The sequence below is a fragment of the Lissotriton helveticus genome, chromosome 4_1, assembly GCF_964261635.1.
Source record: "Lissotriton helveticus chromosome 4_1, aLisHel1.1, whole genome shotgun sequence".
Classification (NCBI taxonomy): Eukaryota; Metazoa; Chordata; class Amphibia; order Caudata; family Salamandridae; genus Lissotriton; species Lissotriton helveticus.
Window position 1 is genome coordinate 2,094,724,208 of NC_136063.1, and position 72,089 is coordinate 2,094,796,296.

Genomic DNA, 72,089 nt, shown 5'->3' on the forward strand with positions numbered 1-72,089 from the left:
GGGAACTGCCACCCCCGGAGCTTAAGAAAATTGGGTTGGGGGCCCCGGGGACCGCTACCTCCGGGGCTTCTCAAAAATGTGGGAGGGGGCCATGCGGCCCCCCATCCTAGAGCCAAAGATGGCTCTGGGGACCGCCACCCCCTGGGCCGACTCCTGCAGTGTCCAGGGGTGCCTACCCCGGGACACTGCGGTTTGCAATGATAGGGTGGGAGCCTCGCGGCTCCAACCCTGCCATTGCAAAGTGCTTTGCTTCATTGAAGCGAGAGCAGGAAAACCTGCTCTCGCTTCAATGAAGCAAAGCAAATTGCTTTTCCATAAGGGGAGCAGCATGATAGCTGCTTCCCATATGGAAAAGCAATGGCGGCTCCCGCAGGAGGCGGGGAGCTGGCGGGACCGTGGGGCAATAGGGGACCCCCCACGATCCCCAATGGTGAGGGCCAGCCCCGGGGGAAGGATCCCCGGGGCTACCAGTGGCACGGGAGGGGGACAAGCGGCCCCCCTCCCCATTAAAAAAAAAAGTAATTTAAAAAAAAGGCCAGCCCCGGGGGATAGGGTCCCCGGGACCTTGAAGTGGCCTGATTTACTAAAAAAATTTAAGCTATTCATTTTTAAATATTTTATTTTTTAAATTACATTATAATTACATTACACATTACATCACAAAATATACTTTCTCAGAATGAATTACTTTAGTTTAAATACTTTGCAAATAGGCAATATACTTTTAAGTACAGTAGTTACAGTTGTTGTAATGTGCAACACAATTTCAGACACAATGCAATATTGAGCTCAAAGTGAATTTCTAGTTAAATGCAATTAGTTACTTTTTGGATTACTTTTCTAACCACAAGACTAGATCCTAGATTCAGTCCTGGGATATCTCCTGTAAACAGTTGAATAAAAACGTTTTGGTTACAGTAGTGATTTTTAAGGAATATTATTGTATTTTAAAAGTTGACACTTAAAAACTTTTTCACATAGAATCACCAATGTTATCCTATGGGAGGAAATTCACTTATCAGGTAAGTAGTGTTAACGTTACTTTTTCTTACTCAGTGGTGGATCCTGGATCCAGCACGGATGCATCTCCTGTAAACAGTCGCAAGAATGCGATTAAGTCATACAGGCGATTTTTAAGGAATATTTAAAGTTTGTGAAAATCGGCACTTAAAAACTTTTCTGGTGAAAACAACACAATGGATTCCTATGGGAGGAAATACAAGTTACTGGTAAGTACAGTTAGAATTACTTTTCAGGGTCAGTGCTGGGCTAAAAGATTCAGCACTAACTTCTCTCCTAATAACAGGTGAGTAAATCGGAATTCGTTGTTCGGATAATTTTAGGTGAATATTTTAAAGTTCCAAAACTCCACACACAGAATAATTTCCAAGTGAAACCAGTCAATGTTAGCCTATGGAAGGAAATTCAAGTTACTGGTAAATACAGTTAAAATTACTTTTCAGGATCAGAACGGGGCTCAAAGATGCAGAACTGATTTCTCTCCTGATAACAGGTGAGTAAATCGGAATTCATTGTTCGGATGATTTTAGGTGAATATTTTAAAGTTCCAAAACTCCACACTTAGAAGAATTTCCAAGTGAAACCAGTCAATGTTAGCCTATGGAAGGACATTCAAGTTACTGGTAAGTACAGTTAGAATTAATTTTCAGGAACAGTACTGGGCTCAAAGATGCAGCACTGAGGTCTCTCCTGATAACAGGTGAGTAAATCGGAATTCTTAGTTTGGCTTATTTTACTTTGGTCCACTATATATAGAGCCACTTTCCTACACCATTCCCTCCCTTCACCACTGTCTCATTGAGCCCTGTGTCCGTTTTAATTTGGGAGATTAAGTCCCCTTGAATCCTAAGGGTCCCTAGGGTCCAACTAGCCCACCAGGTACCTCCAGTAAGCGCCACAGAGCTACATTGCAGAGAGGTGTAAAAAGGGGCATGGCCTCTGAACACCTCTCTGCAACGCAGCTCCCTGGCGCATACTGGAGGTACCTGGTGGGCTAGTTGGCCCCCAGGAACCCTCAAGATTGAAGAGGAATTAATTCCTCAACTTTAAATGTACCACAGGGCACATTTGCACAATGGTAAATGAAGGGGGCGGGCCTCATGTGACATGTGTGCAAACACGCCCCGTGGTCGTTTTAAGTTGTGGAATTAATTCCTCTTCAATCCTGAGGTCCCCTGGGGGCCAACTAGCCCACCAGGAACCTCTAGTATGCGCCAGGGAGCTGCGTTGCAGAGAGGTGTTCAGATGCCACGTCCCTTTTTACACCTCTCTGTAACGCAGCTCCGTGGCATTTACTAGAGGTTCTTGCTCCTCTCCAATGCCGCCGCGGTATGAACTCTGTCCAAATCACCATGGTGCTCTCCCGTGTGTCTTTGATGACAGACATATCCAATTTCATTTATTTAATCAAAGTCAGGCCAGATGGGTCTACAAGATCGTTCTCGCCGAGGTGAAGGACCAGCAAATCCGGAGGGCCCCCCCCCCTTATGCACAGCGATGAAAACAAAAGAAACAACCCCCAACGCATTCCCCCTTTACCATTCCATATCACCTCATGGTTAACACTTTTGAGTCCAAGTGATCTCCCACACATTTGTTGCTCAGCATAAACCACAGCCCATTCAACGAAGGAGTGTCCTACAATTCAAGTTGTCCTTTTACCTTTTACCATCCTTTGCAACGGACCAAGGAAGAAAAACAGGAATTAACAAAGAAAAGAAGAAAACTGAAATTACTTCCGAACATACTTTTCGCAGCATTTGGACCTCCGTCTCCCAATTCTGTGTATTTTGGACCAGGCCCACCCCAATCTTGCAGCCTCAGTTGCTGCTCCAATGCAGAAAAAGTGTGTTCCAAAATGCAGTGGATTCTCCCCCAAACTCAGCAACACCTTCCTCAAAACAGCCAGCAACTGAGCAATAGAAATCGGACTCCCTTGTGCATGACAATATATGTCTCCAGGCGTGAAAAAAGATGAAGCCCTAAAAATTCCCATTCCCTGACCAGGAAAAATCCAAACCACTCCTGCCCAAGAAAACCCTTTTACCCCTACCCAACTGGTCAGTCTTAGATGCCCTCAGCAAAAGCCTCAACCAGTTTCCCTCCACAAAGACCTCATTGCTGTTCATGCCAGCCCTGTTCCTTAAACCCAGTAACTCAGAAGCCCTGAATGCCCTAAAAACAACCACAAAAAACATAAACTACACTTCCCAAAATCAAACTCATCATAGCAGCAAGAGGACAACTGAGTCAACATCCTCTGAAGCAAACTAAAAGTCACCGGCTGCCGCAACCGCTTAGAACCAGCTTGTTGCCTACCCAATCCCTTCAGAACCTTTTTCACCAACCCCCCCACCACCCCTCCCCCCCACTGGATCCCTCCCCCACCTCAGCTGCCCATAAAAAGAAATGCCAGCCAATTTACCAGAAAAAGTGGTATGGGAAAGACCTTTATCTATCAGGTGCAAAACAAAACTTAATAAAGAATGTTCCTCAGACATCCCCCCATGTGTAGGAAACGCTTTACCATAGCTCAAGAATTCTTTCCATGCTTGTAGATAACTCTGTTCCATAGAATCAGCCACTAAATTCTCTACAAACTGGACAATCCTCAATCCTCCCATGCCCAGACACACTGTGGGATCTGAATTTTGATGATCTCTGCCCCACGACCCAGCCTGTGGAATTCCTCCGACTGGAAACTAGACAAAGCGTCTGCTATACAATTATTGACGCCTGGAATATGTCCCGCTTTGAAAATAATATTCAGCTGTAAACACCTAAGCATGAAAGCACGCAGCAACCTCAACACTCTCAAGTCCTTTGCCCTTTGCTTGTTAATCAACTCAACCACCGCCAAGTTATCAACATTGAATAAAACAGTTCTATTCTGAAATTCCTCGCCCCAGACGTATAAAGAAACCAGTAGTGGAAACAACTCCAAAAAGACAATACTGCAACCCTGATGCTGCCAGTGCTAAGGCCAACTTTCTGCGCACCACCGCCCCTCCCAGAATATGCCAAAGCCTTTAGCACCAGAAGCATTCGTGTAAACCTGCACTTGCCAAATCATATCTACGTCCGCAAAAAACAAAGATACGCCATTGAAGTCCTTGAGAAATTTTAGCCATATGTACAGATCCGCCCTGACTGCTGTAGAAATGCGCACTCTATAGTGTGGGAGATAGGCCCCAGACAACGACATCCCAAGCCTCCTACAGAATGTTCTTCCAGCTTTAACCACCCTACAGGCGAAATTCAGGTAGCCCAACAACTTCTGTACTTTCCTGATCTCCAGTTTACGCTCTTCCACCACTGATTACAAAAAGGCTGAAATATCCTGCACCTTGTCTGCTGGCAGTCTTGCTACCATGGTCAAAGTGCAAATTTCTATACCCCAAAAAGTCAAGGTTGTACTGGGCCCCTCAGTTTTGTCATGAGCCAAAGGCACACCAAGCTCCTGAGTCATGGCTTGTTTTTTATTTAAGATTAATTCTTCAAAAATATTTATTTGTATTTACTTTTTAAACTATTGTAAAGTTACTCATTTTCAATGTATAGTACATCATTGTTATTTTTTTAAATATTTAGGAGTCAGCACAATTACATTTTTGGGGATAATTAAAATATATTTCTATATTGTGCTCTTTTTATCTGTGGTATTAGTTAATTTGTAAATTTAGAAGGAAGGCATTTTCCGTAATGTTTTATGTTTGGAGTAGCATTGGTAAATTGTGCCTATCACATTCCCCAATGTGGTTTGATTTGGAATGGGACTAGTTAATCTAAGCCCCTCAAAGTCTGCCACTTCCTCCAATGTGGTTAGGTTTGGAGTGGGAATAGTAAATATGGACCCCACAAAGTCCAACAATTAATCAGTGTAGTAAAGTTTGGACTAAGAATAGTAAACTTGAGCCTCCTAAACTACAACACTTTCCGCAAAGTGAACACACACACACACCCCAAACCCACCCTTATATAAATATATAAATATATCCATAGAAAAACCGCAACATTCTATTGGCAATAACTTTGGTGTCGATTGATGAATTTTCTTTAAATTTTCCAAACTGTTGGCCAGCTCAGTTCTGCTCCTTCGCTGAAAGTTTGGGGGTGATTGGTCAAGCGGAGGCCAAAAAAAAAGGGGGTCTCAAAATGTGTTTTCCCCATGCAATTTCCCATTGGACCTTTAGCCACAACGACAGCCGGAACGGCTGAACGGAATTAAACCAAATTTGGCAGGGAGGTAGTCCTCAGTTTCGACTTGTGCCTTTTGCTTATATGGTGTCAATCTGTTCAGTAGTTAATGAGAAAATTACGGTCAACGTCATTTATATATCTATGGGCATGGTGTATCCGCGTATCTATCCGCGTACCCAAAGCTCAACCTGCACGCACCCTGCCGTGCATGAGCTGCATGCTGATTGGCTGTCAACAGTCAAAATCAGAAAGTGTTGGCAGCCATCTTGTGGCACAAAAAACCCCAAACAAACGCCGTAAAGCGCAAAATGAGGGCGTGGTATACACACCCTGACCCCCTAGGCCTGCTCAGGGGGTCCCACAAGGACCCCCAGGGACCAAAATGTATTTTTTTTGGGGGGGGGGAAATCGCAGGATGCGCCTAGGATCCACGCATCCCAGCGATATAAGAAACAATAAACGCAGTCTCCCGCTGTAAATATGTTCATTTGCCCCCGGGGGGGCAAATCCTGGGGGCATTGTTGAAAAAATAGAGTGGGGGGTCCCAATCCCCCCCACACTGCCCCGGGGACTGCATCCCACGGGCTATAACCTAATATATGCGGGGGGCTCATGGGGCCCCGCAGCCCCGGGGACCGCCACCCCGGGGCTTCTTCAAAATGGGTGGGGGGGCTCTCAGGCCCCCCTGGCCCCGGGGACCACCACCCCTGGGGCTCAATTATAATGTATGGGTTTTTTTTAAATGGGTGGGGGAGTTCTCAGGCCCCCCAGCCCTGGGGACTGCCACCCCCAGGGGCAATAATTTAATGTATGCGGGGGGCTCATGGGGCCCCCCACAGCCCTGGGGACCACCACCCCCCAGGGCTTCAAGCAAATGGGTGGGGGGACTCTCAGGCCCCCCAGCCCCGGGAACTGCCACCCCCGGAGCTTAAGAAAATTGGGTTGGGGGGCCCCGGGGACCGCTACCTCCGGGGCTTCTCAAAAATGTGGGTGGGGGCCATGCGGCCCCCCATCCTAGAGCCAAAGATGGCCCTGGGGACCGCCACCCCCTGGGCCGACTCCTGCAGTGTCCAGGGGTGCCTACCCCGGGACACTGCGGTTTGCAATGATAGGGTGGGAGCCTTGCGGCTCCAACCCTGCCATTGCAAAGTGCTTTGCTTCATTGAAGCAAGAGCAGGAAAACCTGCTCTCGCTTCAATGAAGCAAAGCAAATTGCTTTTCCATAAGGGGAGCAGCATGATAGCTGCTTCCCATATGGAAAAGCAATGGCGGCTCCCGCAGGAGGCGGGGAGCTGGCGGGACCGTGGGGCAATAGGGGACCCCCCACGATCCCCAATGGTGAGCTCCAGCCCCGGGGGAAGGATCCCCGGGGCTACCAGTGGCATGGGAGGGGGGGCCGAGCGGCCCCCCTCCCCATTAAAAAAAAAGTAATTTAAAAAAAAGGCCAGCCCCGGGGGATAGGGTCCCGGGACCTTGAAGTGGCCTGATTTACTAAAAAATTTTAAGCTATTCATTTTTAAATATTTTATTTTTTAAATTACATTATAATTACATTACACATTACATCACAAAATATACTTTCTCAGAATGAATTACTTTAGTTTAAATACTTTGCAAATAGGCAATATACTTTTAAGTACAGTAGTTACAGTTGTTGTAATGTGCAACACAATTTCAGACACAATGCAATATTGAGCTCAAAGTGAATTTCTAGTTAAATGCAATTAGTTACTTTTTGGATTACTTTTCTAACCACAAGACTAGATCCTAGATTCAGTCCTGGGATATCTCCTGTAAACAGTTGAATAAAAACGTTTTGGTTACAGTAGTGATTTTTAAGGAATATTATTGTATTTTAAAAGTTGACACTTAAAAACTTTTTCACATAGAATCACCAATGTTATCCTATGGGAGGAAATTCACTTATCAGGTAAGTAGTGTTAACGTTACTTTTTCTTACTCAGTGGTGGATCCTGGATCCAGCACGGGTGCATCTCCTGTAAACAGTCGCAAGAATGCGATTAAGTCATTCAGGCGATTTTTAAGGAATATTTAAAGTTTGTGAAAATCGGCACTTAAAAACTTTTCTGGTGAAAACCACACAATGGATTCCTATTGGAGGAAATACAAGTTGCTGGTAAGTACAGTTAGAATTACTTTTCAGGGTCAGTGCTGGGCTAAAAGATTCAGCACTAACTTCTCTCCTAATAACAGGTGAGTAAATCGGAATTCGTTGTTCGGATAATTTTAGGAGTATATTTTAAAGTTCCAAAACTGCACACACAGAATAATTTCCAAGTGAAACCAGACAATGTTAGCCTATGGAAAGAAATACAAGTTACTGGTAAATACAGTTAAAATTACTTTTCAGGATCAGAACGGGGCTCAAAGATGCAGGACTGAGTTCTCTCCTGATAACAGGTGAGTAAATCGGAATTCATTGTTCGGATGATTTTAGGTGAATATTTTAAAGTTCCAAAACTCCACACTTAGAAGAATTTCCAAGTGAAACCAGTCAATGTTAGCCTATGGAAGGACATTCAAGTTACTGGTAAGTACAGTTAGAATTAATTTTCAGGAACAGTACTGGCCTCAAAGATGCAGCACTGAGGTCTCTCCTGATAACAGGTGAGTAAATCGGAATTCTTAGTTTGGCTTATTTTACTTTGGTCCACTATATATAGAGCCACTTTCCTACACCATTCCCTCCCTTCACCACTGTCTCATTGAGCCCTGTGTCCGTTTTAATTTGGGAGATTAAGTCCCCTTGAATCCTAAGGGTCCCTAGGGTCCAACTAGCCCACCAGGTACCTCCAGTAAGCGCCACAGAGCTACATTGCAGAGAGGTGTAAAAAGGGGCATGGCCTCTGAACACCTCTCTGCAACGCAGCTCCCTGGCGCATACTGGAGGTACCTGGTGGGCTAGTTGGCCCCCAGGAACCCTCAAGATTGAAGAGGAATTAATTCCTCAACTTTAAATGTACCACAGGGCACATTTGCACAATGGTAAATGAAGGGGGCGGGCCTCATGTGACATGTGTGCAAACACGCCCCGTGGTCGTTTTAAGTTGTGGAATTAATTCCTCTTCAATCCTGAGGTCCCCTGGGGGCCAACTAGCCCACCAGGAACCTCTAGTATGCGCCAGGGAGCTGCGTTGCAGAGAGGTGTTCAGATGCCACGTCCCTTTTTACACCTCTCTGTAACGCAGCTCCGTGGCATTTACTAGAGGTTCTTGCTCCTCTCCAATGCCGCCGCGGTATGAACTCTGTCCAAATCACCATGGTGCTCTCCCGTGTGTCTTTGATGACAGACATATCCAATTTCATTTATTTAATCAAAGTCAGTCCAGATGGGTCTACAAGATCGTTCTCGCCGAGGTGAAGGACCAGCAAATCCGGAGGGCCCCCCCCCCTTATGCACAGCGATGAAAACAAAGGAAACTACCCCCCAACGCATTCCCCCTTTACCATTCCATATCACCTCATGGTTAACACTTTTGAGTCCAAGTGATCTCCCACACATTTGTTGCTCAGCATAAACCACAGCCCATTTAACGAAGGAGTGTCCTACAATCCAAGTTGTCCTTTTACCTTTTACCATCCTTTGCAACGGACCAAGGAAGAAAAACAGGAATTAACAAAGAAAAGAAGAAAACTGAAATTACTTCCGAACATACTTTTCGCAGCATTTGGACCTCCATCTCCCAATTCTGTGTATTTTGGACCAGGCCCACCCCAATCTTGCAGCCTCAGTTGCTGTTCCAATGCAGAAAAAGTGTGTTCCAAAATGCAGTGGATTCTCCCCCAAACTCAGCAACACCTTCCTCAAAACAGCCAGCAACTGAGCAATAGAAATCGGACTCCCTTGTGCATGACAATATATGTCTCCAGGCGTGAAAAAAGATGAAGCCCTTAAAAATTCCCATTCCCTGACCAGGAAAAATCCAAACCACTCCTGCCCAAGAAAACCCTTTTACCCCTACCCAACTGGTCAGTCTTAGATGCCCTCAGCAAAAGCCTCAACCAGTTTCCCTCCACAAAGACCTCATTGCTGTTCATGCCAGCCCTGTTCCTTAAACCCAGTAACTCAGAAGCCCTGAATGCCCTAAAAACAACCACAAAAAACATAAACTACACTTCCCAAAATCAAACTCATCATAGCAGCAAGAGGACAACTGAGTCAACATCCTCTGAAGCAAACTAAAAGTCACCGGCTGCCGCAACCGCTTAGAACCAGCTTGTTGCCTACCCAATCCCTTCAGAACCTTTTTCACCAACCCCCCACCACCCCTCCCCCCCACTGGATCCCTCCCCCACCTCAGCTGCCCATAAAAAGAAATGCCAGCCAATTTACCAGAAAAAGTGGTATGGGAAAGACCTTTATCTATCAGGTGCAAAACAAAACTTAATAAAGAATGTTCCTCAGAAATCCCCCCATGTGTAGGAAACCCTTTACCATAGCTCAAGAATTCTTTCCATGCTTGTAGATAACTCTGTTCCGTAGAATCAGCCACTAAATTCTCTACAAACTGGACAATCCTCAATCCTCCCATGCCCAGACACACTGTGGGATCTGAATTTTGATGATCTCTGCCCCAGGACCCAGCCTGTGGAATTCCTCCGACTGGAAACGAGACAAAGCGTCTGCTATACAATTATTGACGCCTGGAATATGTCCCGCTTTGAAAATAATATTCAGCTGTAAACACCTAAGCATGAAAGCACGCAGCAACCTCAACACTCTCAAGTCCTTTGCCCTTTGCTTGTTAATCAACTCAACCACCGCCAAGTTATCAACATTGAATAAAACAGTTCTATTCTGAAATTCCTCGCCCCAGACGTATAAAGAAACCAGTAGTGGAAACAACTCCAAAAAGACAATACTGCAACCCTAATGCTGCCAGTGCTAAGGCCAACTTTCTGCGCACCACCGCCCCTCCCAGAATATGCCAAAGCCTTTAGCACCAGAAGCATTCGTGTAAACCTGCACTTGCCAAATCATATCTACGTCCGCAAAAAACAAACATACGCCATTGAAGTCCTTGAGAAATTTTAGCCATATGTACAGATCCGCCCTGACTGCTGTAGAAATGTGCACTCTATAGTGTGGGAGATAGGCCCCAGACAACGACATCCCAAGCCTCCTACAGAATGTTCTTCCAGCTTTAACCACCCTTCAGGCGAAATTCAGGTAGCCCAACAACTTCTGTACTTTCCTGATCTCCAGTTTACGCTCTTCCACCACTGATTACAAAAAGGCTGAAATATCCTGCACCTTGTCTGCTGGCAGTCTTGCTACCATGGTCAAAGTGCAAATTTCTATACCCCAAAAAGTCAAGGTTGTACTGGGCCCCTCAGTTTTGTCATGAGCCAAAGGCACACCAAGCTCCTGAGTCATGGCTTGTTTTTTATTTAAGATTAATTCTTCAAAAATATTTATTTGTATTTACTTTTTAAACTATTGTAAAGTTACTCCTTTTCAATGTATAGTACATCATTGTTATTTTTTTAAATATTTAGGAGTCAGCACAATTACATTTTTGGGGATAATTAAAATATATTTCTATATTGTGCTCTTTTTATCTGTGGTATTAGTTAATTTGTAAATTTAGAAGGAAGGCATTTTCCGTAATGTTTTATGTTTGGAGTAGCATTGGTAAATTGTGCCTATCACATTCCCCAATGTGGTTTGATTTGGAATGGGACTAGTTAATCTAAGCCCCTCAAAGTCTGCCACTTCCTCCATTGTGGTTAGGTTTGGAGTGGGAATAGTAAATATGGACCCCACAAAGTCCAACAATTAATCAGTGTAGTAAAGTTTGGACTAAGAATAGTAAACTTGAGCCTCCTAAACTACAACACTTTCCGCAAAGTGAACACACACACACACACCAAACCCACCCTTATATAAATATATAAATATATCCATAGAAAAACCGCAACATTCTATTGGCAATAACTTTGGTGTCGATTGATGAATTTTCTTTAAATTTTCCAAACTGTTGGCCAGCTCAGTTCTGCTCCTTCGCTGAAAGTTTGGGGGTGATTGGTCAAGCGGAGGCCAAAAAAAAAGGGGGTCTCAAAATGTGTTTTCCCCATGCAATTTCCCATTGGACCTTTAGCCACAACGACAGCCGGAACGGCTGAACGGAATTAAACCAAATTTGGCAGGGAGGTAGTCCTCAGTTTCGACTTGTGCCTTTTGCTTATATGGTGTCAATCTGTTCAGTAGTTAATGAGAAAATTACGGTCAACGTCATTTATATATCTAAGGGCATGGTGTATCCGCGTATCTATCCGCGTACCCAAAGCTCAACCTGCACGAACCCTGCCGTGCATGAGCTGCATGCTGATTGGCTGTCAACAGTCAAAATCAGAAAGTGTTGGCAGCCATCTTGTGGCACAAAAAACCCCAAACAAACGCCGTAAAGCGCAAAATGAGGGCGTGGTATACACACCCTGACCCCCTAGGCCTGCTCAGGGGGTCCCACAAGGACCCCCAGGGACCAAAATGTATTTTTTTGGGGGGGGGGAAATCGCAGGATGCGCCTAGGATCCACGCATCCCAGCGATATAAAAAACAATAAACGCAGTCTCCCGCTGTAAATATGTTCATTTGCCCCCGGGGGGGCAAATCCTGGGGGCATTGTTGAAAAAATAGAGTGGGGGGTCCCAATCCCCCCCACACTGCCCCGGGGACTGCATCCCACGGGCTATAACTTAATATATGCGGGGGGCTCATGGGGCCCCACAGCCCCGGGGACCGCCACCCCGGGGCTTCTTCAAAATGGGTGGGGGGGCTCTCAGGCCCCCCTGGCCCCGGGGACCACCACCCCTGGGGATCAATTATAATGTATGGGTTTTTTTTAAATGGGTGGGGGAGTTCTCAGGCCCCCCAGCCCTGGGGACTGCCACCCCCAGGGGCAAGAATTTAATGTATGCGGGGGGCTCACGGGGCCCCCCACAGCCCTGGGGACCACCACCCCCCAGGGCTTCAAGCAAATGGGTGGGGGGACTCTCAGGCCCCCCAGCCCCGGGAACTGCCACCCCCGGAGCTTAAGAAAATTGGGTTGGGGGGCCCCGGGGACCGCTACCTCCGGGGCTTCTCAAAAATGTGGGAGGGGGCCATGCGGCCCCCCATCCTAGAGCCAAAGATGGCCCTGGGGACCGCCACCCCCTGGGCCGACTCCTGCAGTGTCCAGGGGTGCCTACCCCGGGACACTGCGGTTTGCAATGATAGGGTGGGAGCCTCGCGGCTCCAACCCTGCCATTGCAAAGTGCTTTGCTTCATTGAAGCGAGAGCAGGAAAACCTGCTCCCGCTTCAATGAAGCAAAGCAAATTGCTTTTCCATAAGGGGAGCAGCATGATAGCTGCTTCCCATATGGAAAAGCAATGGCGGCTCCCGCAGGAGGCGGGGAGCTGGCGGGACCGTGGGGCAATAGGGGACCCCCCCACGATCCCCAATGGTGAGGGCCAGCCCCGGGGGAAGGATCCCCGGGGCTACCAGTGGCACGGGAGGGGGACAAGCGGCCCCCCTCCCCATTAAAAAAAAAGTAATTTAAAAAAAAGGCCAGCCCCGGGGGATAGGGTCCCCGGGACCTTGAAGTGGCCTGATTTACTAAAAAAATTTAAGCTATTCATTTTTAAATATTTTATTTTTTAAATTACATTATAATTACATTACACATTACATCACAAAATATACTTTCTCAGAATGAATTACTTTAGTTTAAATACTTTGCAAATAGGCAATATACTTTTAAGTACAGTAGTTACACTTGTTGTAATGTGCAACACAATTTCAGACACAATGCAATATTGAGCTCAAAGTGAATTTCTAGTTAAATGCAATTAGTTACTTTTTGGATTACTTTTCTAACCACAAGACTAGATCCTAGATTCAGTCCTGGGATATCTCCTGTAAACAGTTGAATAAAAACGTTTTGGTTACAGTAGTGATTTTTAAGGAATATTATTGTATTTTAAAAGTTGACACTTAAAAACTTTTTCACATAGAATCACCAATGTTATCCTATGGGAGGAAATTCACTTATCAGGTAAGTAGTGTTAACGTTACTTTTTCTTACTCAGTGGTGGATCCTGGATCCAGCACGGGTGCATCTCCTGTAAACAGTCGCAAGAATGCGATTAAGTCATACAGGTGATTTTTAAGGAATATTTAAAGTTTGTGAAAATCGGCACTTAAAAACTTTTCTGGTGAAAACCACACAATGGATTCCTATTGGAGGAAATACAAGTTGCTGGTAAGTACAGTTAGAATTACTTTTCAGGGTCAGTGCTGGGCTAAAAGATTCAGCACTAACTTCTCTCCTAATAACAGGTGAGTAAATCGGAATTCGTTGTTCGGATAATTTTAGGAGTATATTTTAAAGTTCCAAAACTGCACACACAGAATAATTTCCAAGTGAAACCAGACAATGTTAGCCTATGGAAGGAAATACAAGTTACTGGTAAAAACAGTTAAAATTACTTTTCAGGATCAGAACGGGGCTCAAAGATGCAGAACTGAGTTCTCTCCTGATAACAGGTGAGTAAATCGGAATTCATTGTTCGGATGATTTTAGGTGAATATTTTAAAGTTCCAAAACTCCACACTTAGAAGAATTTCCAAATGAAACCAGTCAATGTTAGCCTATGGAAGGACATTCAAGTTACTGGTAAGTACAGTTAGAATTAATTTTCAGGAACAGTACTGGGCTCAAAGATGAAGCACTGAGGTCTCTACTGATAACAGGTGAGTAAATCGGAAAGCTTATTTTACTTTGGTCCACTATATATAGAGCCACTTTCCTACACCATTCCCTCCCTTCACCACTGTCTCATTGAGCCCTGTGTCCGTTTTAATTTGGGAGATTAAGTCCCCTTGAATACTGAGGGTCCCTGGGGTGCAAGTAGCCCATTACGTACCTCCAGTAAGCACCACAGAGCTGCGTTGCAGAGAGGTGTAAAAGGGACACAGCCTGGGCCACCTCTCTGCAACGCAGCGCAGTGGCGCTTACTGAAAGCACCTGGTTGGCTAGTTAGCCTCCAGGGGCCCTCAGGATTGATGGAGAATTATTTCCCCAACTTAAAACATGCCACAGGGCGTGTTTGCACACGTCACCTCAGGCCCCGTCCCCTCCCTTTGCCCCTGTGTAAACGCGCCCTGTATCCATTTTAAGTTGGGAGATTAAGTACCCTTAAATCCTAAGTGTCCCTAGGGTCCAACTAGCCCACCAGGTACCTCCAGTAAGCGCCACAGAGCTACATTGCAGAGAGGTGTAAAAAGGGGCATGGCCTCTGAACACCTCTCTGCAACGCAGCTCCCTGGCGCATACTGGAGGTACCTGGTGGGCTAGTTGTCCCCCAGGAACCCTCAAGATTGAAGAGAAATTAATTCCTCAACTTTAAATGTACCACAGGGCACATTTGCACAATGGTAAATGAAAGGGGCGTGGCCTCATGTGACATGTGTGCAAACACGCCCCGTGGCCCGTTTTAAGTTGTGGAATTAATTCCTCTTCAATCCTGAGGTCCCCTGGGGGCCAACTAGCCCACCAAGAACCTCTAGTATGCGCCAGGGAGCTGCGTTGCAGAGAGGTGTTCAGATGCCACGTCCCTTTTTACACCTCTCTGCAACGCAGCACCGTGGCATTTACTAGAGGTTCTTGCTCCTCTCCAATGCAGCCGCGGTATGAACTCTGTCCAAATCACCATGGTGCTCTCCCGTGTGTCTTTGATGACAGACAGATCCAATTTCATTTATTTAATCAAAGTCAGGCCAGATGGGTCTACAAGATCGTTCTCGCCGAGGTGAAGGACCAGCAAATCCGGAGGGCCCCCCCTTATGCACAGCGATGAAAACAAAGGAAACAACCCCCCCACGCATTCCCCCTTTACCATTCCATATCACCTCATGGTTAACACTTTTGAGTCCAAGTGATCTCCCACACATTTGTTGCTCAACAACAGCCCATTTAACGAAGGAGTGTCCTACAATCCAAGTTGTCCTTTTACCTTTTACCATCCTTTGCAACGGACCAAGGCAGAAAAACAGGAATTAACAAAGAAAAGAAGAAAACAGAAATTACTTCCGAACATACTTTTCGCAGCATTTGGACCTCCATCTCCCAATTCTGTGTATTTTGGACCAGGCCCACCCCAATCTTGCAGCCTCAGTTGCTGCTCCAATGCAGAAAAAGTGCGTTCCAAAATGCAGTGGATCCTCCCCCAAACTCAGCAACACCTTCCTCAAAACAGCCAGCAACTGAGCAATAGAAATCGGACTCCCTTGTGCATGACAAAATCTGTCTCCAGGCGTGAAAAAAGATGAAGCCCTAAAAATTCCCATTCCCTGACCGGGAAAAATCCAAACCACTCCTGCCCAAGAAAACCCTTTTACCCCTACCCAACTGGTCAGTCTTAGATGCCCTCAGCAAAAGCCTCAACCAGTTTCCCTCCACAAAGACCTCATTGCTGTTCATGCCAGCCCTGTTCCTTAAACCCAGTAACTCAGAAGCCCTGAATGCCCTAAATACAACCACAAAAAACATAAACTACACTTCCCAAAATCAAACTCATCATAGCAGCAAGAGGACAACTGAGTCAACATCCTCTGAAGCAAACTAAAAGTCACCGGCTGCCGCAACCGCTTAGAACCAGCTTGTTGCCTACCCAATCCCTTCAGAACCTTTTTCACCAACCACCCCACCCCCCCACTGGATCCCTCCCCCACCTCAGCTGCCCATAAAAAGAAATGCCAGCCAATTTACCAGAAAAAGTGGTATGGGAAAGACCTTTATCTATCAGGTGCAAAACAAAACTTAATAAAGACTGTTCCTCAGACATCCCCGCATGTGTAGGAAACCCGCTACCATAGCTCAAGAATTCTTTCCATGCTTGTAGATAACTCTGCTCCGTAGAATCAGCCACTAAATTCTCTACAAACTGGACAATCCTCAATCCCCCCATGCCCAGACACACTGTGGGATCTGAGTTTTGATGATCTCTGCCCCAGGAGCCAGCCTGTGGAATTTCTCCCACTGGAAACGAGACAAAGCGTCTGCTATACAATTATTGACGCCTGGAATATGTCCCGCTTTGAAAATAATATTCAGCTGTAAACACCTAAGCATGAAAGCACGCAGCAACCTCAACACTCTCAAGTCCTTTGCCCTTTGCTTGTTAATCAACTCCAAGTTATCAACATTGAATAAAACAGTTCTATTCTGAAATTCCTCGCCCCAGACGTATAAAGAAACCAGTAGTGGAAACAACTCCAAAAAGGCAATACTGCAACCCTGATGCTGCCAGTGCAAAGGCCAACTTTCTGCGCACCACCGCCCCTCCCAGAATATGCCAAAGCCTTTAGCACCAGAAGCATTCGTGTAAACCTGCACTTGCCAAATCATATCTTCGTCCGCAAAAAACAAAGATACGCCATTGAAGTCCTTGAGAAATTTTAGCCAGATGTACAGATCCGCCCTGACTGCTGTAGAAATGCGCACTCTATAGTGTGGGAGATAGGCCCCAGACAACGACATCCCAAGCCTCCTACAGAATGTTCTTCCAGCTTTAACCACCCTACAGGCGAAATTCATGTAGCCCAACAACTTCTGTACTTTCCTGATCTCCAGTTTACGCTCCTCCACCACTGATTACAAAAAGGCTGAAATATCCTGCACCTTGTCTGCTGGCAGTCTTGCTACCATGGTCAAAGTGTAAATTTCTATACCCCAAAAAGTCAAGGTTGTACTGGGCCCCTCAGTTTTGTCATGAGCCAAAGGCACACCAAGCTCCTGAGTCATGGCTTGAAAAGTTTGCAAAGCCATCTGACACTGCCTTGTATTCTGAACAAAAAATCGTCCAAATAGTGACAAACGAGCTCATGGCCACTGATGTAAGTAAACTGCCACTGTAAAAAAGTGCTAAAGGTTTCAAATAATGCACAGGATACCGAACACCCCATGGGCAAAACTTTATCCACATAAAACTCCCCCTGGAAATGCATCCCCAGCAGACCAAAGTCAGACGGATGAATGGGTAAAAGACGGAATGCCGACTGGATGTCACTTTTTGCCAATTGTGCCGCCGTCCAGCTGATCTCACCAACCGCAATGCATCATCTACCGATGCGTAAGACACACTAGAATCCTCAGGCGCTATAAAGTCGTTAATAGAGGAGCCCTCGGGCCAAGACAAGTGGTGGATCAAGCGGAACTCCCCAGCTACCCCAGGGGAGAAACAAACAAATCAGGCATTGGACAATGAACAAAAGGACAGGCAACCCTTCCTGCCTCAACTTCAGCCCACAACTTCATCTGCACAGCCTGAGGGAATTCTTTAGCGGACTTCAAGTTGTCCGACTACCTGCTCTGGCGGGGACCACGATAACCGATCTTAAAAACCACCTTGAAGCCCCAAAACAATCAATTCGCCTCATCAGTGTCCGGGTATTCTGCCAACCACCGCTCCAAAACCTCCACCCTAATAGGTGTATGAGCCCTTTGGGACAAACTGAAACGATTGGCCTCTTCCCCTCTGTCCCCGCCCTTGATCACCAAATCTCTGTCCTGGGAAACATTGAGTGAGAGGATGCCTGCCTCCACATTGGGAGCACTCATTCTTATATCTGCTGAACTGCTTACTGCAAAATCCTTTGTTGTAATTCCAACATGCCCCAAAGACTGCTGCCTGACCCCTGCCAACAACCCCCGCACCCTACTGGGCGGGATGTTATTTAAAGGGCCGGTTCGTTACAGGCAACCCACTAGCAGTGAGTGTAGTAGCAGGTGGCTGTGAAGACGCCATCCATTGCAGCCATAACTCCGAGTCCACATCACCCCAAGGACGATCATGAAAAATGCTCATTCAAGTTCTAAATTCCTCATCATATGAGAACCATGCATAACCCCCAGAATAACTTTGCACCTTTCTGATAATGTCCATATACTTAAGCATGGCTACATCTCTATCTTGGTGCTGTTCACAATAAACACTGGCGTATATAAGGAAGGCAGAAGTCCAATTCTCAATCGTTTTGGGGACCCTAGGCCAACAAGCTAACACCCACTCCTCCTCCTTAGACCCTTCCTTGGCCTGAATATCACGATGGAGCAACTTAAAGACATCAACAAATTCATGACGCCAAATTCTGTCCTTGGTCTTGTCCGACAAATGAGAACCTAAGGGCATCACAGCACGGAATTGGTTATGCTTTCCGTGCTGGATGAGATGAGAACGAGAGTGGATATGAAAATGCCCTGTGCTCTGGTTCTGCTTGATTTCTCCGCGGCCTTTGACACGGTTAATCATGGTCAACTTTTGTCACGGATTGCTGACTTTGGGATCCAGGGCATAGTCAGGGCTTGGCTTGCTTCCTTTCCTAGGGACCGCTCCCAAAGAGTCCAATTAACAGACTTGGTATCCCTCCCAGCGACCTTGACATGTGGAGTGCCGCAGGGCTCAGCACTGTCCCTCCTGCTTTTAAATATCTATTTACAGCCTTTGGTTGCCGCCTTAACGCAGTTGGAATGTAGGGTATGTAACTACGCCGATGATACCCAAATTCTCATCCAAATTGACCAGTCGCCAACTTCACAGGCGAGAATGCAAGATATCTTGAAATTTACCGTAAATTGGATGTCGGCAAACTCATTAAAATTGAATACAGATACAACGGAGGTGTTGGCCGTTACCACAGTGGCAAACCCCTGGAATGAGCTGTTCTTGCCTATTGAACCTGGGCAGTTCCCAGAACCAGCATCAACAGTAAAACATGGCGCTATGCCTGCCATGTTGTGCATGGAAGTGCACAGCATGCCTTGATGCCATTGTGGCGGGCGGAGTGGAGTGCACCGCCCACCACAATGGTTGGAAGGCTGGATGTGCCCGCCACTGTGACGGGCGCATCTACCAACGGTTTAGTCATCAATGGAGCGCACACCGCAAGCCCCTCCTCCGGATCGCCCCTCGGGACTCTGGTACTTGTAGTTCTGTAGTGGATCACCCAGGTGGGTGCAAGTCGGTACTTGTTGGACTGATGAATCTCTAGACCCGATACATGTCCCGGGTGTTAGGATATCGCCCGAGACATGTCTCGGGTTTCGGGATAACTTCCCTCATCAGTAGAGAAAGATCGTTAGGGGTGGAAGAGAAGGCCGCCACACAACCGTCATCTACCAACGGTACTCCCTCCCTTATAAGGGGTGGTCCCTTTTTGCGATGGGATGGCGGGCGGACAAAGTCCGCCCGTCATCCTAATGGGGGCCTGAGTCTCCCAGGATTGTTTTTGTGCAGAAAGGTGTGCCTTCCTGCACAAAAACACTGCACCCTTGCACCATAAACTATTAATTTTAATTTCTTTTATCATTTTAAAAATTATATAAAAATTTACAAATATATATGTGTGTATATATATATATATATATATATATATATATATATATATTACCTACTGGCGGTCGCCAGTAGGTATATATAGTTAGGATTTTTTCTCTATGGGATTTTTGAAAATTCTATGTCTAATAACTTTGGCGTTTGTGGACGGAATTGGCTGAAATTTTCAGGAAAATGGAACATTTTGTTTCTGAGCAGCCCTTGAAAATTTGGGGGGTGTTCGTCAAGGGGGGGCTGAGAAAAAAGGGGGGTCCCAAAACGTGTTTTTAACATTGAGTTTTCCATAGGGCGGTTGGCCTCACTTTTAGCCCGAACGGCTGAATGGATTTGCATGAAACTTGGCAAAATTGTAGGGACTGGTAGCCCGATGTGCCTTTTGTAGGTCTCAATATATGTGCTACAGTGGATTTTGAGAAATTAACGTTTAAAAAAAGATATATATCTGTAACAGCGGACCGGGCAGCGCTCTGGTTCGCGGACTTTTCGCGCAACGGAGCTTTGTGAAGCGAAGCTGATTGGTTCTCCGGCGTCTGTCAACATTCCAAACAGTCCGTAGCGGCCGCCATCTTGTCTCTCGGTAGGATCGAGAGACAAGAGGAGGCCAAAGCGAAGGGGGAAATGACCATAAGGGGGCATAGTAGATCCTTCCTGACCTCTTAGGTTTGATGTACCATTTTGTCAAGTTTGGTGTAATTCCGTTCAGCCATTCAGGCTGTAGACGTATGTAAATGTCCTATGGAAAATTGCATGTGGAAAACACATTTGAAAGTGTTGAAATTTAGAACCAATTAAAATGTTACTTTGGTTTTGTATTTGTGTGTGATGAAAGTTAATTGGTTATGTATATATGTCAAATGAGAGGAAACCACAGCCATTTTGTGATACTACTGTCTGAGGTACATTTGTGAGGAATTTTTGGTGGTGAATTTCTGGTGTTTGATTTACACAGTACTAACACTTCTGCTACTTTTAAAAAGGTGAGTTGTTAATTTGTAAGGGGAACTATGTTGTACACTTGAAGATAATTTGAAAAATGTTATCTGTTATTTATTTGCAGTCCTTCTGTTATACTAAATACTTGATGAAGTTAGTTTTATATTATGTATTACTAAAAACGATAAATGAAAGTGATTATTTTTTTCTGAAATTTACAGCAAGCAATTTCAAAATAAAATGGCTCACAATGAAGAGACCGTGGCAATTTCTTTTGAATTGTCCACTACATTGATTGAAATTGAGAGCACCAATAATGAAATATTGTCACAAGGAGGACATGACTTGTATGATTCCATTAGATTGATTGAAATGGACAGCACCAAGAATGAAATATTGTCACAAGGAGATGACTTGAATGATTCCACTACATTGATTGAAATTGAGAGCACCAATAATGAAATATTGTCACAAGGAGGAGATGACTTGTATGATTCCATTAGATTGATTGAAATGGACAGCACCAATAATGAAATATTGTCACAAGGAGGAGATGACTTGAATGATTCCACTACATTGATTGAAATTGAGAGCACCAATAATGAAATATTGTCACGAGAAGATGACTTGAATGATTCCACTACATTGATTGAAATTGACAGCACCAATAATGAAATATTGTCACAAGGAGGAGATGACTTGAATGATTTTTTTGATCAATCTCTTGATGGCGAATTTATCGAGTGTTTGGAGACCATAGAGTTACAAGAATCATCATTGGAGACTTTTAATGAGGACATTGCTGATGAGGACATGTTACTAGTTCTTTCAAATTTAGAAAATTCTGAAGAATAAATTTATATTTAGAAATCAAAAATTGTTTGAGACATTATTCATTTTTATTTTTAATTTATGAGGTTGTAGCGAAGTGATTGTAGTATAAAATGAGACTTATAGTATAGAGTGCAACATTTTTATGTTACATGGTAAGTTTACTCATATTTACTTGTCTTCTGCCACTATATTATCTCCAATGTGTATTTGACATCTCTTCTTCATCTCCGGCCTCCTTTCTCTCACTGTGTGTCTCCGATGCATCTTATCGCTGTTATTTTGTGTAATTACAGAAGAGAGTAAAATAAAATAGTTCGGAACGTGAAAAGGGGGCAAAGTAGAGTACTCCTCACCCCCTAGGCCTTTTTAGGCGGTCCCAAAAGGATCAGTTTCTGCTTTCCTGAGAGATTATGGTATGAGTTCCGTATACCACAATCACTTGCATTACAACATGCAAGATATCTATCTCCTATTACCAACTTTTGGAGATATTCGCGCTAAGCGCGAATATCTCCAAAAAGTAACACCTGCCCTGAGCAGTTCTTAGCCATGTTATCCAATGGGAGGTGGATAACATGGCTAAGAGCATTAGCTCGGTAATGCATGAATATCGCTGAGTTTTTAGCGATATTCATGCATTGCGGCCGTTTATTATCGCATTTGCGATAAACCTTGATAATAGCAAGGTTTATCTTCGATAATTTCTGACGATGCTTAGTGGTAAAAAATTGGTTGGTAAGCATTGTTAGCGATAAATATCGCTTAACTTTGGTAATATGCCCCAACGTCTGTTAACGTTCGATTCGAAGGAAATGAGGAAGTGTTGAAAAACATTGTCTGCGCCATCTTGCCTTTTTTGAAATGCCACACTTTTGTCGTGCACGGCAGCCATTTTAGATGTCTTGACCAGACCCACTCTCTGCACGCTGTCGATTCGTAGCATGGCTCCTCACCCACGCAAGCATCTTCCCTAGGCACTGGTCACCACCGCTCTCTGTCTTATGCATGGGCAATAAACCTCCCCCCATCTGCGCTGCTCTTCCCTGAGAATCACACTCTGTGCCCGCCCGACACCTCCCTTTCGCCCTATTCACTACCGCACCCTCTGACACTCCTCTTTCTCTGTGTCCGATTGTCCAGGCTATCAGCTAGCCCTGCAGATGTAGTTTATGGCCCCAGCTGTAAAGAATCACCCCTCTTCAAAGGAGTTATAGTAGATCAAGGCCCACACCCGATGAGATCCGTCACACCACACGTGTTCCTACTATCTGAAAACCATCCTGTATTGTGATTGGGGAGGGGACCGAGCCTGAAGCGGAAGATTCCAGGAATGACTCTTTGTACATCAAAGTTTTTACAATTATGTGTCACATTAAAAATATATAGCACTCCAACAAAGTAGTAGGAATATAAAACTTTAATAACATATAAATATATACAAGAAAACAAAAACAGTAAAAACATTTAAACAACGAAGAGACCGTGGCAATTTCTTTTGAATTATCCAATAGATTTATTGAAATTGACAGCACCAATAATGAAATATTCTTGTCAGTAGCGGTCTGTTGTGCGAATAGTTCCAAGGCAGCAGAACGCGCTGAAATCTAGATGGCACGAAAGTGATGTCTAGTAAGTTGCCGCCCAGCAAAAAACGGCGTGGGGCGCCGCGGGGGTGAGTGAGTCCAGTAGGCACCACAGCTATTCTTACCGGCATTGCAGAATTACTGCTGTGGACAATGCCTGTGCTGTAGCAGGGTCACAGCAGAAACAAAAAGGATTCTGTTGAAGATGTTGTTGGTTTTCAATTTGAAAACAGTTCTGGTGTCAACTGCTATGCTAATGTAGTGGTTAATGTTTTGTTTTCTCTAGAAAATGTAAAAGAGGGGGAGGCAGTCCAAAGTTCCGTTAAAAGGGCAAAGGAAAGGATCGGTGGTTTGAACTATCAGTCAAAAAGGGGAGGGGGTGCAATAATTTTTCCTACCGGGTCACACTGTGCTTTCACCGGAAGTGAGGTCTGCAGGATTCTAGTAATTCAAAGTGAGGCTGGCGCCAGCATGGGAGCGCCGACGTCCCACGGATACAGTTTCGTCACTCCACGGGCGATCATGGCAGTCATTCCCCATCGGGGGTCGGAGACTCCCGCGGCTCCTCTAGAATTTTCAAGGTCGTGGAGGACTACGGTGGTGGAGTCAACCAGTGACCGGGCCATTTCTTTATGCTGGGCCCGCTCTTGCCAGGTCGACCGCCATTTTGAGAGTTCGGCAGCTACCGGCGATCGCGGGGTCACATGAGCGGACGGGCTCCACCCTGCCGGGCGAGACGTTGCAGCATGGCCACAGTGGAAGAACCCTTTTCCAGGCGCCTGGAGCGCTGAGGGTGCAGCTGGGAAGCCTCCACCTGGGGAGGCAGGAGAGGCCTGTTCGCACCGTCTCTCCCTCCCAGTGCACCCCACGGCGTCTCGCTTGAGATTTGTTATGGCCGGACCAGGCGATGAGGACGAGGGGGGGGGGGGTCGGAGGCATGTGCAAGACATCCCCCCCCAGTGTTGTCGCAGCCATTATAAAAGAAAGAAGTGTCCCGTCCGTCTTCGGGCCGGGCTTCCGGTGGATGTCGGCCGGACGCCCCTGGCTCTGGCCCCATGAACGGGTTTCTTGGTTTATCGGCTGCAGCCGGATCCCGTCCGCCTCGGCCCCCCGACCGTTGGTGGCCGGACCGGAAGAGCATGTGGCGGGACTACCTGCAACTCTCAAGGGCCACCGCGGCCGGACTGGGAGAGAGAGGGGAGGGTCGAGGAGACATTCCCCCCCCCTGCAACTGTTCAGCGTTGTAAAGGCAATCCCCTGGCCGGGTCCCGCTGGCCTCGGCCTCTCCTCCGGCTACACCCTACGTTAGGATCTCCTGGCCGAGGCGTGGCAGCAGGACCTGCCTTATATGGGCTGCTCCCGGCTGGGCGTAGCCGGAACCCTGCCCCACCTTGGAAGTTTCCAGAGTGGGGGCGGATGTTCTACTGACTTGCATTTTCCCTAGTCTATCGATTTTTTTGGCGTGGCAGGCGGTGGGACAGCGAGGGGTGATTTGGTTTCTCTTACTGTTTTTCTGGTCTCTCACCACTGGCATATTTTAACGTTTTCTTGTTTCTAGGACATTAATAGGTTTTATCATTACGTTATGTTATCGTTTCTTTGTTCGTTGTTTAATAAAAGTTCATGTTCATCAGTGGCCTACTGATTTTCGTTTTCCTATTTTTTTCTTTCCAGGTTGTTTCATGGTAAAGTTTCTGTTAACAGGATACAGTGATCACTTCGTTATTATTGCATATGTCCTTTTCACTAGGGGTGCTCTCTGGTCGGGCCAGATGACGTATCTCTAGTAAATGGTCCGGGTGAAAAAGGTGCATCAATCAGTGGGGAGTAGATAGGCATGACAGATTACAACGGGGGAGAAAGGTCCGCATTACGTACCCTTTCACTACTTGCAAAGATTTTCCTACGTTTATTTGCAAACAGGGAATACCTCCAAAAAGAACTAATTCCCAAACAGTCAATGTTCGGACAATCAATCAATCAATGAGGAATGAAATAGGTACGACGTGTTAAAGGCTTGCGTTACCTACCCTTCACTATCTGCAAAGGGAGAGAGAATATTCCTATTCTTCCTCGTTTGCAGGTAGAGAAGATCCTTAAGAGAATTAACTTCGAACAATTCAATGCTCGATTGAAACAACCAACAAGGGGTACTGTGAACACAAATGAACGCCGCTTATGTACATACGCATTGCTATTTTCAACAGGTTGTTCCTAATGTTTCTATTTTAGCGAGGTCAAAAAGAGATCCCATTAGTGGCCTACTGATTTTGCTCGATTCCTTTTGTTTTTTTACACGATTTTTCGCTATCTGCAAAGACTAAACAGAGTATTGCGACTCTGTGCTTGTTTGTAAATAGAGAATGAACCAAAGAGAACAATCAATCAAATGGAGAGAGAAGCAGGCACGACGGATTACAAAGGGGGCAAAGGGCTGCGTTAACTACCCTTCACTATCTGCAAAGAGAGAGTACTCCTAATAGAAATGAGGGGTGGGGGGCAGCATTCAAAGCAGATCAGTGTGCATAAACACGAAAATGTTTTTACTTACCACGTACTTGACATTCGACAGCTTATGATATTTGCTATTAAAAAACCATTGAAATTCACTGAAAAAACCATAGGTTATAGACCATATATAGTTAGGAATTAGCATTTACAAAACCTTGAAAATTCACTGAAAAAACCATAGGTTATAGACCATATATAGTTAGGAATTAGCATTTAAAAAACCTTATTTTACTCACACAAAACCATTGAAATTCCATATATAGTTAGTTGCACTAACTATATATCGCGCACCCGCAATCCACTGCTGATCATGTCACATATTACATCATTCATGACATGGTCAGTGACATCACTGATGACATCACTGATGACATCTCAAATGACATCACTGATGACATCACTGATGACATCTCATTTGACATCATTCTTGTGCTAATACGATAAACCTCTTCAGACTCTAATATAACCTTAGATACACTCAGTGTATACAGACACTCACACACTGCCACTCATCCATGGAGTTACTCACACACCCAGTCAGTCATGCAAAGAAACAATCTCACCTCCATTTCTTCAACTATACAGTTAAACACACCTTACTTATTGAAACATATACTAACACATATTTACTCTCTTATACAATCCCTGATACAAGTTCACAATGATCGATACAACCACTCACTCATTCAGTGGCTCTCATGCACAGTTATTTATATATGCCAACTCTCACATGTACTGTGTTTTACATATGTACTTACTATGACATGTAGCATTGAGATATCCATTCACTCATCAATACACTCATGCACACAGTCAACTGCCCATGTAGCTGTTTCCACATGCACTCTTGAACTCATACACCTAGTGAATAAACTGCTCACACATCTATGCATAGAGTCTCACACCTTCCAGCCACCCCCACACAAACTCAATCTCCCATAGAAATACTTGGGCAACCAATTAATAACACATATAGCCTCTCGTATAGCTAATGATCAACACATGCAGCAGTTTACAGAACAACAGACATAATGATGCACAAATTAAGACAGTTTAGTCACTAACCCATGCATTCAGTGAGACACATTTAATCACTCACTCATACAGTCAGTCATGCACCTACTAAATCCTTCATCCAGACACTTATACATCCACTCAAGACATATTTTAACTTTACAGAAAAATACAGTCACTGGATGTTGTCATCAGTGATGTCATTTGAGATGTCATCAGTGATGTCATCAGTGATGTCACTGACCATGTCATGAATGATGTAATATGTGACATGATCAGCAGTGGATTGCGGGTGCGCGATATATAGTTAGTGCAACTAACTATACATGGAATTTCAATGGTTTTGTGTGAGTAAAATAAGGTTTTTTAAATGCTAATTCCTAACTATATATGGTCTATAACCTATGGTTTTTTCAGTGAATTTTCAAGGTTTTGTAAATGCTAATTCCTAACTATATATGGTCTATAACCTATGGTTTTTTCAGTGAATATATATATGTTTGTGGGTGTACCAATAACATAAAATCTAATTTAAAAAAATTATATGTTAAAACATTAAAACATTTGAAAATCTTCAAACTTAAATGTCCTACTCCAGTGAGTGCAACAGTAGGGAAAGTGTTGGATAGTGGAGGGGTTCAAATTACTATATCAATTCCAGTGAGTGCAACAGTAGGGAAAATGTTGAATAGCGGAGCGGTAAAAATGACTATTCCCACTGCTGTGAATGCAACAGTCGGGAAAGTGTTGGATAGCCGAGGGGTAAAAGTTACTATTCCTGCTCCAGTGAGTGCAACAGGAAGGAAACTGTTGGATAGCAGAGGGTTAAAAATTTATATTCCCACTCCAGTGAGTGCAACACTAGAGAAAGTGTTGGATAGCAGAGGGGTAAAAAGTATTATTCCCACTTCAGTGAGTGCAACAGTAAGGAAAGTGTTGGATAGTGGCTGGATAAAATGTACTATTCCCACTCCAATAATTGTAAAAGTAGGGAAAGTGTTGGATAGCAGAGGGGTGAAAATTACACTTCCCACTCCAGTGAGTGCAAAAGTAGGGAAAGTATTGGATAGTGGAGGGGTAAAAATTCCAAATACCAATTCTAGTGAGTGCAACAGTAGGGAAAGTGTTGGACAGCGGAGGGGTAAAAATGACTATTCCCACTCCAGTGAGTGCAACAGCAGGGAAATTGTTGGATAGAAGAGGGGTACACATTACTGTTCCCACTCCATTGAGTGCAACAGTAGGGAAAGTGTTGGACAGCGAAGGGGTACAAATTACTATTCCTAATCCAGTGAATGCAACAGTAGGGAAAGTGTTGGACAGCGGAGGGGTAAACATGTCTATTCCCACTCAAGTGAGTGCAACAGTTGGGAAAGTGTTGGATAGGTGAGGGGCAAAAATGAGTATTCCCACTCCAGTGATTGCAACAGTAGGGAGAGTGTTGGATAGGTCAGGGGCAAAAATGAGCATTCCCACTCCAGTGAGTGCAACAGTAGGGAAAGTGTTGGATAGCGGAGGGGTAAAAATTACTATTCCCTCTCCAGTGAGGACAACAGTAGGGAACGTGTTGGTCAGCGGAGGGGTAAAAATTAAGAATGGGCGAAATTGGAAAAAAAGTAAGCATAAGCGGATTTTGCGAATTGGCAATCCGCGAAATTGCGTATTTACGGATTCGCAATCCGCAAAATCTGCGAACTCTCGTGAATTTTGCGGTTTCCTTTTTTTGTGTTCGCAAGTGTTTCTGCCATTTCGCAAGGGTTTTTTACCAGTTCGCAAACGCGAACTTACTTGTCGGGTAGCAAAGGTCGCGACCATGTTGTTCTACGTCTGGTTCATCACAGCACCCTCTGTTTCACCACTGCCACCCTCTGTTTCACCACTGCCACCCTCTGGCTCACCCATGCCACCCTCTGGCTCACCCATGCCACCCTCTAGTTCATCACTGTAGATTATGGGGGGAAAAGCACACCTGCCCTGCCTCAACTGACATGAATGAATTAGGGGCTGATTAATGTGTCACTGAATTTGAACTTCCAGGCTGGCACCTGCATCCTTATCTGTAATTGCTTTCTGTTGCAGTGTAATTTTTTTAACAGGACCTTTGTTGTATACTTGTAGCTATTCTCTGAGCCTGCTGTGAGGGTCAGAGCAGGGTCATAGAATAGTTGCAAGTAGGCAACTGAACTCTGAAGGTGCCCCTCTGGAAGCACTACAGGGAATGGTTACTAATGATAAGATTGAACTTTTGCACCTGCTGAGTGCTTTGAGTTTTGCAAAAATCCAAATATCCAGCAGCATCCACAAAAAGTAATCCTTCCAGGTCAAGATCCAAATCAAAGTGACCAGCACATGAAGAAAGCACTGGGAGGAGCCTGCTGGACAGGAACAGGAAGTTGGAGACTGTGGGGCACTTCCTTCCTCCCCCCCCCCAAATTGACTAATTTTCAAGGTTTATGCTGCCTGCTGGTGGATTTTCTTGTGCGAAATTGCAAATTTTGCAATCTCGCAATTGCGAGATTGTCGCTGCCCGCCGCATCTACGTGTTCGCAAGTGTTTACTCCCGCGAAATTGTATAGTATTCTAGTTGGCAAGTGCGACCAAGCAAAAAATCCGCTTCGCACGGATTTACGAATTTCCGGCAAGTTCGCGAGAGTTCGCAGATTGCGAATTTGCCGAAAATCCGCAAAATCCGCGAGCGGAACGGATTTTACGCCCATGCTTAAAAAAAAGTCTGCGAGTTCGCGAATTTTCCCGCGAACTCGTGGATTTTTGTGCCATTTGCACAAATATGTGACCACGTGTGCCTGTAACTTTGCCAGCGCGCCAAAAGGCGCCGATGTCCTATGAGTGAGCTGGCCATTATAGTGGGGACGGGCGGGAAGACGTTTCATACCGCTAGTGTGTGGTGGATGGGGCCAAACGGGCGGGGCTTCTATGCGAGTTCACATGCATCTTGTTTATAAAGCGTCAGAGACCGAGCAGAGCAGCAGATGAGGAGAAAGCAGCCTCCTGGTCACAGGAGCTACACGGGGATGGCACTCGGGAAACTCATGGATGCAAAAATACGTTTGGCACAGGACCCCAGAATCCTTCAGATGTCCAAGATAGCTCTGCTACGCGTGTTGGTACAAAGCCATTCTGATCCAGTTCAGTGGGTTCAGGCGCATGCAGCTGCTGCTGCTGGACAATGTCCCATCTCATACTAAACTGCCCGGTACAGGCATATGCTGGCGCTGGGCAGTAGGGTGCAGTGGCATGCGGGTGCTCCACGCCTGGTACATGCGCATACCGGTGCCAGGGGGACACGTGTTTATTGGTGCTGTGTAGCAAGTTATGACTTTACATTTTGACTGCACCAGATGGTGGTACCACCTACACAGATCAGGAGCATCCAGGCACCAGAGTTCATGGTGAATAGCATAATGGTGCTGTGCGGTACGGGTATATATATACTGGGGGCAGGGGGACACTTAGCACAATGTGTGCTCACACCCAGAGGGCTCCCAGGCAATTGAGCACAAATGATTTTCACACTGAGAGGGCTCCGGGGCAGTTCAGCAGCACGGGGGCTCACACCCACTGGGCCCCGGGGCAGTTCAGTAGCGCGTGGGCTCAAAACCCCTGGGCAGCTCAGCAGTGCAGGGGCTCACACCCACAGGGCTCCCGGGCAGTTTAGCAGTGCCACCCTCTTGTTCACCACTGCCACCCTCTGGTTCACCACTGCCACCCTATGGTTCATCACTGCCACCCTCTGGTTCACCACTGCCACCCTATGGTTCACCACTGTCACCCTCTGGTTCATCACTGCCACCCTCTGGTTCATCACAGCACCCTCTGGTTCACCACTGCCACCCTCTGGTTCCTCACTGTCACCCTCTGGTTCATCACTGCCATCCTCTGGTTCATCACAGCACCCTCTGGTTCACCACTGCCACCCTCTGGTTCATCACTGCCACCCTCTATTTCATCACTGCCACCCTCTGGTTCACCACTGCCAACCTCTGGTTCACCCCTGCCACCCTCTGGTTCACCACTGCTACCCTCTGGTTCATCACAGTACCCTCTGGTTCACAACTGCACCTTCTGGTTCATCACAGCACCCTCTGGTTCACCACTGTAGATTATGGGGAGAAAGCACACCTGCCCAGCCTCAACCGGGGACTGGTTAATGTGTTACTGAATTTGAACCTCAAGTGCGGCACCTGCTTCCTTATCTGTAAGTGCTTCCTGTTGTGGTTTAATTTTTGTGACAGCCTGGAGCATTGTGCCATACTTGTAACTATTCTCTGACCCTGCTTCGAGGGTCAGAGCAGGGTCAGAGAATAGTTGCAAGTAGGCAACAACTCTGGAGGCGCCGCTCAGGAAGCACTTACAGGGTTACAGCAGGTGCCCAAGTTGAAGTTAATTTCTTTGTAACCATTTTGTAAATGGTTACAGAGAAATTAGCTTCAACTTGGGCACCTGCTGTAACCCTGTAAGTGCTTCATGTACTTCAGTTTTTGAAAATCCGTCCCGAACGCGATTTAGCGGATTTTTCTGCAATTTCGCGAGATTCGCGACACGCGAAATTGCAGAAAATCCGCAAATCCTGCGAACGGAATGGATTTTAGGCCCATGCTTAGTAAAATGTACTATTCCCACTCCAGTGAGTGCAACAGTATGGAAAATGTTGGATAGTGGTGGGATAAAATGTACTATTCCCACTCCAATATTTGTAAAAGTAGGAAAAGTGTTGGAGAGCGGAGGGGTAAAAATGACTATTCCCACTCCAGTGAATGCAGAGGAGAAACAATTAATATTCTCACTCCAGTCAGTTCCAAATCCAAAAACAAACAAAATTTAGGAACAATAAAAATATTTACAAAACAAATAAATTAAACAATACACCCGCTAAAAATGTAAATACAAATATATTTAATATTAACATTTAAAAAAAAAAACAGATTATAATGTTAAATACATATAACAAATACCTACAAATATTATATTAAATAAAATAAGAAACATTTTCCAAACACCACACAGTTCACAACCCAGATCTAAATTTAAAAATGTTTTACTTCCTCATCTAATATAATTAATTACCAATTAAAGAAATATTATTAGTTAAACAATAAATTAAAACTCATAAAATGTATTTAACTCTCCACACTTTATGCATAACAATAAAATCCCTCCCCAAAAAATATAAACAAAGATCCTATTTAAATATTTATATAATTGATATTAATGACCAACTAATTTCTAATTAACTAAACACAAATTACATCCCACCCTCTACATCTATAAACCCCACAACCCACACCTAAAATTAATTACACAAATTCCATATTTAATTTTCAATTAATTAATTAAAATTGATTAACAACTAATTATTAAATAATTAACCATATATTACTTTCCACCGTTTACTCCATAAACCCCACAACACACACCTACAAATAATCACACAATTACCATAATTAATTATCAAATAATGTGTTAATATGAATGAACAACAAATTAATAATTAATTAAACATACATTACTTACCACCCTTTACCCCTATAAACCCCTCAACCTGCATCTAAAATTAATTACACAATTTCCGTGATTAATTTTCCATCAATTAATTATTATTAATTTAGAACTAATTATTAATTAATTACAAATAAATAACTTTCCACCCTTTACCCTGTAAATCCCACAACCCACGCCTAAAAAAAATCACCCCATTACCATAATTAATTATCAATGTATTAGTTAATATAAACAACCAATTAGTAATTAATTAAACATAAATTACTTCCCACCTTTTACCCCTCTAAACCCCACAACCAGACCTAAAATAATAACACAACTTGCATAATTAATTTTCAATCAATTAATTAATAGAATTTAACAACTAATTATTAATTAATCAGAAATAAATTACTTCCTACTGTTTACTCCTATACACCCCACAACCTGCACCTAAAAATAATTACACAATTACCATAATTAATTATCAATTAATTAATATTAACAACCAATTAATAATTAATTACAAATACAATATTTCCCACAATTAACTGTATAAAATCTAAATAAAAAAAATATTCATTCATTTATTGTAATTAAATTACTTACCACCCTATTCCCTTATAAACCCACAACCCACTACAGAACTAAAAAATGCAAAATGTAATTAAAATAAAATTCATAACTACAAAAAATGTAACACATATATTAAAAAACATAAACAATACTTATACAAAAAAGACATCACATACATTTAAACTATAAACTAAAATACATAACACTAATTAAAAAATTGATATTTAAACATCTATATTTTTGCAAACAATATTAATGACTTCTAGATTTAAAAAAAACTATATTTCTTACCTTAAATTCGATATTCTTGAACACGATATTCTTGCTGTCGATATTTCTAACTTGATATTTGTGTAAGTTGAACTTTCCAACTCAAAATTTGTGTAAGTTGACATTTCCAACTCAATATTCTGTCTCAGCACAGGGCATGAAAGGGGCAATAAGTTGCCCCATCCGACCGCACTGTTGCATGGCACCTCTCTGGCAAACACTTTCTTCATTTTGATTATTTTGTTCCAATATTTTACTTCTTCAACCATTTTTAATTTGTTTATCTGAAATTATCCTCCTTTTACTTCCATCCACAGACGGGATATTCATGCCATTTTCAAGTTTCTAGTGAGAATGCTGTGCCCATCCGGACCTCTAGCACAAACACGACAGATGCAGGGATTCTTCCAAAACAGCGTTTATTAAAAACCAATGCATTTCGAGCATCTAGTGCTCTTCGTCAGGGTACGCTGTAAACAATACAGAAACACATACATATTAACTTCATTACTATGCTACATGTATAACAAAGTCATGCTTTATCACTGCTTGATGCTGGATACCTAATTAAAAAGCTGAACTCACTATCATTGCATTCTAAGACTGAGGGTTTTCAAGGCAGTCTTTAAAACCATTCCAAACTGCTCACTTTTTTTAACGTGTAAACACATAAGCAACGGCCCTTTTAACTAAATGTGACCTCCACCTTGCCATATATCATTTGTTATCCTGCTGCTCTCTAAGTTACCACCCGTATTCACTCGTCCCGTTCCATTTTCACTCACCACCTTCCACACTGCATTCACTCTCTGCTTCCCCATGTTATAAACGCATCGTGTAAACACGTGCATCATTAATCATTCGTTCTGCTTCCTTGCACTCTCATATGTGTTCTCCTTTCAATACCTTCCCCACGTCCTACTGAAAGAACCTCCCACTCTAATTCTCACAGCACACGACTCTCAAATATCTCATAATCACTCAAAAAATAAACAACCAAACAAACAATTAATCTTCCTGGCAACTCTTACACCTCCCATCAATCATACAACAGAAATAATAATACTAATAATCATCGATCTTCCATACCCTCCTACACCCATAATGCTCATCCAGCAAAGTCACACATCGAATCACATCTATCCACATACCTGTTTCAGGCGTTCTGCGTCAGCCCAATTCGTATCACTAAATGACCGTGGTAATCACCCTTATTTAAATCCCTCCCTTGTAGGTGACTTGATGCGCTGCCCTACACCAAATCCCAATAAATGAGGCACTGAGTTTTATATGACTGGCTAAGTGGGGGATGGCATGAACCTGCCATCCATCTAGAAGAAGCTCTGTTGGAGCAAGAGGTGATTGTGGGAATGCTGTATGGGATTCCCATTCTCTGCACTCTTGCTGAAATCATTGGGGTGCTCCTGCTTGCTTGGAAAACCACACTGAAGTGGCCGGGGTAGGGTAGAAGGCTCATTCTAGAGACTCACTTATGTTGGCGGTAACTGGCTGAGAAACACTGCAACACTAGTGGACTTTGAGTACTCAGACCTCATTGGCATATCAAAACTGGACAGCAAATACAAGCAAGATCCCTCATGGGCCTTCAACAGGAATTTAGTCTACGTAAGTCTCAATACTTTTGCTACTTGCAAACACGTCATGTTATGTTAAAATTATTTGTAGAGCGCGTGTACACCGTTTGGTTTCTTGGCGCTATATATAGGAGTAGCCTAAGTCCTGATGAGTTATTTATATGCCTGAGAGAACAGCCATGTGTTAAGGAGACTTCGGAATCTCAAGGGGTCTTTACAGGATCTGATGTCACTGGGTAAGCCATTCCAGAAGTGGGGGCCCAGCACCGCAAATCTGTTGCCACCTAACCACTTTGATTTGTAGAGCGGAGTGACCAGAAGGATCATGTGAGCTGAGCGCAAATTGTGGATGGGTATGCATCTCTTTGAATAAGGTTGGAGTGGATCGACTGGATCTACTTCTTCCCCTCCAGCAGAACGCAGCGGGTCAGACTCCCCTTTCCTCTCAGACCCTACACATACCACCTGCGGAGTTCCCCAGGGTTCCTCCCTTGGCTGGACACTTTTCAACATCTAATCTCTCCACTCGCCCCCATCGTCAAAACCTATGGACTCAACATTGTGTCATACACAGATGACACCCAACTCATCCTTTCCCTATCCAACTAACCAAACACCGCCAGACACAACTTTCGAGAAGGCATGGAAGCCATCGGCAAATGGATGAAAAAACAGCTGCCTACAACTAAATACCAACAAAATAGAAGTACTCATCATGGGCCCTAACTCTGACGCCTGAAGTGACACCTGGTGGCCCCCTGTCCTCGGAAACCTGCCAACCCCCATGGAACACGCAAGCAACCTGGGAATCATCCTGGACTCAAAGCTCAAAATGGACCGCCAGATCAACTCCGTCTTGTCTTCCTGTTTCCACACTCTCCGCCTCCTTCGTAAGACCTTCAAATGGATCCCCTTGAGCACAGAAAGACCGTCACTCACGCCCTGGTCACCAGCAGGCTCGACTCCGGCAACACACTCTGTGCCGGAATCTACAGAACACCTGGAACGCCGCTGAAAGACTGGTCCTCAACCTGCCAACATCTCCCAGCACCTGTGCACACTCCACTGGCTCCCTGTCAAGGCTAGAATCACCTTCAAGATACTCACCCATGCACACAAAGCCCTCCACGTCACCGTACCAGCATGCCTGTACAACCGACTCAAATTCCACGCACCCCAAAGGACCCTACGATCACCCCAGCTCTCCTACGCTGTGGTCCCCCGCACCAGAAAGACCAGATCAGGAGGCCTCTCCTTCTCCTTCCTCGTGGCCAAAGACTGGAACTCCCTTCTGCTCCGCCTCAGACAGATGGCATTGCTCCCTATCTTCGCAAGAAACCTCAAAACCTGGCTCTTCGACAAACCCCATCCTTAATGTACTGAAACCTGCACCCCCCATGCTAGCACCTTGAGCCCCTTATGGGATAGTAGTCGAGCTTAACAAACGCCTGATCGATTGATTGATTGATTGATTGGTAAGGAGAGCCAATGTAACTTCCTCATAAGCATGTTGCCATCTGTGCTGATGAGAAATCAGTCTTGCAGCCTGGTTTTGCACAAGTTGTAGTCCTTTGACTAAATATAGCGGCAGACCAAAATACAGTGAGTTGGTGTGGTCAGTTAGAGAGATAACTAGGGCAAGTACCGCCTTCAGCAGTGCTTCCCTAGTAAGAGGTCTGCTGATTTTTCTTATCTTACCTAACTGGAAAAAACAGGTAGAGGCCACCTTTCTGATATGGGTCTTCACGGATAAGTCGCAGTTGATTGTGACTCCAAGGCTCATAGCTGAGGAAGATGGGGTGGAGGGAGAGCCCAGCTCGGATGACCAAAAAAGGGAGCTCCAGGGATTTCGAGGACCTCCTATCAGGACCAACTCTGCATTGTCTGGGTTTGACTTTAAATGATTACAGTTCATCCAATTGCGGATGTGCAGCATGGTAGCTTAGAATTCAGACCTAGAGTCAGATGTGTGATCGATGATAAATAATACTTGCATATCATCTGCATAGCTGAATGTGCACACATTTTTTTCTCTTAAGGACAGGATCAAAGTGAGTAAATATAAGTTGAATAAATGTGGAGACAATGAAGATCCCTGCAGCACTTTGCACATTGTGTTCATGTTAGGCGCAATAAACTGGGAGAGGCGGACAGACTGGGAATGATCCTACAGAAAGGATGTAATCCAGCTGAGAGCCAGTCCCTGGATTCCTGCTTTCCTGACACAGTCCACCAAGATACCGTGGTCAACGTGTCAAATGCTGCTGAAAAGGTCCAATAGCACCAAAACTTAGGGGTGCCCGTGTCCGCAGTCTTTCGTAATTTGTCTGACACAGTCAATATTACTGCCTCCATTGAGTGTGAGGGTCAAAACCCTGCTTGGCGAGGTTCAAGGTAATGAGATTGTTCGATAAATGAACAGAGGCAATTTTCCACATGAGATTCCAATACCTTGGCCAGGAAGGGAAGCAAGGATATAGGACGGTAGTTAATCACGATCAGGGGTCTACCCCACTTTTTTTTAGAAGAGGAACAATGATAGCTCTTTCAAAGGCTCTAGGGATACAGCCCTGTGTTAATGACTTGCTTAGAAGAGAAAGGGCAAGCTCAGGACTTGCAGTAAAAATGTATTTTAAAATATGAGGTAGACAGCTGTCAGTAGGGGGATCCAGATTTAACTTTAATCAAAAGTTCCAAGAGCACATCTCTACTGATTGACGGGAATTCATGAAGGGAGCAGGGGTTTCTCAGCGCCATGGGTAATGCCTCATAAGCACAGCTAATAGGAATGCTTGCTCTAATCATAGTAATTTTGTTGATGAAGAAGGTGTTCAAGGAGTTACAAAAGTGCTTGGGGAGGGATGGGTTTTATTGTAACTCTACCAGGATTGGAGAGCTCATTAACGATTGTAAATATTTCTTTTGATTTATTGGTGGAGCTCAGGATCTTAGAGGAAAAATAGGTGGCCTTAGTCGATTGAAGAGATTTTTTATATTCCTTAAATTGAGCTAAGTAAATCTTTTTTTTATCAGGGGAACAGTTCCATCTGCATTTCCTTTCAGTTTCGCGCAAGACTAGTTTCTGAGAATTTAAATCTCCTGAGAATCATCTCTGGGCCTCATGGCGTCTGGCTGTTTTTATTGTGTTGACGGGGGCATGTTCATCGCTAGCTGCTGTTAACCAAGCTGTGAATTTATCCTCACTTAGGTTGAGTGATGGCTGAATAATGGGAGCTGTGTACACCAGTGTGCTACAAAAGTCATTAAAATCATGTACTCCTGTTGCACTGGTGCTCTCTTGAAACACTACCCGAATACAGTCCACTTGATGCTAAGGTCTTATTGGGTTCTCTGGCGAAGGAGGGGTGTCACAAATATATAAAACTCTGGTGATTTACTCTCCGGATATTTTCAGAAATCTGAGGATGTGATGGTAGCGATTTAATGATATATCTCCGAGGGAATTAGTTATCTCATCATGGCTTCATCTTATCCTACTGATATATATACACGTCATACCATATACCCATATGCCTATGACACACAAATAGATGCAATACACTTACTTGTTTTCATTGCTCAGTGACCCAAGGTGACTTCATTCACATGGTCTGGAGTCATCCAGTTATCACACTGTACTTGCAACAGATCTTTGTACTCTCTCAAAAGTTCTCAGAGGGGTATGGGAGCCCTCACCTATGATGACGATACTAGACAACATGGAGGACACAGGGGTGGTCAGGGAGATCAAACTTAGTGTGGATTGAAACCATGCATGCCAAAAGGGATATTGCCACACACTTGACCTCAGTGAGACTTTAAAGCTGGGAATGTGGTGAGCAGCAATGAACTGGAGTGCCAACCTGGATGAAATTATATATGCAGCCAGAGGTTGCCCACAAACACATAGCACAATGTGTGGGGAGTGGTGGGATTATTATTAATTGGCTTAAGATATATTTGGAACTTGCTTCATGGAAATGCACAGGATGGTTAGGGATTTAAACTGCAAAAATATGTGTCCATTCTTATATTCATCTGTGTTCATTACGATACATAAAATCAATAGAATCTTGTTTATTATAAAAAAGTGCCATTCTGTCATCCATGTATAGTCAATTCCAGAGACAAACAGATTCAATGTTGAATGGGTATCTAACAGCTAGTATTCATGTAAGATTTGGGCCTTCATTTGAAAGGCCTTCGGTAAGTTCCATGGGCAGTGTATATTTGTCCTTATTTTCTCCTACATTGAAATTCACTTCATGTCTTGGATTGTGCATGAAAATTTATCACATGTCCATTTCAAGACATAATCTCCTTTCATAAATCTGTGCCAGGTATATTATCCTGAGATTTACCATCTAGTTGTTTAGGTGACTTGTGTAGGGAATAATTTTTAAATCTCATTTTTTTTCAGGCATTTTGAAACTGTGGACATGATTAACAAAGATTTTCCTGTGAGTTACTGTTGTTGTACTCCTGAATTCTAAGAATAAGCTGGGAGTAAGCCAGACATTCTCTTAGCTTACTCCTGAAATTCAGAAGTGAGCCAGAGTATCATAGGACGATTCACAAAAGCATTTATGAATAACACAATTAGTACTACAGGAGTACTCCTATATGTGCTCTTGCATGCCTTTCTGAATTGATCCCAAAATGATCAAATCCATATCAGCCAAAGAGCAAACTGTATATGTATATATTCACTAAAATACAATTTATATGACTTGGTGCCAATTCTCTAAGACGTTTAAGAGTATGCAAATGAATACTACTGAAGTACTACTTTACAATCTTACAAGACTAAGGGCCTGATTACGATCTAGGCGGAAGGGATACTCCGTCACAAAGATCCAGGAGATCCCATCTGCTGTATTACAAGTTCCATAGGATATTATGAAGTAGCAATTTGGTGAAGGAGATATCCTTCATGTTTGTGACGGAGTAACCCTGTCTACCAAAGTCATAATCAGGCCCTATTTCCACATACTAATATATAAATCTTTGTCAGTGTGGACGGATGCTTCCAGAGTGGCCAAAGCATTATAGAAAGAAAATACTTCAAAGGGTGCTGATACAGCTTTCCATGCTCTTTCCCTCTCACCTCCTAAAATTCGGCATCTTTATTTTTCTTCTCCTGACTAACTCAAGCAAAAAATCCAAACATTAGTTAAAGTTTCGGGTATAATTCTAAGTGAAGAAATGTAATGCTTTATGTAGGAATGTGGGATTTCCTTTTGCTTATGAATACACACTTTTACATAACAATTACTAGGAATAAATACTTTCTGCCCTATTCATAAAGCTAAATCTGCATAAGTAGATTTACTAGTGGTAAATTTATCCTTATACTTTTGAGTACCTTTACTACTGTAGGCTAGTTACAAAATCTAAGTACAGGTTTCTCAAAAGAGTGGAGTCCCCACTCCCTGAAAACAGGAGGTAGGGTCAGTAAAAATGTCATATAAAACTGTACATATTCTATAAGTAGTGAAAATGCAACTTTACTTGATGTTCTGCACACTTTGGGGTCGATTCCGATCCGGTAAAAAGCGCTCCGAATTGCCGTTGGGAGCGTTTTTCCCGTACGAACCGTACCCTGCAAAGTCCACCGTACGAACGACGAAGTACGATCCGTACCAGGAGCCGTACTCCGTACGAATCGTACAGGGACCGTACGAATGAAATCCCCATACGACTCTCCCTCGGAACCCGCTGTACGCGACATCTGTACGGTTCGCGGCCGATTTTTCCGACCCGGCAAGTACGATTCGTGTTGGGTACGCACCGTACGACCATTTTCCTACGGGAGCTGAAAACAGCCATAAAAGCGGTGTTCGCCCCGAAACAGGTACGGAACGGCCTCCCCCGGTACGGTGCGTACACCCCATGATCGCAGGGGTACGCGCCATACCCCTGCGATCATGGGGGGTACGTGCCGTACACCCAGCGTACATGGGGTACGCACCGTACCCCATGTACGCTGGGTGTACGGTGCATACCCCATGTACGCTGGGTGTACGGCACGTACCCCCCGTGATCGCAGGGGTACGGCGCGTGCCCCTGCGATCATGGGGTGTACGCGCCGTACGGTGTATATGTGAATGTGCGCTTTTCCGTACGGATCGCCCTTACCTGACGTGGACCGTACGACTCACGTCCTGGTACACGGTCGGGATCGTACTCGTCGGGTCGTACGGCGTCTGTACGAGTCGTATGGAAACGGCTCGGGATGCGAGTCGTACGGTGGATTTTTTTACCGGATCGGAATTGACCCCTTTGTTGGACCTCTCAATATGTTTATTGAAGTTAGTTAAACATTTCAAAAATATGTTAAATATTAAAGTATATTATATAGCGAATTAAAAAGTAGACTAGATCAACAAAAGCGCTACTGCACCTAAAACTTAAATAATAGTTATTTATTAACATAATTGATATGTATTCAAATGAATTTAATTAGAAAGTCTGAATAAATAAACAATTTCCCACCAACAGAAATATGCGTTTAATTTCTAATTCAATATTTATTTACAATAAATTAAATAAATATTACTTTAGAAAAAAATCTTATAAACAAAATTCCCACCTAAAGTATAGGTTTATATTTTTATAATGGTATGTATATACATTATTAAAAGTGGTTACTTTTTATTTATGTTTTTAACTTACATAATTAAAAATTTTAAAATAACTTATTTATATATTTTATAATAATATAGTTTTATTTTTAAATCACACATTTTTATCAATTTTTTAACTTTGTTTTGCAGTACCAGTGAGTGGCAGAGTGTGGTGCTGAACTTTCTCCAGCACTGAGCCGGAAGCGATTTACTTCTGTTTTGGTTTTTTTAGTAGCACTTACTATAGAAATGAAGTTTGTGAATACGAGTGGGCTTACCCTTTTTTGGGTGGGTGCATGTCCCACACTATACTTGCCTTTATCATTCCCTTAACTTCTCATTAGTTCTTCCTAACCTCCCTTCAGCAGTCAGTATTGTCTGTTTGCCAGCAACTTCTCTTGTCCCTCCTACATATATTACCATAATGTATCTCTAAATATGCAGAGAATCCACAAGCAGGACGGAGATCTCTGCATAGAAGCGATAGGACGGATTGAGGCCTAGGCCCCCGCACATATTTTTAGATTAGTATTTTCCACTAAGTTTATTGTACTATCGTAGTGATACAAAACTTGCTTCAAAATAGGGTTTGCCAATAGCCCCTTCTTGATTTGGGTCTTCATAGAGATAATGTGGGTCTGCCTGGAAGAGTCCTCTGACCATATCATAGAGAGTGTCACATGGGCGCAATGGGCATATGCACCTGCTTTGTGCTCTTCCGGGGCACATTGGTATATTAAAAGGGACCACAGGCGCTTGTGCGGCCCCTTCTGTAATACCAATAGCACTGGTACACATGTAGCACTATCTCAACAGGGCATTGCCTCATTTGCATGGTGGTGTGACCCAATGAAAATGAAGGAATCTCTTTGCATCAGCACCCTTGCCAAATTAGGAAAATGGGCGCAAATAATCTGTCAGGAGGCGCACAGAGAGTGCTTTACCAAAAGGTGGGGCACTGTCAGTGTGCCTCTTGATGACAGGCCACCTGAGGGGCAAAAAGGGTCCAATGGACCTCCCAGACAACCCTAAGCAGGTGAGTGCAGTCACTTACTGCACCCGCCTGCAAGAAGATCAAGCTCCCCTCTAAGTGCAGGCGGCATGCAGTCTGCACTGTGAAACACAGTTTTGAAGCAGCTGCTCTGCATTTCACTTGAATGTTCTGCCTCCCAGGGGAGCACGAGTTCGTGGATGCGCTGAGGGCTGCGCTTTCTCTGAAATAAGTCACACTTTCCCTGTTTGTACACTGCGCAACTATTTAAAGGTCACCAAACCACAAACAGCAAAAGTGCACCCCACATGAAATAAGGGCCCTGATGTGCACAACCAGATCATGGTAGAAACTGATGATTAAATTGTCTGACACATTTGCTGCATAAAGTTTTAGCAAGACAGTACAGTGATGAATAAAACGATGACTTTGATGATTCACGGTCACATCGATTTATGCATTTCAAAACACTGGAAAATAGACAAAAACAAATTAAGAGTGTGCACATCCTTACTGCTTGGTGGGGCTTTGATCATGGATCATAATCGGTGAAAAATAGAAAAAAGAAAACCTGTCAAAAAGAACTCAGATGCAGAGACAGGGGCTGAAAACAGCGCCATTGAAGTACTAATAACACACTTCTCAAATGACAGCTCAGAATTTACTACTCTACAAATACATGCAAATGAGCCTTCAAAAACATCTTAGGAAAGTAAAGAAAGAAACATGAAGTACCCGAAAAGTAGTATCGACTATTTATGTGTAGGTTTTTTCTTAAAAGTTTGTGGCTGTTAGAATGGTTCGAAAAGTATATGAGGTACCTTGGAGTTAAAAAAATTCAATCAAGAATAAAACATATTTATTTTGTTTAAATAGTATAAGCGATCATAATGCAACGCCATTGCATAGTTGAGTATTTCAGTTAACATAAAGCTTATTTTCATAGAGGTGCTTCACAGTTCAAATCAGACTGTCATTTTTAATGAAGAGTATAAGAACTACCTTCATATAGTTTAAGAACTCCTTTCCTATAGTGCTTACTGTCACGGCTCTTCATTTGGAAAAAAACGACTTGTTATTACTACAACTGAAGCCATATGATCAGATTGGTGCTTTGTAGGAATCGAAGCAAATCCCTATACAGTCGCATAAGGTACCTACGTCTATCCAAAAACAATGCAGCGATATATTAAAACTATTTGATTATAAAACCCGCATTTGTTTGCATTTTAATGCATTTCCTATTGCCATGAAAGTAATTACAGGGAAAACATAAACGTAAATTATGTTAATTTCTCTTAGGAACAAAGCAGACTTGGCGAACTAGAATTTGGCTTGGAGGGCTCAAGATGCACACAGCCATCCTTATCTATCTATCTATCTATCTATCTATCTATCTATCTATCTATCTATCTATCTATCTATCTATCTATCTATCTATCTATCTATCTATCTATCTATCTATCTATCTATCTATCTATCTATCTATCTATCTATCTATCTATCTATCTATCTATCTATCTATCTATCTATCTATCTATCTATCTATCTACCTATCTACCTACCTACCTACCTACCTACCTACCTACCTACCTACCTACCTACCTACCTATCTATCTATCTATCTATCTATCTGTTTATTTATATATTTATTTAAGAAATAGTCTCCCCAGTTGTATAACAGTAGAGTAACCTTTGGAAGAACACTATGAGGTCACCTCACCTGTCATGTAGGAGTGCACCTCCCTTCCCAGCAGAGCATACATTCAGCAATGCTCTCTGTAATCCTCTAACTAGATAGTATAGACCATAACTGGCAGTCAGGGTCCCCCACTCGATCTTAGCTAAAAGACCTTACAATGCTGTGAAAGCAGCATTGTTGCAGGGGAAATATGCAGGGTAAGAGCTGAGGTTATGACAAAGGCGAACTATCAATCTGCATATTCTTGGACAGGGAAGCCCCCTCCAGCCACTAGGAATACATTGAAGGTGATTCTGTGGAAATTGAGGCTCTGATGTACAAAGGTTCAGTTGTTTTTGTACAGCTAAGGATCCTCCATTAGAAAGTTTTGCATACCAATGAGGCAAGATTCCCTCTGTGAATCCTTCTGAATAGCTGTGACTGCATCTCGTGTGTGAGGAACAAGGGTTTTAGCAGGATGCCCCAAGCATTCAAGAGTGCTGGGCAGCAACACAAACGGCGGTTAAACCTGCTATATGCTCATAGTCTGCACTTGGCTATCATGGAAAAGGAGTGCCATTTTGGGTGCATCTCTTTAGTCTGTAGACACATCAACCTTGATCTTTCCGATCAAGCACTGGATGTATAGCTGTGGTCTCAGATAAGGCTGTTCATGGGTGGCCTATGATGTGGCCACTGCTCCAAATAGCGGGGTGCACTTCGACTTTAATTTGGCCAAATTGGATAACATTAAATGCCCTTTTGTTTGCCTTCTAAGAATCGTTTAAAGTTCTGAATGTGAAAGCAGTTTTATTTAGCACTTTCAAGTCTATTTGGAGAGCGTCCACTGATTTGTTTAAATGATTTGACCAGGGGTTCTTCTTTAAAATGAAGATCTGTGCAGGGTTTATTTTCAGGCGTTAGGTGGGGCCTTAATGATTGTATAATAATAATCTTTTATAAAGGCGCCCATAACAGACCCCATTTGCGTCTCCAAACCCAATTCTGATCTAATCATATAACCTTGAGTGTGGTTTGGGAGTCTGAAAATTCTCTTATGAGCATGGAGTTACAATTTATCAAGTGTTTTAGTGAGATTACCAGGAAATGCTTCTTGCCCGTAATTAAGTGCCAGTGAAAGGGAAGTCTGAAGAATCCAATAAATTGGTATTGTAAATGGGCTTTCTAAAATTGTATTAAGCTAGCCTAATCTCATGGTAGCCAGTGCAGCCTACGTCCATGTCTATGTGGGGTTAATTTTAAAGTAAGACTGTTACTCCAAGGACTGTCCTGGCCCTACTGCATTTTGGTTCCTCCCTTTGCTGTCATCCCAGATAATTATAAGAGGTTGTCCTTTGGACTTTTAAGGGGGCAAGACTCCCGATAGTGCTTGCTTTCTTGTTTGTTCGCCCAAAAACAACAACATTTGTCTGTGTTTCATTGAAGGTCATTTTATTTACTTCATTATATTTAAAAAGGCCGTTCAAGGCTTTTTGAATTCCCCATTCTCGAATGGTCTAATCACACTACATCGTCAGCATATTGTAGTAATGTGATCTTAAATGCCCCGATTTTTTTAGTATTTTAAGGCCGAAAACATGCCTCCTCTATACAGGTTAAATAAAAGAGGGGCCAGGGTGCACCTGTGCTTTAATCCACTTTCTGTCAGAATTTCCACTGTTGTGACTGTTTGAGATAGCCTAATCTTCACCCAAGTCAACGTATTTAATGACATTTATTTAGAATGCCAACATTTGTTCCTGTCCACTAAAATGAAGGCAGAGGAGTAATCAATAAAACATGCGTATTAGGGGTGTAAAGTATGGTTTAGGGTTTGTTGGATTAAAAAATATATCGCCACAATATTGTCAATGATTGATGAGTTTGTCCTAAGGATCAGTTTGACAAAATGGTATCAGTTCATATTCCTCCACCCAGGACTCCCGATAGAAGAATGGAGGTGTATCCCTAGGCTTCTCTACCAAGAAGCACAATAAGGCAATAGTTGCCTGGATTCAGTCTGTCACCCTTCTTAAATATTGGATGTAATATAGAACCGTTCCAGTTTTCGGGGATTTTCCCAGTGACTGAACATGTATGATATAATGGGAGGAGTATAGAGGTGCATCGATCATTCTTAAAAAGTTAGGCTGGAAGGCTGTTTGGTCCTGGAGATCTTGTTGTTCTGCTTTTTGTCAAAGTATTTGACTTTTTTTTTTTGTGTAGTTAAAAGGCGTGCAACGTGATTTGCTACATGCATTTTGTTTATGTACTGCTTCTACTGAGCCTCTTCTATTGCATTGGTTCATGGGCTGTCTTGAGACATTTACATTTTTATGTGGCTCCACAACTCGGCATGGCTGAGTTTACCTAATACAAAGTATACGTGTAGCCATTCTTTCTTGGTATGTTCTCGCTTGAGTGACCAGACAAGCCGCTTGTTTTAATTGATCCTTCAATTATTGGTGCAGGTCACTTTTAAGTTGTTGATTTTGAGTTTTGTAAAATAATCTCTGAGTCGTGCCGATCTTCTGCTTACTTACTATTACAGGACCCTTTTGATGAGACTAAGGAGAATTTTAAGGCGTATTTTAGTGAGGATGTCTTTAATGATGGTATCCAAATATTCAAGTAGGGTTTTTCCATTTTGCGCCTTTAGTGGCAAGCCAATGGTGGATTTCCAAGTCTTATATTTATCCAGGGGCAATGGCCCCATTTGATTGAAAACAGATTATTTGTGTTTTTTCGCCTGCTTTTGAGATGCCAATTGTCTTTTGTGGGTCACGCTTCACTGCTTTAAATTGTAGCACAATGCAAAGTGGAAGATGGTCACTCTTTTGGATTAAAAGAATTTTGAAACTCCCCAGCTGCTCCTTGATAATGGTCGTGATAAATAAGTAGTCAGGGGTGTTTATTGCTTTAAAGGTTTTAGGAAATTGTAAATCTACTGTATTGTGTTCCAGAGTATGTTGGATAGATTTAAGAGTGTATCTGTTTAGCAGGCTCTGTAACTGGTTTAGCGGCGTACCCACTGGGGTGTGTTTGGGCATTGGGGCCCCCATTTGATGCACTTGCTGTATTTGCTAGATGGGAGTCCTCACATGCTAGGCTAGGCATTAGTCCTGCAGGATTAGATTATGTGGACTGTGAGGACCCGTTGGTTAATTTTGCAGCAGTGGCGCCTGATTTATTGTTGAAGTGGGGGTGGATACGCTTCCTACTGTAAATTGCTTTTGATCATCGCTGATGAAATAATATGTTGGGCAGTTTTAACCCCAAAAGGAATGGAATTTGTAGTCTGTTTGAATTTTGAGTGGGCTCCTTCTAGACCTCTGTGCCCACCTCACTCAAAGTTGGGGTGAAGTACTCTTGACGGCATCTGAGAGAGGATCAGTAGAGTCACAGCTGTTGAGGAAAGTGGCTGTACAAGGTCCTGTGTCCTCAATTATTTGTTGTTTTTGTAAAGTGGGCCCAATAATTATAATGCCTTTGTTTAAATTAGTAATAAGGCTTGCTGTTCCAGTTGGGCCAGTATTTTCTTCCTTTAGTCAGTGGTAGGATGATGGCAGATAATTTCTGAGCTTGAGCTGATGGGTCTGTAAATGTTATGCTCAGGCTTCTGGTTACTGGGTCTTAAAACTTCAGGGCCCGAGTGAGTCACACCGGCCCACCACCTGCAAGCTTCACCTAACTCTATGCTGGACGCTTCTGCGAGGGGTGGTCACACACTTTGCAGCAGCCGACTACGGCTGCCGCGCTTGACCCCCAATGCAGAGAGCAGGCTCAACGGTGAGAGCCCGCTGGAGATCCGCAGGTGGTTTTTTGGGTATAGTGGCTGTTTCTGCAGTTTCTGCAAGGTGGCACCAGGTGTGGTGGGGCAGTGAACAGGGGATAGAGATCGCCGCAAAAGAAGCACGGGAGGGTGACAGTGAGGTAGGTATGCAGAAGCACTGCCTATGCAGGGTGCGTGGAAGTACCTGCCCTTGGTCTTTGGCTATTGGCGTTCCCCCATACTCCTCTGCTCCACTGCAGCCACAACCTCTCCTCACCGTTACAACCACTTCTCACCATCACCGCCTTGCCGCGTCCTTGCCATTCCTTGCTGCTCAGCAACACTCCGCAGCCAAACCAACACGCCATGAGCAACCCAGAACCAGAATCTGAGTTCAATCAGTACAGGAAACCAGTACACCATGTTGTGCGACCTTGAATGAAATATTCAGACTGAATCCCTTGTCGTGTATTTCTATAGGTTCTGAATCGATCCCCCTATTCCTGACCCTATTCTGGTTAAACTACCTAGCTAGTTAACTAACAGTCAGCCCATGAGGCAAGAAATTCCCCATGATGCAGATACCGTTATCTGACGCAGTCACACTACGGCACAGGAACGTGTTATCTGATTAGGTCATAACGCTTGAGATCTAATTAGACAAGCGATATTCCTCCAGCCCCTGATAAGGCATACGACGTTCTCATAACAAATCAAACCTATGACAACCTGGATAATCCGTGCGGCCATTGTTTTGATTTCACAGAGAACTTTAGTAAAGAATGTGCTAACGAGCAAGTCGTATGACATCTTTATTGACGTACCTATGTCCATCCTTACGTCAATCCCGGCACCTTTAAGGTATAAAATATTGCCGATCTTGCCCTATGCAAAACACACGCGTGGTGACAAGACGGAGCAGCCATACTTGCCGAAGCCGAGAGCAGAAGCAGACCCCGCAGGCAGCAGCCCCGCCTTCCTGACGCGCTGAGAGACGCGCTGCTATCTCAAGCCGAGAGACCCAGCACCGGCGCTTCCGGGTAGCCCTCGCAGGCAGCCTGGAATATCGAGAGCAGAGAAAGAGATACCATTCCTCATTCATCCTAAATTCCAGGTACAGAACCGAATAACCCCTCCTAGAGAATTCTTTAGTTATTCACTTGGCAAAAACAAACTTAACTTAAACTGTAACTTTCTATTCCCGCCCACGCATTAGACTTAGGTCAGGTACACGGGGTAGGCGTATTTAGAAACACCAGTTGAGTACGTTTAGTCAAATGTATATGTGTATGTAAATATATTTTAATCATTTTAAACATCATATGGCTCAGAAACCATATCAATGTTTTTACAGTATTATTTTATACTATTGCTTCTAATGTATGCACTTTACTTAACTATAAGTATCGCAATAATATCGATCCATTTCTCTTGTACGAGAAAAGAGACTGATCAATAAATAACATCTTTTTATTGAACACGCCCGTCTCTTCCTTTTCTCTACATTCTGATGAGACTAAGAATGCACGTACTGACTGAGTAAAATAATTGCCTTGTGCTCACACGACTCTTGAGATTGACTCTTGATTAGGGGAGAGCAAAGTTGTCATGTTCTATGGTTGTCAGAAACTAAATCCCTTCTTGTCTAATCAGGGGAGTTAATCCTTCCTTGAACATTCGAGAAAGTTTCTAGCGAACTCTGAGCTTAGCTGGCAAACCCAAAAATTAAGTCTAGTATCGACAGTAGTAGACCTAGTTAACGTCTGGCCTAGGCCTTTACTGCTGTAGGTACTATTCCAATGCGCAGAGCCTATTGGGAAAATAGGAACTACACTACATGGCGCCCAACGCGTTTGGAAAGGGCGATAAAACTAACGTAAGACATTTAGAGTAACTCAGTCGTGCTTTCTCACTCAGACCCCTTTTCCCAAATACTCCAAAGACGTCTGGAGTGGGTGAAAGGTTATAAATCCTCCAAAACCTCGCAGGAGGGAACTCCTATGTATGGTTCTTGGTATAGTCAACGTTGAAGGATAAAACAGTTCCAAAATATTGTGCACCTAATCTCTGTTTCCATAAAGAAACCTGATCTGCAAATAAACATAATACCATCCTGTCTGTAAAATGGGAGACAGTGATGGAGAAAGAGAAGCAGTTAGATTAGCGGCTGAAATAGCAGCAGCTGATAATGCTGCACTAGATGCGGACGCGGATATAATACTCATTCCGGTCGCCAAAAGGAGATCTATAACCTTAAAACTTATAGAAAATGGACTGACACCTAGAGGTGGCACAGTCATATTCGTAATCGAGGCACACGAATATCGGCAGACAGAGGTATACTATACATGGATACATTTTCCAGCAGCAAATGCTGTAACAAAGTACTTCCACTATTACAAAATAGAGGTTCCTCCAGAAACGTACACTCCTTTCGAGGAGGTGGAAGTACCACTCAAATTCCAAGAGCATTTGCTCTTATTTGATGGCGCCCTAAAACATAATAATCACATTACAAGGCTCGGTCCTTTAGGAAGACCAGGAGCAACGTGGCCGGTCTTAGCCGGATACACACCACATCCAGACATCGACGAGATGCCTGCACCAGAGCTATTAATACAGCTAAAACAACTACTAAAAATTCACAGACAATTAGTTCAGTATGTAATGCGGACTTCTACAATTCAGCCAGCGATTAAACTACCACAGCTGACCTCTCACCAGGGGAACACAAATAAAATTACACCACAGAACATCCAATCCTGCCTAGGTAAGGTTCCAGCTAAACGGGAACAGATACCATTCTGGTTGGCACAGAAAATCACCCAAATAGAGGCGGTGTTTCCTGACACCACCCCGCTAGAAAAACACAGGATTCTGACTATATGTCTCCCAATGGGAATCGCACCACACATTGAGGACTGTGACACTTGGGGTACAGTCTTTGCTTCCATCTACACAAAAACGCACGGTGTCCCATCCATTTCGGTGATACCAGATGTGCTAAAACAAATTCAAGATGAATACGGTCCAGAACCTGCTTTAACTCTTGGTATGAAATTACTGAAAGACTTCAAGCAGGTCTCGGCTATATTACTAGCCAACATAAAAGGTGAAGCAGCAAACGTGGCGATCCGCCAGAGGTTAAAAGAGACAGATATAGCAGACCAACCAGCTGAAATTGCCAGAATCATAGAAAAATCCTATGAAGAACTAGGCAGAGATAGTCTAAGTGGAATACCGGTAAAACCGCAACTGACTACAAGTCCAGAAAAAATATTTTTTAATAATAATAATTCACCAAAAAAGAACTGGGATGGAAACAAACAATCCAATCCAAAAGAAAAGAAATTCCAGTCCAGAGGAAGGTCTCCTAGGCGAAGAGAGAAATCTCCAAACCCGAGACAAAGGTCACCTCAGAGTGAACCCTCTGGGAATAGATATAACCTTAGAAATAGGGATAATATTAAAAAACCTGATAGATATCAAGACATTGATACACGTCCCTCTCAATCTTTTCAGAATTCCTCGCAGAAATCGGAAAGAAGAGGACGATCAGAAGAGCACGCCAAGTCCAAAGACAAGGAACCTGCTCAACTGAAAAAGAAATCACAATTTCCAAAAAAGAAGGTAGCCAGTATCAAGGTAGTTAACAATGCCGAGAATACTGAGGACACAATTGAAAAACGGAGAGTGGGCTCAGACAATGCTAGACAGCGCAGCAGAGGTGAGCATAGCTCGCAAAGTCCTTATGAATCATCTGGAGACAGTGGACACGAATGAATACCTTCAAGTGGAAACTGCAGATACCAGAGTTAGCAAGCCCCACAAAATATACGAGATAACATTACGTATAGAGGGAGATAAGACTAGGAAAATAAGGGGACTATTTTGGGATAACCTATCCAAAGGCTATGACATCCTTCTAGCTGAAAAAGACTGGCCACCGGAGTTTGTCAGGGAGTGCCCTCATGGCGAAGAAGTAATTATGCCTGCCTTCTCGAATCAAATACCGATTCATAAAAAATACACACTTGCTAGAAAGTGGGCAGTGGCCTTAGCACCTGCTTTATATAAAAATCATGTAGGATGGGATGAGGATTCTCCTCCTCACAAAGTCCAGTTAAAATCACAACCAACTGCACAAAGGCAGTACCCAATTAAGCAAGAAGCTAAAAAACAAGTAAATGAAATACTAGATCAGCTAGAATACCAAGGGGTGATTGAAACTTGCACCTCACAAATGAACAATCCTTTGTTTCCGGTCTCCAAACCAGACAATTCGTACCGTCTAGTTTTGGATTACCGACACCTTAACACATGTTGCAAAACTTTTGCAGTGCAAAACTCACACAGTGCTGCACTAATGAATAACATAGTGCGCAAAAAATACAAAACAACCTTGGACATCTCCAACGGATTCTTTTGTCAAAACATAGCACCAGAGAGCAGATATTTAACTGCATTCTCAGTAAATGGCACTCAAAAACAATTCTGTCGGTTAGCCCAGGGGTACAAGAATAGCCCGGGGGTATTCTCAGCGAGAGTAACAGAATTACTACAACAATATGATGATGAAGCATTATCTTATGTCGATGACATTTACTTAACAGATGATGACTTGGAAACTTACTTGAAAAGAGTGAACACCATAATACTTGGTTTCGCTGCAGAGGGTTACAAATTCAACTTCAAAAAGTCCAAAATTGCCCATCTGACGGTCCTATTCTTAGGATATGAGTTATCAAGTGAAGGCAAAAGCCTGGCAGACAATTTCCTAGAGAAATGTGCCGTAATCCAAGCTCCTAAAACACTAAAAAACCTACAGTCAATTCTAGGCTTCCTAAATTTCGGAAGAACTTACATTGCTAATTACGCAGAAAGGGTCAAGCCCCTTTACGATCTAATTAAACCAGACTTTAAAAGATCCAGTTGGACTCAAACACACACAGAAATTTTGAGATCCTTACAAACAGACATGCTAATTAAAACAAAATTAGAAACCCGTGATAATACACGCAACCTTGTGATCCGAGTCATCCCAGGGAAATGCGGATACACATACCTGACCTCTAATGAGGGAGAAAAGGTACCAATTGCATTCAAATCACATTTGTACACAAAAGCTGAACAGAGATTCAGCAACAAAGGAAAAATGGTTCAAGCAGTTCAAACCGCAATAGCTAGAGAAAAAGACATAGCTGATGGTAGACATATCACAGTCAGAACAGCTGAATCAGCCTTCGAGGCATTAACAACACCGTGTAATTTACCAACAACAACATTGGATCCAGATTGGTTGCAATGGGTAAATTCAATCACAACGGACAAAGTATACTACTTCTTTGATCCAGAACTAGAAGAATTAAAAAATCTAAAATATGAAAAAACGTATCCTCTGCCAATCGACATTCTGCCTCTAAGACATTACGCCTGTGTAATCTATACAGACGGACATGCTCAACCCTCTGTTTGGGGAGAACATGCATACAATCCCACATGTGAGATTACAAAAGAAGTGTGGCACGGAGGTAAACTAAGACCTCTATTAACAAAATCACACTCAGTAGAAACTAATTCAGAACTACAAACTGAAATATTAGCTTTGAAAATGGCGCTAGATAATGCGGATCGCGAATTCCCGACACTTATAGTGTCAGATTCATATTTCTGCGTCAAAGCATATAACAAGGATTTGCAGACATGGATTCAGAACGGTTACAAAGATGACACAGGTGCACCAATAAAGCAGAGACTTCTCTGGGAACAAGTAGCTCTTTTGAAGAAAGAACTACCAAAGACTCACGTGACTCACTCACTGAGTCATCAACGTGATGGCGTTCACGTTGTGGGGAATTCATTGGCTGAGACAGCCGCAGCGGCAGCCACTAAATCGGCTCCCGTAGATCGAAAAAAGCGTACATTAAAATACATTGACGGCGAAACATTGCTGGCGGTGAAAACGTCATCAAAAGGCGACTGCTCAGCGTTACCGATCAACTATCCACTCAATTATACATACATAATCGATGCAAACTCCGTCCCTTTTGCTCGAATCCCTGGAGTGGGGGATAGAGTGATTCCAAACATGGACAGGAGAAACTTGTTAATCGCAGACGCACACATGGGCGAGGGTCACAGACACCTTAAATTAAAAGATTCTCTGGAAGAATTACAATCACGGTACTGGTGGCCAGGCATGAGCCTGCACTACACCATGTTTGTAAAAAACTGCCCAAACTGTAACAGAGATCGCAGTGGGGAGAGAAGCAGTTTAATACCTCGTCGTATCAAGGCAGATAATATTACCAGCAAAAAGAATGGCTTGCGATTAACATACACAGGCTAGTTCCACTTATAATGTAGATCCACAGCACTCGGCTGACGTCCGGACTGTTATACAAGATTTGCGAGTCTAAATGGCATATACGCTAAGAGCATGCTACGTTCGACCAATTTTTCTTTTTCTCAGGCAATCCAGCCTGGGGGGGGAAGGAATGGCCAAATGAGCACACCCCAGCGGGAATCTTCTCACTTCCTTCCTGAGGGTATGGGATGGTGTAAAGAAAAAACCAAGACAGAAAGCAATCTATAATAGAAAGGATATTAGGTTCGGGAGCTGGGTGGGTCAAACATCTAATAAGTGTCCAACGTAGTCTAAATAACTTGCCAAGAAATTCTCTGAAGGGATTCAGTCCGTACGAATTATTATTCGGAACTAGGATGTTGATCTCTGACCTTGATAGTCAGACTTCAGTGGTAACAGAAAAAACCTTTGATGTCAAAGACCGTTTGGCTATTTTGCAGGACTTAAACAAAACAAGAAAAGACCTGAGCAACATACAGTTGAAACAACAGCCAACAACCACTGAAGATTCACCACCTGTCCCAGCAAGACCTGTCTGGATTCCAAAAGTCGGGGATCTAGTCAGGGAAAAGATCGCGGTAAAGAAGGAATTTGGGCCTTCTTACAGAAAAGCAGTTCCTGTCTTGTCTGTCAACGGGACAAGATCAGTTGTACTACCGCCACTTGCTGGAAAAAAGGAGAACCGAGTTGTATCCATCGACCTGGTAAAACCACAACATGTGGCCGATAACAAACAGTAGGCCAAGTGGACTCCCAATAAGTAGCAGAACACCAAGGTTTGCTACCAGTACAGAGGTCCTAACAAAGAGGCTCATCACATTCGAAACGCCTACAGAAGAACAACAAGGACTATGCAACAATGCAATAGATCTTAGACCTCTGAAAACCCAAATAAAGACATTTAGTAGAGACACACCAATCTATACAGAAGTACCAAGTGAAAATGCAAGAAACAAAAATCCTGAACCAATTGGAACAATTGACAGAACTGCATCCGGTTACTTCATCAACTTCGATGATTCCTCTGACGGTTTCAGCGAACAAAAGACACAGCCATCATCAAAATCCTTTAAAGACAAAGCGAAGGAACTTTTGAAACAACTAAAAGAAACATATCTGATTTCTCCATGGATTGAATTTTGGGTGGGTTTTGGTGCATTTATCCTCATACTTTGGCTCATCATGGTATTTACCTTGGGACGCTTCATTGAGGGAAAATATGCTAAAATGGACACAGCAAGTCAGAACATCAACTTGGTCCTCAAACCACACACATCTTCACACGTCGAGAAACGAGAACTTTCTTCAGAACTTTCTTCAGCCAACTTCACAGCAATTCCAATACCTGGTGGGGTAGCCTGGGACAACACTGACTATGAAATTTATGGTCCGGTCGAGATCCTGAAATATCCACACCAAATCAAGATCTCTTTGAGTGACTTTGCAAAACCAAACTCATTTGCTGATGATTGGGACTTTGAAAGTATTAACAATATGATGTCTGACTTAGTAATGTCTGCTAAATTTACAAAACATGATTATTTGCAGGGTTCTACAAATTATGATAGTATGTATTGCTATAACCACTATGGTAACCATTTCTTGCATAAATCTGCACAACCTAGAAATGTTTTAAGTTATAATCAATGGGAACATTGTGCTACACCTCCAAAAGGGAGCTCTAGAACCGTATATGACAAATATTCATATTTTTCAGGTTTTAACATAACTAATGCTGAAACATTTTATTACAAATTGTCAAACAAGACAGGGATGAAAACCATGATAACCAACACAAAATTGATATATTCAGATTCTTTCTTTGAAAAAATGAATACTTTTGGATTTGATTATTGGGACAAACATGTTGATTTGAAAAGTGTTTGGGGTACAAAAGAATGGCAAGTACAGGGTTTAGAAGCTTTGTTTAGAGCCTGCATGATCCCAGAACAAATGATATTTTTAAATGACACCGTCCAACAAACCACCTGTCTTGGCCTAGCAAAAATCAAAGATTTAAATAACCTGTCTATTCCAAAGCCAACAATGTTTAGCAATAACTCTGATATAGACATAAACCATATACTTAACCAAAACAGAACACATCCTAATTGGAAACAATGGTTGATCTGGCCCACAGATACAAATAACTGTCAAGATAGATTCCTGAATAAAACGCAGGGTTTCAAAATGAACAGGCCAGACCCTAGATATCCTCAAAGACATCACCCAGGGATAATAACAACCTACAGTGTGGGCAAATTATGCCTCCAATGGCTACAGTATTCCACACTGCCTGAAATTAAGCAACACCTAACTTTACTTACTGATGGTGCTGACTTGCGTGATTTCATACTGGGACCACGCAAACAGCGTCATAAGCGTTTCATAGCAGCCTCTGTATATGCAGCATACAATGAGGCCTGGAAGGTTACTCAAATTGAGACAGCAGAAAGAATACGGGAAATTGACCGTATTAATTTGGAAAAATCACTTTCTGTAGTGGACAATGGGTTAATGACTCTGTCCTCCAGAATTTTTTCATTGGACAGCATTGTGTCTTCAGCAATCGATATATTATCGCAAGACTTACTATTATTACAACATGGTCAGTCACAATTGCGTTCTATTGTACAGCTTGGTTGGACGTTACAAAATCTGCGTTCAGGCTATGTGCCTTGGCGTTTAATCAACACAACGTCACTATTCCAAATCTTTAACCTTACTGATAGACAAATCGGTATGGCGCAGAAGGGTGCTGATTATACAATCTTGAGCATTGAAAAACTAGAAAGATTACCAATGACAATGTCAGAACGACCTGTCAGTGAATGGATAATACACGGAATCATAAATATTCCAATCTCAACCTTCAGGTTTCAATACTGCCAAAAATATATACAGGCTGGCATGTACGAGAAATTGGGAAAAGGGTACCTTAAAACAACTTGGAACCTGCCCTATTCACATGCATGTGTCAGTAACAAAGGACAGAAAGTGTTTCTTAGTGGCAACAATTGTGCTATGTCACTGAGCGGCACGCTTCTGTGTAACGGTATTAGTTTGCACGGAGCCTGTGAAGGGAATTCATACAACCTTTCATGTCACCAGCAAGGCGCACCTGCAACTGAAATAGAACCATTCTTTCAAAGACTCTATAATGGGAGTTACATTCTTATTGTAGACCGCAGATGCTGTAGTCTTATGCCCGGGACTCCTTATCTCGTCACTACGACGGCGACGGTCAAGTGCTGTGAACGTTCTTTGTTCCCCAGCTCCTTTCCAGACAGGGAGGCAAGGGCATGGCCCGGTCTGAAAATTACTTCTATTCGAATAGACACTTTAAGCAGAATGAAAACAGTGCTTCTTCAGACGCCTACAAGGCTCACGTCATCTAAAGAAACGTATGATCTACAAGTCGCAAGGACGACTGCAGAGATACATACATTATTATCAACCAATTCCCCCGTACATTTCGCGGAAATCCTGAGCGAAATCTTAAATATTTCTGATACCACAGGGGTCTCAAAGGTATTTAAGACAGTATTTTCGATGGCATTAACACCATTCAAAGCCATACTGGGTATTTTTCCAGACTTCGTCCATTCGATTTTTGGCGGACTTCCCCTGATCCTAGGACTAATTGCAGGAATCCTATTCCTGGTCCTTATTTTTCGTTATGGCAACCCATGTCACAGAACAAAATCTCACGACAATGGAAGATACGATCCTAGCCATTGGATACCGGGACCGGATATCAAAAATCCTGGGACTCTCCCGGCTTAGAGACCTAAACATGACTTGGTTTCTATCATTTCGACCAATGTGGCAAAGGTGTGTTTTACCTGTACTAAGGTGTCTGCTATGCGGAGAAGAATGCGTGTTAGACACCTGTCTGACGCTACAATCGGATGCGCCAGTGGATGCAGATACACTGTTGGTTCCTACCAAGGTTCACGCACTGTGCTGCCCTCAAAGGCTGCCAATTCTGATGACGGCATTCCTGGAATCTTCACCACTGCGATTGAAGAGTAGTGAAGTTCAAGATGAAAGCAGCATCGAACAGGTACGACCTTCTGTCAGCAATGCAAATCAGAATGTCAATGGAGACAATCATGCGCACGAATGCATGGTTACCCCTATTTCCGACTTAGTGGAACTTTCCCATGAAGCTGTTGACAGTTTTTTCGAAAGCCTGAATGATATGATGTTCTCTCCGGAACAGAAATAGAGACTTTTGAGTAAACTCGCACGCGGCGTTCCCTGAATTCGGCCTTCAACTTTAAAAATAAAGTCACATGAACAATTATAATCCAGTTCACGGACAGCAACTTTTTTCAGCAAGCCCCTAAAATATTTTTCTATATATTTTTTCCCGGGACACTGATCTTCTGCTTAAAGTAAGAAACTATTCCTAGAGAACTAAGATTTCTATTTTTTTAGATTCTTTATAGACTTTATATAGACTTTAGCTGCCCACTGGTATGTTCACAATATATTTTATGTGATGAAATGGTTTCGACTTTTTTTCTGTATAGCCATATTAAGAGCCATTTCATGTGTATTTCTCATATACCAACAAACAATAATGCATAACAATGCGTGTTTACTTTTGCATTTGATTCATAGCTTAAGTGCATACGATATATATGACTGCAATTTTTCAGTATATTTGAAAATTTCAAAATGCATTTATGTATTTTGGGGTGGTAAGGTATACACTATACTCTATAGTATGTTGTACTATGTTATACTATGCATAGATTAGTAGATATGACCATAGTTAGCGTGGAGTGGGTGTCGTGTATTTCTATAGGTTCTGAATCGATCCCCCTATTCCTGACCCTATTCTGGTTAAACTACCTAGCTAGTTAACTAACAGTCAGCCCATGAGGCAAGAAATTCCCCATGATGCAGATACCGTTATCTGACGCAGTCACACTACGGCACAGGAACGTGTTATCTGATTAGGTCATAACGCTTGAGATCTAATTAGACAAGCGATATTCCTCCAGCCCCTGATAAGGCATACGACGTTCTCATAACAAATCAAACCTATGACAACCTGGATAATCCGTGCGGCCATTGTTTTGATTTCACAGAGAACTTTAGTAAAGAATGTGCTAACGAGCAAGTCGTATGACATCTTTATTGACGTACCTATGTCCATCCTTACGTCAATCCCGGCACCTTTAAGGTATAAAATATTGCCGATCTTGCCCTATGCAAAACACACGCGTGGTGACAAGACGGAGCAGCCATACTTGCCGAAGCCGAGAGCAGAAGCAGACCCCGCAGGCAGCAGCCCCGCCTTCCTGACGCGCTGAGAGACGCGCTGCTATCTCAAGCCGAGAGACCCAGCACCGGCGCTTCCGGGTAGCCCTCGCAGGCAGCCTGGAATATCGAGAGCAGAGAAAGAGATACCATTCCTCATTCATCCTAAATTCCAGGTACAGAACTGAATAACCCCTCCTAGAGAATTCTTTAGTTATTCACTTGGCAAAAACAAACTTAACTTAAACTGTAACTTTCTATTCCCGCCCACGCATTAGACTTAGGTCAGGTACACGGGGTAGGCGTATTTAGAAACACCAGTTGAGTACGTTTAGTCAAATGTATATGTGTATGTAAATATATTTTAATCATTTTAAACATCATATGGCTCAGAAACCATATCAATGTTTTTACAGTATTATTTTATACTATTGCTTCTAATGTATGCACTTTACTTAACTATAAGTATCGCAATAATATCGATCCATTTCTCTTGTACGAGAAAAGAGACTGATCAATAAATAACATCTTTTTATTGAACACGCCCGTCTCTTCCTTTTCTCTACATTGTGATGAGACTAAGAATGCACGTACTGACTGAGTAAAATAATTGCCTTGTGCTCACACGACTCTTGAGATTGACTCTTGATTAGGGGAGAGCAAAGTTGTCATGTTCTATGGTTGTCAGAAACTAAATCCCTTCTTGTCTAATCAGGGGAGTTAATCCTTCCTTGAACATTCGAGAAAGTTTCTAGCGAACTCTGAGCTTAGCTGGCAAACCCAAAAATTAAGTCTAGTATCGACAGTAGTAGACCTAGTTAACGTCTGGCCTAGGCCTTTACTGCTGTAGGTACTATTCCAATGCGCAGAGCCTATTGGGAAAATAGGAACTACACTACACCCTGAATAACAAATAATTTTGTGTCACAAAAACAAATGTAATATGTGTGGCTGTGCAAAACATTGGCAGCCTAAAACAGCTAATACATGCACCTAAAGGCATACTTTCACCAAATGTGCTGAGGTTGGTGTGGGAATAGTATACCTGAAACCTCCATAGTTCAAATTCTCCCTATTTTTGTTTAAGATGTCCCAGGAATAATAGATTTGCCTCTCATAGTCTAGCGCTTTCACCAATATTGTTTAGATTGGAGTTGGAATAGTAAATCTGCCCCTCAAAACTCCAGCACTTTTCCTTCTGTACCTTAGGTTGAAGTGGCCCTAGCGTTTTTTAGGCTAGATGTACGAAGCAAATGAATGCTGATTCGTAAATTGCGATTCTTACTGAATCGCACTTTTCAAATCAGTATTTGTGAGTATCTGGCCATTGCTGATTCAGAATGAGTCAAATTTGTTATTTAAGAATGCTCAAATAGGGATTTGTTAAATAGCGAATCGACTCACAAATACCAAATTTTACCTAGCAGTAACTGATGACATCACATGCAGGAAGTAAAACAGCAGCAGAGCTATCGGAACACTGGAGAGTCTTGAGACAGGTGATAGCCAACAACAATCCAATTGGGATCTGCAGCAGTCACAGCCATCTACCCACGGTAAGCAGGTAAATGTCCAGGCAGAATCCCGAGAAAGAGAAGGACTTTGGAGGGAGAAAGAGAAAATCAAAATTCTTTAAAAAAGAGTTAGACAAATTCACTGAGGAGGGTGTGGCAAACTGTTCTTCCTTGTTTAGGAAAAAATCCCACTTTGTTCAACAAAGCAGACGCAGCCATCGCACCCCAACTACGGAAGGTCATTAACATCTACTTCAAAACAGCGTCATTCCCGGAAAGCTGGAAGCACGCCAAAATCAACGACCTCCTCAAGAAGCCCAAAGCGGACCCCAAGGATCTCAGGAACTTTCGGCCCATCTCCCTGCTCCTGTTCCCGGCAAAGGTGGTAGAGAAAATCGTCAACATACAACTGGCTCGCCACCTGGAAGACAACAACATCTTAGACCCATCCCAATCCTGATTCAGACGCAACCACAGCACCGAGACAGCCCTCATCGCCGCCACGGATGACATCAAAAGCCAACTAGACAACGGCGAAACATCAGCCCTCATCCTCATGGACCTGTCGGCTACCTTCGACACGGTCTGCCATCGCACTCTAAAAACACGCCTACAAGAAGCCGGAATCCAAGAGAAAGCCCTGGAATGGACCACGTCCTTCCTCTCCGGCAGAACCCAGAGAGTCCGCCTCCCACCCTTCCGCTCCGAAGCCACCAACATCATCTGCGGCGTTCCCCAGGGCTCATCACTCAGCCCGACGCTGTTCAACATCTACATGGCCCCCCTTGCACATGTGGCCCGCCATCACAACCTCAACATCATCTCCTATGCTGACGACACCCAACTCATCCTCTCCCTCACCAAGGACCCACTCACCGTCAAAACCAACCTCCACAATGGAATGAAGTCCGTCGCCGACTGGATGAGGAACAGCCGGCTGAAGCTGAACTTGGACAAGATGGAGGTCCTTATCCCCGGACCCACCCCCCTCAGCCTGGGACGGCTCCTGGTGGCCGACCACAATGGGAACAGCACCAACACCGACTGACCATGCACGCAACCTGGGCTTCATCCTCGACTCCTCCCTCTCCATGTCGAAACAAGTCAACGCCGCCTCCTCCTCCTGCTACAACACCCTCCGCATGCTCCGCAGGATCTTCAAATGGATCCCGACCGAAACAAGAAGAACGGTTACACATGCCCTCGTCAGCAGCAGGCTGGACTATGGCAACTCACTTTACGCAGGAATCCCAGCCAAACATCCACATCGACTACAACGCATCCAGCTACGATCCTCCAGCCTCGCCCTCGCCGCTGTCCCCCGCATCCATCGCACTACCTCCGGAGGCAGATCCTTCTCCTACCTCGCTGCAAAGACCTGGTACACCCTCCCTACCCACATACGACAGACCCAAGACCTAGCGGCATTCAGAAGACTCCTCAAGACCTGGCTCTTCGAACAGTAGCAGCTCCCCCCCAGCTCCTTGAGACCCTCACGGGTAAGTAGCGCGCTCTACAAGTGCTCTGATTGATTGATTGATTGATTGATTGATTGACTTTATGCCAGAGGCATAGAGGAAATACATCTGTCTGAAAATCCAGGAGCGTATCTGCTCTGTGGGGGGTTCACACAGAGATCCATTGTAGAGATCCGCAAAAGGTGATATGACCTCCCAGCCTAGACCAAAGAAATTATGGCTACTCGTAAAACTGAGGCCCGTGCAACAGGAGGAGGACCTCCGACCCAGCCACCACCAGCTCCTCTGGAGGACGTGATAGAGTTCACCATGGAGCCAGAAACTGTGTCTAGACTCAGCAACTTTGACACCTCAGAGGATCCTTTAACTTCAAAAGGTAAAAGTGATACTTACACTAACAGTGTCCCAATAACATGTCTGCAGTTATGTGTGAGATATTATTTTAACCATGTTAGGCTGGGAAATGATTAGTTAACCCCTTCGACGCTCATGACGAGCTGAGCTCGTCATGAGTTACGCCTCTCGTACACTCATGACGAGCTCAGCTCGTCATGTAACGCGGGTTTTTAAAAACCGCCGCGTACAGCGGGAAAACCGCTAGCGCGCATGCGGTTAAGATAGTACAATTTAAGAAAAACACTATTCGAAGTGTTAGGCCTACCCTAGTAGTGTATTATTGGATATGTAGTACTCTATTATGAACACCTACAGCACAAACCAAACCTATCATACTGTAATTGATACAAACATAACATTTATTTGCAAATATTTACACAGTGCATCTCTATACACATGTTCCAGCAGCAACAGAACATAAGTCCGAAGGAGAGGGTCAGGGAAGACAGATGTCCAGTGAAGAAGACAATGAGTCTAGAATGTCACATACATAACCCCAGAGGCAAAGTAGCAGTCCTGAATATGGCAGTCAAACAATTCCCATTGAGGAAATGGATGGCACCGAGAGTCCATTAACTGTCTTGTGGATCCACTCTGGATTTCCCGAAGGGGGGAACATTCGCCAGGACCAGTACCAGAGGGGAGACTGCTGGTGGAAGATAGAGAGATTGTTGTGAGTGCCTGTCTATTGCTCCAGTACAGTTCTCACCTGATCCTGCTGCCTGATTGGCCCCTCTTATTTCTTATTGGACTGTTGGTGCCTGCCGCAGTGGATCCCTTGTGCTCTTCTCTTGGAGGTTCCGAACCTTCCTTGGTGTCTTTAAATTAGGTGTACCTATTAGAGGCTGTGCTAGGATCATGGTGGTGACAATCGGTAAAGTTGACAATGACAGTGAAATGGATGGTCCCCGAGCCTCTTTAGTTGTACTGAGTTTCTGTTTATGGGTACTTCCGGAGGGGGATCTCTTAGAGGGAGCGCTCAAGATATTAATAAATGGTTCTGTGTCTCTATGTTGGCCAACCTGTGTTCAATTTGTGTGTCAGTTTAGTTGAAATTGGATCCATTACAGCGGTTAACCTTTTAGTCACTTCTGTCCAAATGGGATCATCTGGAGCTACTTAGAGTGACAAAATATTGGCAGACACTGGAGGGACTAGTATTATAGGATTCACTGTAGTCGCCCTAGTTTGGGGGCCTTTTGGTTTGGGTGCACAAGTTATTTTGGAATGTTTTGGCTTTAAAGTAGTTGTACAACAACGAAAGCAATATTCCCTCAATGGCCACAATATTACAATGTCGGTATATATCCCATTCCTGATATAATGCAGGTGACAAATACAAAATAGTCTTGTTTATTTTCTTCAAAAAGTGTGGAATTTTTTATTTTCAATGTATCATTGCTTATTTTATTTTTATCTTTTTTCGTAATTACTTAGTTCATAAAAGACATTTTGACAAATGTAAATTTCATAAACAGTTTCATGGTTCATACAAAAGAAATAACAGATAATAAAGTAAATATGACAATAACTATATACACAAAAAACAAATCACCCAATTCCTCATGCCCCTGGTAACTCACAATCTGTCACAGCAGTCACACACAATCATACCCTCACTACATTCATAGCCACAGTGTCTGAAAAAAGAGAACTGAGTCTAGATTGGCAGAAACATCCTGCCAATTTGCAGGTCTGAGGACACTCTATGAGACCCCGCACTTGGTCGACGCGTGTTTCGGCGGCACAAGGCCACCTTCTTCAGGACCTCTTCCAGACAACCAAATCCATGTATCCAGGGGATCTAAAATATATATAATAAACACTGTCACCATATGCAATCCTAAGAAAGGAAAAAGAGACAACAATGTATCTATCATTTAGAATCATTGCTAAAATTTAACACAAAAGCACACCAAGTGACCAACTCCAATTGAGTCCTCAATTGGTATACACCCACCCCAACTTCACGAAGAAATAAATCAATATCAAGGAACCCCAGAACCTAAGTAATGGGGGCTGGTGTTCTATGTTCTTGACAAACACCAATGATCCTTACATAAATGGCGCTACATCCCATATCTTTCTAAAAACCACATTTGCTTCCAAAAGTTTCTCAACAAGGACATATTCCAAGTTCATGATAAACATTCGTTTACTTACGATTAAAACCAATTTACTAATCCTGGCCCGTGGAGGACGATGTCAAAAAAGTGATGAACCATGTGTAATTGCAGATCAAGGCGATTCAACTAGAACTCCCTAAAAGATGAAAGGCCCAGCTATAAATACCCTGGTCTCCATACAATTTGTACAGATCAAAAATGTGCTCCTAAATATGGGGCTTGTCTTACCCAAACATGAAGGAAAAGCAAATTTTGTTTACGCTGGGTTGATCTTTACTGAAGGAGCGTATCGAGGGTATTTGCCGATTCAATACGTGGTATGTCCCTCAGCTGAAACGAGATATATCTGTGTTAGTGGGATGAAAACCTATCCATGTCTCTGGGAGTCTATCTCGTCTGTGGCTAATTATGGGGTTTGTCTTACCCAAACAAGAAGGAAGATCGAATTTCGTTTGCGTTCGGTTGATTTTTACTGAAGGAACGTATCGAAGGTATTCGACAATTCAGTACATGGTATGTCCCTCAACTGAAAAGAAATATATCAGTGTTAATAGGATAAAATACTTATCCATATCTCTGGGAGTTTCTCTCGTCTGTGGCTAAACACTAGATCAAACCCACCTTTTTTTAATTTAGTGAAACAGACAAACTTGTTCTTCTATTCAATACTCCTTATTCTCTTTCCTTTCAGATTAATATACAAGTTAATGTGTTCTTGTGTTCAGAATACCTATGGTGTGACAAATCAGTGTCTTAACAATTAAGATTTAAAGAAAATTGCACGTACGCCTAGAAGCCTACTTTTGCATCTAAAAGCAATGCCGGCTAAGGATTATGTCCTCATGTATATATAAAAAAATGCAAAACAATTGGATGAGTGCACAGCTTCAATTTCTATTGTTTTTTGAACAATTTTGGGTGCTTCCGCGGGTGGCGACCACCATCCCTGGGCGCCTGATCAAAGTATTCAGAGACGTATCCCTAATGAACCATTACGGATATCCCTTTGGGCACACCTGATTCTCCTCCCTTCAAATCAGAGGATTCCACAAATTTTTTTGTGTCGTTGCTGAAAAACGTTTTTATTTGATATTTTTACATTTTGTTTGTTTTCTTCATACTTATTTTATGCATATTTTGCAATGATTTCATCATCATTTCACATCAGTGACAAGGATTCATTAACATTCCAATGCATTTCGGGCGTACCGAATCGCCCTTCATCAGGGAATCCATACTACAAAAAATCAAATAATAACCAAATTAGATAATATTCCAGCGTGATGTTTACAAGTTAGTTTGAAAATCATGTAGCTTTTACTGTCTCATAGCTAATCTCCTTAACTAACTCTGTATGTCTGTTTTTAACGTGTTACCACCTGTATACACTTACGTGTCACTTTTCTTTATGGTTGCATCAAAAGTCTGCAAAACACAAAATGTTCGAACGCCAGTGTAAGTAATTGGTCCTATTGCGATCTATTCTCGTGACAAACATTCTACAACTTAAACGGTTTGTTCAGTTCTAATTATCAGTAACTGACCTGCTTCGCGTATGCTTGGCGTTTCAATCGACGTTCTCTACCCCTCCGTAACGGACGGTTGTCATAGTTACTGAACTCAGCTCTTCCTATACGCTAATGTTCCGCTCACGTGGTGGTGAAGCGAAACGAAATACTATGTTCTACTCTATTCAACCTAGTAAGCTGTCCGCTGATAATCAAAAAATTTTTTTTACAAATTTGATCATTCGAAAATAATTCCTCAATAAGATCAAGCTGGTAAATATGGAAAACTGTCACACAAAATGTTATAATGTCAGCCCTGAAACCCTGGAGGTTCGAACTCTAGTCTGTGTGTTTCACCAAAAACCAAAACACTGTGTGATGTGCTACGCTCTCAATAGGTGATTCATGTTAACCTCAAGTGTATGGGTAAAACATATTAAAACACTGGATATTTTAAAAATAAAAAGAATAACTCTAAAAGAAAAACATTAATACATTCAAGTATGTAATATCGCAGGTACTCCTGTCCAGCGTAAGCAAGACCACAATGTCTCTTCTTAGAAAATTGGTATAACTTATAGATAACACGATAGTTCACTCCGTTCATTGAGTCCATTGGGACTATGAGTACAAAGTCTATGTATCCAATAATTTTCCCGCTGTAACATGTGTTTGGTGTTGTCTCTTCCTTCTGGAAAGAAGCATTAAGATACGACTGACCGAGCACAAATCCAATATCAGGTTGAAGAACCTAAAATCATCAGTAGCCACCCATTTTTGGGAGGCAAAACATAACATTTCTCAACTACTGTACATAATCTTGGAGGTAGTGGAAAAAACAGAAGGAAGAGACAACACCAAACACATGTTACAGCGGGAAAATTATTGGATACATAGACTTTGTACTCATAGTCCCAATGGACTCAATGAACGGAGTGAACTATCGTGTTATCTATAAGTTATAACAATTTTCTAAGAAGAGACATTGTGGTCTTGCTTACGCTGGACAGGAGTACCTGCGATATTACATACTTGAATGTATTAATGTTTTTCTTTTAGAGTTATTCTTTTTATTTTTAAAATATCCAGTGTTTTAATATGTTTTACCCATACACTTGAGGTTAACATGAATCACCTATTGAGAGCGTAGCACATCACACAGTGTTTTGGTTTTTGGTGAAACACACAGACTAGAGTTTGAACCTCCAGGGTTTCAGGGCTGACATTATAACATTTTGTGTGACAGTTTTCCATATTTACCAGCTTGATCTTATTGAGGAATTATTTTCGAATGATCAAATTTTTTTTGATTATCAGCGGACAGCTTACTAGGTTGAATAGAGTAGAACATAGTATTTCGTTTGGCTTCACCACCACGTGAGCGGAACATTAGCGTATAGGAAGAGCTGAGTTCAGTAACTATGACAACCGTCCGTTACGGAGGGGTAGAGAACGTCGATTGAAACGCCAAGCATACGCGAAGCAGGTCAGTTACTGATAATTAGAACTGAACAAACCGTTTAAGTTGTAGAATGTTTGTCACGAGAATAGATCGCAATAGGACCAATTACTTACACTGGCGTTCGAACATTTTGTGTTTTGCAGACTTTTGATGCAACTATAAAGAAAAGTGACACGTAAGTGTATACAGGTGGTAACACGTTAAAAACAGACATACAGAGTTAGTTAGGGAGATTAGCTATGAGACAGTAAAAGCTACATGATTTTCAAACTAACTTGTAAACATCACGCTGGAATATTATCTAATTTGGTTATTATTTGATTTTTTGTAGTATGGATTCCCTGATGAAGGGCGATTCGGTACGCCCGAAATGCATTGGAATGTTAATGAATCCTTGTCACTGATGTGTAATGATGATGAAATCATTGCAAAATATGCGTAAAATAAGTATGAAGAAAACAAACAAAATTTAAAAATATCAAATAAAAACGTTTTTCAGCAACGACACAAAAAAATGTGTGGAATCCTCTGATTTGAAGGGAGGAGAATCAGGTGTGCCCAAAGGGATATCCGTAATGGTCCATTAGGGATACGTCTCTGAATACTCATGTATATATACACACTCGAGGAAGAGTACCACATTCAGTCTAGATTCCTAAAGTATACGTCTTTCTGTATGCATATACAAACTATGTTTGCTACAAAGAGCACACTGGTTGACAACGTTGTCACCATCTGAAATATATATGCGCATATGTATCCGCCCTACAGGTATCCTTTCACTAACCGACAGGTAACGTTCCTAATGATACTATGCATAAATGTGGAATGTTCCTAAGTTCGTAACACAAGCGTCTATCTAGCAGTGCATAGCATATATCTGCTCATACTTACTTCGGTGTTACACGGATCGCGGGTCAACGTCCTCCCCAGCTAAATGGTATGATATAATGCAGTAAACGCCAAAAGTGGCCATGTTTTTAAGTCCAAGAAGGACGTAGCGGTTCTCGCGATATCTAATTAATGCCGGAAGTGCGTATCATTGAGATAGAATACAAACTAAAAATAAAAAATGGACTACAGTCCCTACGGCTGCAGTTAGAGGAGTAACGATAACGGCGGAATTCAATGCCAGGAAACAATACAAATGTCCCATTTTAGCTTATTCTTTGTAAAAGCGAACAGCCAAAAGATCTCACAAGTCATTTGCGGGGTATTTACACTCTCAGATATTGATATATTAAAATCTCCGTATGATGCAAAATAAATGTTAAGATTATGTGCAAAAAACAACGAATTTTTAGATGGTACTTGTCACGTCCAGATGATGTATAAATGTCCCCATGAACATCCAAATGAAAGAAAAAAGCCTCTGTCACAAGATACCTACGCGGTCAGAACGAACAGGCCCTATATTGTAGGTAATCTATACCTGATGGAGATTATGACAGTATTGAAAAATGCAACATAGCAAATACATAACCCGAAAGCTCGAAACACAGAATACAGCTATGTATAAGTAAGTAGCATCTATTTCGTGACATGCCAAGCTATTTCTTCATTCAGGCCACGTTTAAGGCAATCAAGATGATAAATCCAAAAGGTTTCACGTTTTTTACGTGTAGTTTCTATTGGTTGACCTAATTTGGATTGAACTTTCTCTAAGATTGACCATTTGAGTTCCTGCTCATTATGATTCATTTGCAAACAATGTTGAACCAACGGTGCCATCAATTTTTTGGTTCTAATGGCAGACTTGTGTTCGCTGAATCTTAAGCGAAATTCTCGGCCTGTTTCTCCTATATAAGCCAGCCCACAAACACAGAATAAGATATATATGACATTACTACTGCGACAGTTGGTTGAATGGCGTAGTTTAACTTCTTTGTCATTGTATCTAATTACCTCAGATTTTATTGTGGCATCACAGGCATGGCAAGAGCCACATCTGTGATTACCCAAAATAACAGGTAAACCAGTGATGGAAAGCTGGCCATCTGGGAAAGATCTTCTAACCTGATGAGTATGAACCAGCATATCTTTCAGATTCGTGTTTCTTCTGTAGGCTAGCAAAGGTGATGGCATGGAGGGAACACTATCATCTGAATTCAAGATTCTCCAGTTTTTATTTATGATGTTCCTGATTTTGAAGTTCAAGGTCGAGTGATTTATCACACATGTAATGCGATTCTGATTCGAACGCTTCGACCCTTGTAATAGTGCTTCTCTGTCAAAGTATTTCGCTCTTTTGTAAGCGTGCCGAACAAGTCGATGGGGATAACCCCTCTCAAGGAGCCTGTCTTTTAGCGCATCTCCATGTACATTAAAGGCAGCCATATCCGTGCAGTTACGGCGAATATGTAGAAACTCACCAAAGGGAATAGATTCCCTTTGGCAGTTAGGATGATAACTATCAAATTTTAAAATTGTGTTCTTGGCCGTGGCTTTCCTGAAAAGACTCACTTTTAATTGTCCACTCGCACTCTCAATACTGATGTCTAGAAAATCGACTTTGGAGTGGCTATAATTTACTGTAAACTTGAGATTTGTATCGCTTTTATTGTTGTACCTTCCTTATTCCCCTCTGTTCCCTGGCCGTACTTAATTTTGAGCGGGTCCCATTATAATTGCCATTTGCTTTCGCGGTTTTTCAACCGTGGGATTTCTTTTGTGAATTTTAGTCACTTTTGGGTTGTTCTTTTTGACTGAGAACTTCCAAGCCGATAGTTGAATCGCCTTGATCTGCAATTACACATGGTTCATCACTTTTTTGACATCGTCCTCCACGGGCCAGGATTAGTAAATTGGTTTTAATCGTAAGTAAATGAATGTTTATCATGAACTTGGAATATGTCCTTGTTGAGAAACTTTTGGAAGCAAATGTGGTTTTTAGAAAGATATGGGATGTACCGCCATTTATGTAAGAATCATTGGTGTTTGTCAATAACATAGAACACCAGCCCCCATTACTTAGGTTCTGGGGTTCCTTGATATTGATTTATTTCTTCGTGACGTTGGGGTGGATGTATACCAATTGAGGACTCAATTGGAGTTGGTCACTTGGTGTGCTTTTGTGTTAAATTTTAGCAATGATTCTAAATGATAGATACATTGTTGTCTCTTTTTCCTTTCTTAGGATTGCATATGGTGACAGTGTTTATTATATATATTTTAGGACCCCTGGATACATGGGTTTGGTTGTATGGAAGAGGTCCTGAAGAAGGTGGCCTTGTGCCGCCGAAACGCGCGTCGACCAAGTGCAGGGTCTCATAGAGTATCCTGAGACCTGCAAATCGGCAGGATGTTTCTGCCAATCTAGACTCAGTTCTCTTTTTCCAGCCGCTGTGGCTATGAATGTAGTGAGGGTATGATTGTGTGTGACTGCTGTGACAGATTGTGAGTTACCAGGGGCATGAGGAATTGGGTGATTTGTTTTTTGTGTATATAGTTATTGTCGTATTTACTTTATTATCTGTTATTTCTTTTGTATGAACCATGAAACTATTTATGAAATTTACATTTGTCAAAATGTCTTTTATGAACTAAGTAATTACGAAAAAAGATAAAAATAAAATAAGCAATGATAAATTGAAAATAAAAAATTCCACACTTTTTGAAGAAAATAAACAAGACTATTTTGTATTTGTCACCTGCATTATATCAGGAATGGTATATATACCGACATTGTAATATTGTGGCCATTGAGGGAACATTGCTTTCGTTGTTGTACCTTCCTTATTCCCCTCTGTTCCCTGGCCGTACTTAATTTTGAGGGGGTCCCATTATAAATGCCATTTAAAGTAGTTGTACCCCCTACTCTAGTACGCTTGGCCAGTGGATTAGGCATGGAATCCTTTGGAGAAGTGTTCGGGGTGGAAAGTTCCAACCCCCTCCTTGCTGTAGCCAAAGCAGTTGAATTGGGAGGGGAAAGCCCTCATTGACCTAACAGAAGTTCCGATGATGTTAACAATAATGATGGTTGTGTGACAGGTAGGGACTCATTTGACCTATCTGTAGTTGACCCCATGGAAAAAAGAAGCGGTTCCCTAGATAAACACCTTTCAGTCAACTCTATTTCATGGGTGAGGACACTTGCTGCTCTAACAAAAAATGAGTCCAAAGTGACTCCTACCCCTCCTCCATTCATTTCCACCAAACCCTTCCTTTTCACCATAATTACACCTAGGTAAAACAATACCTTGTCTCCGATGAAGATATTAGAGGGTGGGCCCAGCCCAGCCTCTTCCTGGCTCCGACAGGCGTGGATGGGCCCACCCTTGGCCCGGGTTTTGCCCGGGCGCGTACCGGGCCGCCGTCCTCATTTTAAAGCGCGTCCGCGTGCTAGGGCTCCTGGATGTTGAAGTCCCCACCCAGGGACTGTGAAGTTCTGGGCACACACCATAGCCCAACAGCAGGATGCAGCTACGAGGAGCCGCGGGCCGGCATCCTCATTTTAAAGCG